This window comes from Dipteris shenzhenensis, chromosome 13 (assembly GCF_047967505.1).
Source record: "Dipteris shenzhenensis isolate YYH24624 ecotype China chromosome 13, Dip_SZ_1.0, whole genome shotgun sequence".
In the NCBI taxonomy this organism is placed as follows: Eukaryota; Viridiplantae; Streptophyta; class Polypodiopsida; order Gleicheniales; family Dipteridaceae; genus Dipteris; species Dipteris shenzhenensis.
Window position 1 is genome coordinate 51284702 of NC_141608.1, and position 70729 is coordinate 51355430.

General features: G+C 42.3%; 1 protein-coding gene across 1 annotated transcript; it reads left to right on the forward strand.

The window, feature by feature from the left end:
• Nucleotides 1–34609: 34609 nt before the first annotated feature.
• On the forward strand, nucleotides 34610–36130 carry LOC147895547 (uncharacterized). Its single transcript, XM_087383699.1, has 5 exons — nucleotides 34610–34822; nucleotides 34919–35020; nucleotides 35118–35357; nucleotides 35507–35569; nucleotides 35884–36130. Exons 1-5 carry the CDS (start codon nucleotides 34712–34714, stop codon nucleotides 35983–35985), a joined length of 618 nt encoding a protein of 205 aa, XP_087239825.1. The 5' UTR covers nucleotides 34610–34711; the 3' UTR covers nucleotides 35986–36130.
• Nucleotides 36131–70729: the final 34599 nt, after the last annotated feature.

Sequence of the window (70729 nt, forward strand, 5' to 3'; positions counted from 1 at the left end):
ACTCAATGATGTGCAAAATGATTAAAAAATAATGGGAATAGCCTAGAAGGTTGTACAAGGCTCAAATATGAACATAAATTATTTAAAAATAATTGGGGTAGCCCAAAAGGCTTTACAAGGCTTAAATAAACCGTTAGAAATATAAACAATCATCGATACATTTTTAAAAACAGAATCCATTGATACAACTCTGTAATTAGCTCTATTTACTGATTTCAATTCCCACATGTCCTTCCACTGATACAGCTACCAGCTACCAATATTGAACTCTGATCATCACTTGAATGGTAGGGTTGTTGTGAGTGTGAAACCACATGTGAGCGAAGGGACTGACGCTGATTAGAAACTAGTCGGGAAAATTTGAGCATGGCTTTGATTGGCAACTTGGAGAATTCTGTCTCCTCTAAGGCAAACTAATCTATGCTAATCTAGACTACACCAACCGTTGAAGTAAATAAAAGCAAGAAATAAATTGTTTTCCAAAGTTCTTTTTAATTTGTTTAACTTATAAGAGTAGAAGTTAGAAGAAATAAATTTTTAACTACTAAAAATTTTATAAATAAAAATATACAAATTTTAACTCAAATTAATTTCATTTGGAAAAATAAATCTCTAAGTACTAAATTTAGAATGTAAATGAAATGAAATTAAATAAATAAATAATTTAAATAAAAACAATTTTTAAATTTTAAATAAAAGTAAATTTAAATTTTAACTAACAAATTTATAACTTAATTAAAATCAAATTTACTAAACTTAAAAAATGTAAATAAAATTAAATTTGATTTTTTTTTAAAGTGCGAGAAACTGACTAATTTAAAATTTATCAAAGTACTAATTTTAAAATTTAAATAAAATAAATATTTCATTCTTCCTCTACTCATGATTTCTTTGCATTTAAATAAAATAAAGATTTCATTCTTCTTCTACTCATGATTTCTTTCGCGGCGGTTGTTTTCAAAATTCAAATTTTAAATTTTGAGGTTTTCATGATTTCATTCTTCCTCTCCTCTCATCTTCATTCTTACTTTGTACGAATTATATTGCTCACTTCTCACTATCCATATTCTTCCTCTCCTCTCATCGTCATTCTTACTTTGTATGAAATCTATTGCTCACTTCTCACTATCCAAGCTTAGCACTACTTCCAACCCTCACACAACTTTTTTAAGACAAAGAGGTACGATTTCATTTCTTTCCTTTTATGTTAGTGTCAAATTCCCTTTCTCTTAGATTTTTAAATCCTTTCTTTGTTGCTTCGAGGTACGATCACATTCCCTTTCTCTTAGATTTTTAAATCTTTCCTTTGTCGCTTTTTCTTCCATAGCTTTTTTTTTCGTTGCTCCTTTTGTGTTATTGTCACATTCTCTTTCTCCCTCACTTTCAACACTCTCTCATCTCCCTCATCTCCCTCTCTGATCTTTACCTCTCCCATTTGCCTCCCCTTTGTTAATCTCTCTCTCGGTCTTTACCTCTCTAGTTTGCCTCCCCTCTGTTGATCCCTCTCTCACCCTCTCCTCCCGTTCCCTCCCTTACCCTCCTCTCCCTCCCTCTCCTCTCCTCTCCTCTCCTTCCCTCACTCCTCTGCTCTCCTCTCCTCTCCTCTCCCTCCCTCACTCCTCTCCTTGGCTGCCGTGGCAGTCGCCCTGCTCTCCTCTCCTCTCCTCTCCTTCTTGCCTCTCCCTCCTCTCCTCTCCTCTCCCTCGCGACTTCCGTGATCGACAGCTGCCCTCTCTTCCTCTCCTCTCCCTTCTCTCCTCTCCTCTCCCTCATGGATTCCATGGCAGTTGCCCTCTCCTCCTCTCCTCTCCTCTCACTCCTCTCCCTTGCGGTTGCCGCCCTCTCCTCTCGTCTCCCTCGCGACTGCCGTGCAGTAGCCGCCCTCTCCTGTCCTCTCCTCTTCTCTCCCTCATGGCTACCGGTGGCAGCCGCCCTCTCCTCTCACTCCTCTCCTCTCCTCTCCTCTCCTCTCACTCCTCTCCAATCCTCTCCCTTGCGGCCACTGCCGACAACCGCCCTCTCCTCCTCTCCTCTCCACTCCTCTCCTCTCCTCTCCTCTCACTCCTCTCCTCCTCTCCTCTCCTCTTCTCTCCCTCATGGCTACCGATAGCAGCCGCCCTCTCCTCTCCTCTCCCTCATAGTGACAACCACCCTCTCCTCCTCTTCTCTCCTCCTCTCCTCTCTTCTCCCTCCTCTCCTCTTCTCTCCTCTCCTCTCCTCTCCTCTCCCTCCTCTCCTCTCCCTCGTGGGGCTGCCGTGACAGTGCCCTCTCCTCGCCTCTCCCTCCTCTCCTCTCCCTCCTCTCCCCACTGCTACCTCCCTCTCCTAGCCTCTCCCTCCTCTCCCCACTGCCGCCTCCCTCTCTCATCCTGCTCTCCTTCTCTTTCCCTCTCTAAATTTTTTTCATTAATTTCTTTACAAGAACATGAAAGTGAACTTGAGAAAGAATTACTTGGAAAAGTATTTGAGTGAAAAGGGATTTGAGTTGAAAAGTGATCTTCTTGCTCTTTGCTTGTTCTTCCTCTTGCTCCTCCTCTTGCTCTTGCTCTTGCTCTTTCTTGTTGAAATGGGAGAATGAATGAGAGAATGAGAGAATATATAGAAAAAACTAGGGTTTGCTCCCATTGGTTATCCCTCAAGTCCTTATCCTAATCCATCCCTTGTTCCCTTCCATGGAGAAAAAACTAGGTTTGCTAATTCCTCCCTCATTCTCTCCATGCTCATCTCCTCCTCTCCCACATTTTCGATTCTTACGTTCCTATTTTTCATCTCATAATCCTCTTCCCTCTCCCTTCTGATGGGATATCTCAAGGTGTATGCCCCAGGCACACCTTGGTTTCTATGTGTGTGTGCTAGAGGCACAGTTAGGTGCCCATAAGCACTTTAGGTGGTGGTAGAAGCCACATAGGATGATTGAGAGAATCTAGGAGCAGATTGAGGAGATGATTGTGGAGCTCAGAGGTCATCAATGATGTCAATGATCATGTAAGAGGTGCCTACTTAAGGACCTCACCTTTCTTCATTCCATAAGCAAGAATTCTTAGTTTGTGTTCACTCCATGCTTTCCTTTCAGTTTACCAACATGGTATCAGAGCACTTTGATCCTCCTTGAGCCCACTAATGCCACATCATCTTCTTCTTCTCCATCTTCTTCTTCTTCATCTTTACCATTTCTTCCCTTTCTTCCCAAATCTTGCTAAAGCTTGTTCTCCCTCAGTTCTTTGCCATTCTCCAAGCCCTTCCTGCTGGAGATACCCCTCATTTGGGCAAACTTCCACCTGCAAGCAATTGAAAAAATAACGTCTCTGCTGGTTGCCATTCTCCAAATAGCGCATTTTTTTATCATTCTTCTATTGCAAAATACTCCCTGCCTGCTGCACCATTGCTTGAGCCCTCTTAGGAGTAGATGGGCGAGCTCAAGACGAACATTTTGAGTCACTTTGCAGCCCATTTGGTTTAGTAACGAAGGAGAAAACAACAAAACATAGGTTCAGCTTGGAGCAACTCCCTTGGGCAATATCGCATGCCATTTCGCCCAACCTCTATGATGGATCTTCTCTGGTATATGAGCTTTCTTTTGCTTCAGAAAGCCCTCTTTTCTTTGCTTTGAAGAGTGAGATACAAGCCCTCCAAGTTCAGGCCTCTGTTTTGGATAGTTTTGACAAGGTTGTGAGTGTGATGCTACATTAGATGCTACTTTAGCATTTCTGAGGTTTTAAAGTTTTGAAAAGCATCAATACAACTGTGGCTACAACTTTCTTTTAAGTTGCTATACCTGGATTTGCTTGGAATACTTTCATTTAGTCACCTCTATGAAGCATGCAAGTGAAAACATCATTGATTTATAGTATGGATTTTGGTTGCAAGCCTTTGCTACTCTAAATGCTTGTATTTTGAAGCTCTTCAACTCTTTCTAGCCTTGTAAGAGAGTAGACACTGCCCATTCTAGGTTAGACCCTCTCATGGCTACCATCTTGAAGATGGATAAGTTCAATGGTAAGGGCTTTCACACATGGCAGATGAAGGTTAAATTTGCATTGATGAGGAAAAACCTCTGGGGGCTTGTCAAACCGGCTTCAACTTCTTCTTCAACAGCCTCCAATGCTGGAGAATCCTCAGCTCCGACACACTCGATAAGAGATCCTGCTAGAGAGGAGAAAGCTTATGGCATCATTGCTCTTGCTTTAGGATATGACTATATTCATCACATCTCTGACTTAGAGTCTCCTTCAAAAGCTTGGCAGAAGCTTGACATTATTTTTGGTGCTAGCACTCACATCTCAAAATTGTCACTTAAGATTGCTTTCTTTGAATTAAAGATGGTTAGTGGCACTCCTTTGGCTACCCATGTCAATTACATGCGGAGTCTCATGACTCAACTTGCTTCTATCAACTCTCCTATCACTACAGATGATGCAATGGTAGTGTTGCTCAAGAGTATGCCTGAAGATTACAATCATGTTGTTACCACTTTGAAAAATCTTCCTAATCCTAATCTTGAAGGTCTTATCTCTGCTCTTCAAGAAGAAGAAAGGCACATGGAACTCCGGAAAGGCAATGACATAGCCTATGCCATAAAAATCCAAAAGGGCAAGTTTTCACCTTGCAATCATTGTGGGAAGACTAATCACCTTTCAAGAGACTGCTTCAAGATCAATCCATGCAAACACTGGCAAAAACAATCATCATGAAAAGTTTTGTAGAGCCAAAAAGGAAGCAACTTCAAAGTCAAAAACTGCCAATCTACTTTCAGTTGATGTGCCTCCACAAGATGAGGCATCCTATGAAGATTATGCTTTTTGAATCATCTACATATATGCTCCAGATCTCCCTTTTTTATGTTGAGTCAAGGTACTCAGCCTGGATAGTCCTCTAAAATGAATGAAATAAACTATTGTGTGTTTTGTAAACACCTTTGGTCACCATATGATGTAGGCCATGTGTATGTGTTTTTGCTCCATGGTACCTCCTGCAAACATTGTGTGCATGTACACGCAGGGGAGATAACCATTGGAAGGTCTTTTGTATCCCTTTTATTTACTTCACTCCCTTGGGAACCCCTTGCTAGCATGAGAACCTAGCCATAGATTTATCCTTGACCACCATGAGATGGCATGAGAAACTATGAGATTAGATGTATCCTTGACATAGCCTGAGGCATTCCCTTGAGGGGGGGTATGATGGGATATCTCAAGGTGTACGCCCCAGGCACACCTTGGTTTCTATGTGTGTGTGCTAGAGGCACAGTTAGGTGCCCATAAGCACTGTTAGGTGGTGGTAGAAGCCACATAGGATGATTGAGAGAATCTAGGAGCAAATTGAGGAGATGATTGTGGAGCTCAGAGGTCATCAGTGATGTCAATGATCATGTAAGGGTTGCCTACTTAAGGACCTCACCTTTCTTCATTCCATAAGCAAGAATTCTCAGTTTGTGTTCACTCCATGCTTTCCTTTCAGTTTACCAACACCTTCTACTCAGCCCACTCTTCCCTCCTCACTCTCACTTCCACTTTTCATTAATTCCTCCCTCTCCTACACCACCCCCTCACATGTTCTTCCCTTCACTCTCTCATATATTAAATTATATATAATATAATATATATCTCTCACATAATATATATATGTATATACTTATTAAATACTTATCTCTATTATTTTCAAATAAGCTTCTTTTACTTCTTCTAACACTTCTATGTTTATACCTATATACATAGATAAATAAATAAATACATTAATATATATGTGTGTGTGTGTGTGTGTGTGTGTGTGTGGACCCATGCCACTAGCTCCTATCCTATGTACTTGTGATTACTTGTAAAAGTTTAAATCTTGATCAATTTAAGTTCAAAGTATCATAGTCCTCCAAGATCATTTGAATGGTTCCTAATCAATATCTTTAAGTTATTTATTACTAGTTTTTATATAGACCTGTTTATGGGACAAGATTTCATAAGGTACTTGACCACAACATGACTTATAGGCTGACCATCTCGGTCCATTAGGAGATATAGAGCCATGGATTTGACCTTACCATATCCAAAATGTTTCACCTCACGTGAGGTTAAAAAAGGGTAATGCACCTTGAAACAAATCGATATGCCACTTCAAATGCAATAACATCTAGCCAAAATCTTTATGTCATCATGTATTAAAGTCCTACCAAGTTTGTCTTGTTTCGACCATGGATACCCAACATGGTTATGAAAAATCAACGTTGGAAATCCACACGTGTCATATTGCTTGGCATGGGATCCTTTTTTAAAAACTGCGTGTATAGACCTATTTATGAGACAAGATTTGGTGCGGTAGTTCACCACAACGTGACCTAGAGGTTGACCAAGTCTCGGTCCATTAGGAGAATTAGAGCCATGGATTTGACCCTACCCTATCCAAAATGTTTTACCTCACATGGTTTAAAAAGGGTAATGCACCTAATGCAAATCGATACGCTACTCAAAATGCAATAACATCTAGCCAAAATCTTTATGTCATGTATTAAAGTCCTACCAAGTTTTGTCTTATTTTGACCATGGATACCCAACTTGGTTATGAAAAATCAATGTTGGCAATCCACACGTGTCCTATTGCTTGGCATGGGATCATTTTCCAAAAAGTGCATGTATAGACCAATTTATGAGACAAGATTTGGTATGATACTTCACCACAATGTGACCTAGAGGCTAACCAAGTCTCGATCCATTAGGAGATATAGAGACATGGATTGGAAGCTACCCTATCCAAAATGTTTCAGCTCACATGCACTTAAAAAAGGGTATTGTACCCTAAAATAAATCTATATGCTACTCCAAATGCAATAACATCTAGCCAAAATATTTATGTTGTCATGTATCAATTCAAGTCCTACCAAGATTCGTCTTGTTTCGACCATGGATACCCAACATGGTTATGGAAAACCAATGTTGGCAATCCACACATGTCCTATTACTTAACATGGGATCCTTTTTCGAAAAGCGCATGTATAGACCTATTTATGGGACAATATTTGGTACGGTACTTCATTACAACGTGACCTAGAGGTTGACCAAGTCTCAATCCATTAGGAAATATAGAGCCATGGATTTGACCTTACCCTATCCTCACCTCCTGTGTGGTTAAAAAAGGGTAATGTACCCTAAAACAAATTGATAACCTACTCCGAATGAAATAACATCTAGCCAAAATCTTTTTGTCATCATGTATTAAAGTCCTACCAAGTTTCATCTTGTTTCAACCATGAATACCCAACATGGTTATGGAAAACCAACGTTGGTAATCCACACATGTCTTATTGCTTGGCATGGGATCCTTTTTTTAAAAATGCAGGTATAGACCTATTTATGGGACAAGATTTGGTGCGGTGTTTCATTACAACGTGACCTAGAGGCTAACCAAGTCTCTCAGTCCATTAAGAGATCTAGAGCCATGAACTTGACCTTACCCTATCCAAAATGCTTCACTTCACGTGCAGTTAAAAAAGGGTAATGTACCCTAAAACAAATCGATATGCCACTCCAAATGCAATAACATCTAGCCAAAATCTTTATGTCATTATGTATTAAAGTCCTACCAAGTTTCGTCTTTTTTCAACCATTGATACCCAACATGATTATGAAAAACCAACGTTGGCAATCCACACGTGTCCTATTGCTTGGCATGGGATACTTTTTTGAAAAGCGCATGTATAGACCTGTTTATGGGACAAGATTTAAAGGCTCGGTCCATTAGGAGATATAGAAACATGATTTGACCTTACCCTATCCAAAATCTTTCAGCTCACGTGCGGCTTAAAAAGGGTAATGCACCCTAAAACAAATCAATAAACTACTCCAAATGCAATAACATCTAGCTAAAATATTTATGTCATCATGTATTGAAGTCCTACCAAGTTTCGTCTTGTTTCGACCATGGATACGCAACATGGTTATGGAAAACCAACGTTTGCAATCCACACGTGTCCTATTGCTTGGCATGAGATCCTTTTTTAGAAACACATGTATAGACCTATTTATGGGACAAGATTTGGTGCGGTATCTCATTACAATGTGACCTAGAGGCTGACCAAGTCTCGGTCCATTAGGAGATTTAGAGCCATGGATTTGACCTTACTCTATCCAAAATGTTTCACTTCATGTGAAGTTAAAAAAGGGTAATGTACCCTAAAACAAATCGATATGCCACTCCAAATGCAAAAACAAATAGACAAAATCTTTATGTCATCATGTATTAAAGTCCTACCAAGTTTTATTCTTTTTCGACCATGGATACCCAACATGGTTATGGAAAACCCATGTTCGCAATCCACACGTGTCCTATTGCTTGGCGTGGGATCCTTTTTTAAAAAGCGCATGTATAGACCTATTTATGGGACAAGATTTGGTGCACATGACTTTAACCTTACCCTATCCAAAATGTTTCAATCCACGTGCACTTAAAAAAGGGTAATGCACCCTAAAACAAATTGATATACTACTCCAAATGCAATAACATCTAGCTAAAATATTTTATGTCATCATGTATTGAAGTCCTACCAAGTTTCATCTTGTTTTGACCATGGATACCCAACATGGTTATGGAAAACCAATGCAATCCATACATGTCCTACTGCTTGGCATCGGGTCCTTTATAAAAAAAAATGCATATATAGAACTATTTATGGGACAAGATTTGGTGCGGTATTTCATTACAATGTGACCTAGAGGCTGACCAAGTCTTGGTCCATGAGGAGATCTAGAGCCATGGATTTGACCTTACCCTATCCAAAATGTTTCACCTCACATGCAGTTAAAAAAGGGTAATGTACCCTAAAACAAATCGATATGCCACTCCAAATGCAATAACGTCTAGCCAAAACCTTTATGTCATCATGTATTAAAGTCCTACCAATTTTCTTCATTTTTTGACCATGGATACCCAACATGGTTATGGAAAACCAATGTTGGCAATCTACACATGTCCTATTGCTTGGCATGGGATCCTTTTTTAAAAAGCGGATGTATGAACCTATTTATGGGACAAGATTTGGTACGGTAGTTCACCGCAATGTGACTTAGAGGCTAACCATTAGGAGATACAGAAACATGAATTTGACCTTACCCTATCCAAAATGTTTTAGCCCACGTGCGGTTGAAAAATGGTAATGCACCCTAAAACAAATTGATATATTACTCCAAATGCAATAACATCTAGCTAAAATATTTATGTCATCATGTATTGAAGTCGTGCCAAGTTTCATTTTATTTCAACCATGGATACCCATCATGCATTAAAAGTAAAATTTTGGCACTCTCCTAGACTATAAGATGAGCATAAGAAGCACAAAAAACAATGGGATTTGATTCCATGTTGAGGACATGTATATTTTTACCCCTTAGGTATAGGGTTAGTGATTATCCCTATTCCCTTATAGTTCTTTATGGAATAGTGTGATTGACTCTTCCTAGTCTCAAGATATCTCAATTCAAAGCATTTGACTTCTTGAGTTTCCAAATTTCCATTAGGTTAATAGTTTAGTTGAACAACCTGGAGAGATTAGCTTTTGTAGCATTTTGCAGGAGGACTCATGACGAGTAGGTTTCCCATGACAAAATATGAAGAGGGGAGAGGAGAAGAGTGGAGATGAGGAGAGAGGGCACAGCTAGAGAGCACTCCATAAATGACTAATTGTACACTAGATTTAGTTAAAAAAATAGAATATGTACAAACCCTTTTAGGGTTAGGGTTAGGGGATCTAACCCTTTTCTTTATAGCACTCTATAAGGTTAGTGCTATGCACATATGATCACATGATGGTGCTATGCACACGTGATCACATGATGTTGAGTGTGAACTCTCAACAGCTTCCCTCAAGATCAACATCATGAAGTAGGCCTTCCCTCAAGATGATGATTCTAGGGAATCGAAGAAGGACTGAGCATTACATTTCATCACACCCCTTTAATGGGAATGTCCTTCCTCTGCATCAAACCAAGAGCTAGTCAGTGTTTCTCGAATAGCTCTTTACCAAGTGGTTTGGTAAAGATGTCTGCAACATTTTCTTTGCTATCACAATGCTACAGTGTGATGTCACTAAGTAACACTCTTTCTCTGATGAAGTGCTCTCTGACATCAATGTGCTTTGTCCTGGAGTGATATACTGGATTTTTGGCCAATGCTTGAGCCGATTGATTATCACAGTATATTGTTGTTGGCTTTGACTCATCAAAGTAATCTGTTTCTGACAATAGTCTTCTGAGCCATATAGCCTCACATGCACCTGTAGTGAGTGCTCTATATTATGCTTCAGTCGAAGACAAAGAAACAATTGGCTGTTTGTTTGACAACCATGATATAGCACCTTGACCAAGGAAAAATGCATATCCTTGTGTCGATCTCCTGGTCTCATGATCTCCGACATAGTCACTATCATAGTATCCATGCAACCATGGATGACTTCCTCTGTATTCTATCCCAAACTGTCTTGTACCTCTGATGTATCTCAAGACTCTTTTGGCTACATTCAAGTGAGACTGTTTTGGATTTGCCATAAACTGTGCTAGTGAGCTTACTGCATAACAAATATCTGGCCGTGTGATTGTCAGATACATAAGAGATCCAATGAGCTACCTATAGTATCTGTCATTGACTGTAGGCTTTTCTGAATCTTTAGTAAGTTTCAAACTCTGTTCCATAGGAGTGGCTGCAATCTTGCAATCTGCCATATGAAACTTCTTCAGGAGACTATCAACATACTTGAGCTGACTCATGAATGTGCTATCTGAATCTCTCCAGAACTCAATTCTAAGACAATAGTGCATAAGTCCAAGATCTTTCATGTTGAACTCTGCAGATAAGTCTTGTTTCAATTTTCTGATGAAGCTATCCTTGCTTCCTGTCACAATCAGATCATCTATGTACAAAAGTGCAATAGTAATGTCTTCCCCTTGAACTTTGTAGTAGAGAGTATGATCTGCATTGGACTTCATGTATCCCAGATCAGCAAAATACTTGTCAATTCTGTTGTACCAACTTCTGGGTGCTTGTTTTAAGCCATAGAGACTCTTCTTGAGATGGTAAACCTAATTCTCCTTTCTTGGTTCAACATAAGTTGCTGGTTGTTGCATGTAGACTTCCTCGTTTAGATAACCATTGAGAAATGCATTCTTGACATCGAGCTGATACACATTCCATTTACTGAGTGTCGTTAGTGATATCAAGAACCGTATGGAATCCATCTTTGCTATTGGAGCATAAGTCTCATCATAGTCTTGACCATATTGTTGTGCAAATCCTTTTGCAACTAATTTGGCTTTGTATCTCTGAATAGTGCCATCTGGATTGTACTTCACTTTGTATACCCATTTGTTGGCTATGGCCTTCTTTCCTAGTGGAAGGTCACATAATTCCCAAGTGTTATTTTTATACAAAGCATCCATTTCTTCATTCATAGCAGTTTGCCATTCTGGCTTGTCTACTATGTCTTCGAAGTACACTGGCTCTTCTGTAGCCATGATGGTAGTCATAAGAGCATAGTTGGTGGTTTCCACATGAATTGCTTTGCCTTTCTAAGCATATGTCAATCTAGCTGGTGGTCTGCTTTCCCTAGTAGACCGTCTGAGCTGCTATGGCACTGCTTGGGGTGTTGCTGGCAATTCTTGCTCTTCTTCACCAACATGTTCTGTAGATGACTGTGAAGTCGATGCTTCTATCTCCTGTGTAGGTGAGGTTTTCCATTCTGATTCCTCATTAAAAATTACATCTCTGGAGATAATGACTTTGTAGTTGATGGGATCATACAATTTGTATGCTTTGCTTTCTTCACTGTAGCCAACCATGATGCATTTGCGTGACTTCGCATCCAATTTCCTGCGATGATCATCATGTATGTGGGCATATGCTATGCAACCAAATATGCGGAGATGCCCAATGCATGGCTTGTGTCCAGTGAATGCTTCATAAGGAATCATACCTTGTATCGGTTCGGTCGGAAGCAGATTAAGCAAGTAGTTAGCTGTAGCTATTGCTTCTGCCCAATACTGATTCGGAAGATGCTTTTCACTAAGCATTGCTCTAGCACTATTTGCTAAAGTCCCATTCTTCCTTTCAGCTATTGCATTCTGCTAAGGAGTATCTACACGTGAATTGTCTTCGAATGCCGTGATTTTTGCAAAAGTTCATGAATGCTGAAGACATGTATTCACCTCCTCTGTCTGATCTCATGACCTTGATCTTTCTGCCTGTCTAGTTTTCTACCATGGCTTTGAATTCTTGAAATTTGGAAAACACTTCAGATTTCTCTTTTAGAAAGTAGACCCAACAATATCTACTGTAGTCATCAATGAAGGTCAAGTAATAAAGTGAACCATTGATGCTGCGGGTCTGGGCATAACCCCATACATCTGTATGAATCAAATCAAGAATACCTCGTGCACGAGAGGTACTTCTGACAAAGTTGGTTCGCTTTTGTTTGCCAAAGCAGCATGCTTCACAAACTTTTCCAAGAAACTATAGCTTCGGAATCCCAATTGCCATATTCTGATTCCTAAGATCTAACAAGTACTTGAAGTTGACATGACCATATCTCTTGTGCCATTTTGTAGATAGTGGCATCTGTTGCATTTGAGCTGACATGGCATGCTTATCTGGTACTGTAGCTAGCATTCTGTATAAGTGTCCTTCCTTGACACCTTTTGCTACTCGCTGACATCTTTTGGATTTGTCTCTGATAGTGCATTCATCACCGTCGAAGATGACTTTGTAGTTGTGTTCCGTCATTTGACCTACTAACAAAAGGTTCTTGCTAAGCTTTGGAACATAGAGCACATCTTTGACTAATCCTTTTGTACTAGTGAAATTGTTCATAGGGATAACACCTGTCCCTTGAACTAGATTCGGTGTATTATCTGCTGTGTAGATGACATTTTTCTATCCTTCTAATGGTTTCATCTTTGTGAACCATTCTTGATGATTTGTCATATGAGACGATGCACTGCTGTCAATGTACCAAGGATCTTGTTCCACTTAGTCGACTTGATAACTGTAATCCTCTTTGGGATCAAAATCAATGTCTAGGTGCATTGTATCAGTCTGATACAATTCCTCGCTTGCAAGAAACATATTTCCATGTTCATTTGCAAAATGACTGTGACTAGAATGTCCACCATGATGATTTCCTCTTCCTTGGGAATTCCCTCGATTACTGCTGGATTGACCGCCTTGGTCATACTGCTTCTTGCGGCAATCTCTTTCATAGTGTCCAAACTTGTGATAGTAGTTGCACTGAATGTTTGACACATTGGTGGATGCATTCCCTCGTCCTTGAAATCTTCCTCGGTTGGAATGATTTCCTCTTTGCTGATTCTGATTTTGCTAAGGATGATGCTGATGCTGATGCTGACTTTGATTTTGTTGATGATGACCACTTTTCTGGTATGATCTACCTCTGTTTCTACCTTTGCCTCTGCTTCTGTCTGAAGCTGTGAATTGCAGATCATTAGAATAACCTTTACGTGCTTGGATGGCCTGAGTCCTGAGTTCTTCACCAAGTAGGACTGACTGAAGTTCTTCCAGTGTCAGAATTTGCCGTTGGATGGCAATACTCTGGACTAGATTCTCGTATCCCTCTCCTAGTCTTTTATGCAGAGTACATAAGCATGACCGGTTTCACTGTTGTGAAAACTCTGGTTGATCTGGTTTCTCAGGGTGAGAATCTTGGATGTGTTCTTGGACTCGTAGAGAGCTGCGAACATATCCCATGCTTCTTTTGATGTCTTGACTGTGTTGAGTTGTCCTAGCATGACATCTTGTACATTCTGCTTGATCAGGTGATAGGCATACTTGTCTTTCTTATCCCATTCTGCTTGAGCTCGGGCAATGGCAAGATCTGCTACTGGTGCAGAAACTGTTTGTGTAGATGTAGATCCTGATGTAGATCCCGTTGCTAGTGCTGTGACAACAGATGGAGTAGAGCTACTGGTGGCTAGGTCGGCTAATGGTCTAGGTGTAGACCCATTGACATACTCCCATTTGTCCTGAAGCACAAGAATGGTCTCCATTCGGTATTTCCATGTACCGTAATTGGAGTTGTCTAACTTAGCAGATGCCTCCAGATTGAGGTTGCTAGTCGACATGGTGCAAGAAATGTACTCAAAAGTGTCATGAAGATCTCTGTATGAATCAACTGCAAATACACTGAATATGCCAAGTGAAATCTCTGAACCGTCGGTGAAGATAGAATTGCAGTATATAAAATCTGATCTGTATTACAAGGCTTGTGGCAATGATGCTGGGAATAGCCAAGAGGCTTTACAAGGCTGAAATGATGTGCATGATGCCGTGAGATAGCCAAATAAGCTTTACAATGGTGGCATGTGTGTGTGAAATCAAGTGCTATCTGCCCACTGAATCAATCTACAATGCCTCTAAACTCTGAAGTCTGCTCACTGAACTGATGAACGTAAGGTTTCAGGTAATGTAATGATGTGAAACTGGATGTGAGTGTATGGACTGACTCTGAGTAGGTACTACTCGGGAATTTCGGGCATGGCTTAGATTGGCAACTTGGGGAAATTCAAAGCGTCCCCTCTATGGTGATCTAGTCTACTCTGATCTAGATCTAAACCAACCGGGTGTCGATCGATGAAAGAACAACAAATAATTCCTTTTCTTTTGTTCTTTTTAAGTGCTGGGTCAGATGCATCGATGTAGAGGCAAATGTGCGTGAAGGAAATGGTTTTGTTGACGAGGCTCAAATGTGAGTGCAACTTGCGCCGAAATGTGCACGTTATGTGACGACACGTAGAGCACAAAAAAACGAATGACTTTTCTTTTTGGAGCGCCCTCAAATTCTTCCTGGATCAAGAGATATGACTTGATCTAGGTGGAGGGGCAAAAGGAGTGCAAATGGTGCTCAATGATGATGTGTCACTGTGAGTCACATGCAGTGATGATATGGCACAGTGCCTAGCAAGAGGTGTGCCAGTGAAGCAGTGATGAGGTGGCAGGAGTGGTCACATGAAGTGCCTATGGAGCATTGTGTGTGCCTGGTAGGGGTCAATGCTGACTGGACAGCTGAGGTGGCATTGCTGATGATGTTAGCAAGGTGATGTGGCAATGCTGACGTGGCTGTCGATGATGATGTGTCTGTGCTGATGTGGTTGATGATGTGGCCATAATGACGTGTCAGTTGATGTGGCAGCCTACGTGGCACTGATGACATGGCAAGTGGATAAGTGCCATGTGTCACAATATTGACCACACCTTAACTAGGGTTAACTTGATCGAGTTAAGGTGACTATACCACTTAACTGAGGTCAAATCCAATCTGCCACGTGTCGTTTGGCTGACCACACCTCAGTGTGTGGTGAGGTTGAGGATAAGGGGTATCCTCCCTCTTTGCCACGTGGTGCTAGGGGGGCGGAAACAAGTCCATCGACGGAATCACCAGATTCCGTCAGGATCTCTGTTGACTTCGGAGCTCTATGAGCCTTGGAGATGGCATCGTTGTTGTTGTAGGAGCCATCAGTAGGCTGGCCTTTTAGGCTTGCTGGAGCAGCTATGGAGAAGGAGCCGGTGCTACAGCAGTCGGGTGATGCAGGTACTGGAGTCCCGTGAACTCCAACGACTAGGTCTTGGAGTTTCAATCATATTCGTTGAAGGATAAGTGCAACTCGATGGAATAGTACGGGAGCTCTCTATTGGGAGCCCAAAAGAGGCGGCGGCTGAGAGCTCTGCTGGTGTTGAAGTAGCGCAGTCACTGGAGACGTAGGGAGCTGTTGGCAGAGGCTGATGCTTTGTTGGTGAAGGGCTAAGCACGGGAGCTAGAGTAGCGAGCTATTAGGAGAGGCTTTGGCAAAAGCTTGGCTCCTGTAGAGGCAGTTGTGGATGCACTTACACTGCTCGTTGTTGGAGCTATCGATGGAGTCGTGCTTGCTGAGCGTGGAGTCGTTGGAGCATGGTGGCAAGGGTACTTGCTAGAGAGCGTTGAAGCGTGCTTTCGAGGGCAAGGCTATGGCACTTCGTTGTGGGAAGCGTTGGCTGTAGAGTCGGCCATCCGTCATTGGAGATAGAAGGATAGGAGTCGCAGGAGCTTCATTGGAATGCTATTGCTGTTGGCCACTTTTGGCCGAGGTTATAGAGCCGATGTTGTTGGAGGTCCTCGTTGCTATGGGAGGCTTGGAGTATGTCATTGAAGAGGGAGGCTAATCTCTCTATTCTCTCTCACAGAGAGTTCTCTCTATTCAGCAAACAAATCTCTTAATGAGAGGCATGAACATGAATCTCTCTCTCTCTTTCACACAATCTCTCATAGTGAATGCCTCTCAATTGGCCTCTCAATAGAAATCTTTCAAATCTCAATGAACAGAAATGGATGAGATTCATGGAAATCTCATGAACATAAGTCTCTCTCTCAATCAGAGTATCTTACAAAACTCAGAAATGTCTCTCTTGAAGCTCTCAAAGATGGAAATCACTCTCAAAAATCTCTCACACTATGAAGAACCACTCACTCTCACCGAAGAATGAACGGAAATCTCTTAAAGAAAATGGATGGAATTTTCTCTCAAATGGACGAAAATTTCTCTCAACGGAAGTGAAGGGAAGGATCTCACAATCACTCAAGAGAACTCTCAATCTCACAATCTCTCTCACACTCTCAAGAATCTCAATGCCTCAGCGGAAGGCAAGGGAGCTCTGATACCATGACAAAATATGAAGAGGGGAGAGGAGAAGAGTGGAGATGAGGAGAGAGGGCATAGCTAGAGAGCACTCCACAAATGACTAACTATACACTAGATTTAGTTTAAAAAATAGAATATATACAAACCCTTTTAGGGTTAGGGTTAGGGGATCTAACCCTTTCCTTTATAGCACTCTATAAGGTTAGTGCTATGCACATATGATCACATGATGGTGCTATGCACACGTGATCACATGATGTTGAGCGTGAACTCTCAACATCCCAAGCATAGTGCCTTGAACCTAAGAGCCTCCAAAATCTTTCTCAAACTCCAATGCACATTGAGTTTGTTCTCTTAAGCTCTATAATGCTAGCACACTTTTGCATGTCTTCTCATGCTCCACTCTACCATGTGCACTTAAGTATTTTGTGGCTTAAAGCTCATTTCCCCTCAGATTCCTTGGCTCCCATGCTGGCTAATTAGCCTTTTAGCCCATCATCCATCCCAAAGCTCCATTCTTTATGTCCTGACATGAAGTCCTCTCATCATTTTATCATCCATGCTCACAAAGTAGCCCACCTTGAAATTTTGTGATCTAAGCTCCATTCACCCATCCACACAACTAACCTCTCAAAAATAATGTAACTATCTCCATCATTCAAAGCCCAACCTAGAGCCACTTGCCATGCCAGATGCTACTGCTACAAGCCACTTAAATATATCAGCCATTCTATAGACTATATGTCAATTGCTCTTGCTCAATCAATGTTGTTCTCACTCATGTTGATGTCATTCTTGCTCACATTCAAGAAGCACACTATTGCTCTATGTAGCCAAGACTCTCATCATTATCCTTATAGTGCTCTATATTAACTTATTGTCCTCACTAAAAATCCATACGCATTGACCCCATCAGGTACCCAAGCAAGCACCTATGAACTGCACATGCTTGTCTATGAACTCCACATTTTGCTGGTGTCCCTCTAACTCTATGTGCACATTAGCCATTGCAATCAATAGGTGTTCCATATAGCCTCTATCCTACTAGCCATAATAATAGCTTGTGTAGGGGTCTTGCAATCATGGTGTACCTGAGGATGAATCTACTACACTATCCTACATGATCCATGAATAGTTGTACACCCTTAGCATTTGGTCGGGTGAAAATTCCACGATTATCTTAGTTTTGTCCATGTCAATAGCAATCCCCATGTCTAGATATTGAGTCCCAAGACAAATCCATGTGTGCCCAAGAAGTGGAATTTTAAGGATTCAAGGATATATTATACTCTTTGCATTTTTTCTATACAGCTTCAAGAAATTCAAGCGATCCTTTTTCCTCAGATGTATCCATGTAATCCATGTAGGATGACTTGGCTAAAGTCTATTGAGTAATGTCTTAAAGGTGGCATAAATGACCCTTTGAAGAGTGGTTGAGGCATTGCATAATCTAAAAGGCATGACTTTGTATGCAAAAATTCCCCATTCTTTGGGAAATGCAATCTTTAACTTATCTTTAAGAGTTCATACTTGGTTGTACCCACCACTGAACCCATCCAAGAAGCAATATACCTAGGTGGCTGATCGTTGGGAAATTCAATCTTCAACTAATCTTTAAGAGCAATTTGTACTTGTTTGTACCCATTGCACACCATCCAAGAAGTGAATAGATCTTTAAGAGCAATTTGTACTTGGTTGTACCATCGAACCCATCCAAGAAGCGATATACTTTTAACCTGGCTACCTATTCCAAAACTAATTTTGGCAGTCTTTTGAGCAGCAATAGGGGTAGTAATATCCGACTATAGCTACATTGATATTTTTGAGATTCACACATGAACGTTCTTGCTTCTTGAATTCTTTGGCACAACCCCAATTGGTGACATCTAATCACTATGTTCGATTTCATAAACAAAACTAGGATCTTTTATTTTCTTTAGTTCCTCACATACCATGCTACCATACTTTCTATTTGTCTTGTATATTCCACATATGTTAGAAGTTAGGTGTGGAACCTTCCTTGATAGTGTGGTATGTGCTACAACTTTGGGGGAAATCCCTTTCATTTCTTTAAAGGACCAAGCCATACAATCCTTATATAAAATTAATAATTCTTTTAATCCATTTTCTTCCTCTTATGTGTGAGTCAATCACCAATGTAAACATGCTTTCCATCTCCTCCTTCCATAGCAAGATTCAATTAACTTGTCTTGGATGCCCACTCATAAACTAGGGTTTTCCCCAGGATATATATTTTCCTTGAAGTTTGACTCTCTTACTCGTCTAGGCATTACTATAATTGTATCTCCCTTTGTAAATTCCTTGAAATATTTTGGCAAGTCTCTTCAACCCTTGAAGTGTTCATAGCAAGATTCAATTTTCTTATCTTCAATGGAAACTCATAAACTAAGGGTTTTCCTAGGCTACTATTTCCTTGATTTTTTGACTCTCTTGATTGTCTAGGGATTGCTATTATTGTGAGTCCTTGGAATATTTAGGTGTTCCTCTTAGATCTTCATAGGACCGTGAATCACTTGCTTGATTGTTTTTGTTAATGGTTGTTTATGATGCTTGGTCTATTGATCCTAGTGTTCTCTAGATTTTCTTTTTGTTTTGTATCCTCTATTTGAACCTTCATTCTTAGATTATTAGGCTTGAACTTTTGAAACGTCTTACTCTATGAGACTAGTGATAGATTTTCTATGGGAATCTCGCTCCTAAGTAGTGGTTCCTCTACAATTCATGCTCCTTCAGCTCCTTTGGACCCATTGGAATTTTGGTGTTTCAAGTGCTTTTATGGGCTTTGTTAAGTACAATTCTACCACCAGTGGTTCCTCTACAATTCATGCTCCTTCAGCTCCATTGGACCCATTGGAATTTTGGTGTTTCAAGTGCTTTTATGGGCTTTGTTAAGTACAATTCTACCACCCTCTTTGAGGGGGTGGTCACTGCCATTTTGCTGATGGTTCCTAGGAGGCCATGGAGATTTCCTCCTCTATTTGCAATTCCTTTGCTGGAATGTCAGAGGGCATTTGGATTGTCAATGACGGTGTACTCTGGGATTCAACGAGTCGGTGGGCAGTGGATTTGGGGGTTGGAGGCCGATTTCTATCTCAAATTTGAAGAATTCATTGTCAAGATCCATGGGGGAAAAGGAGGGCAGTTGCGTGAGAAGAGAGTTGATGGAGGAGGACGAGGCTAAGGACATTCAAGGGTGGCTAAAATGCAGGCCTGGAAGGGGACAGGGGGCTAAGGAAGATCTGGCAGAATTTTGACACAGTTTTTTTCTTTTTTTGCTAAGGCGACAACCCAAGGGGATAAGGTGGCCTTTTATAGTTTTTGGTATCCCCTGGCCGGTCGGATAAGAGCGATGGCAACGGCTAGGGAGATAAGAGCGATGGTGATGCTAGTAGGATAAGAGCAATGGTGATGGCTGTGGAGATAGCAAAAAGGAAATGGCCATGGTGGGGATAGCAAAAAGGAAATGGCTATGAAGATAGCAAAAAGGCAATGGCTGTGGGGATAATAGAAAGGCAACGGCCATGGGGATAGCAATTGTCAAAATTTGTGAGCAAGAGGGGGGGGGAAGGGAGAGAGAGGAGGCGAGAGAAGGGGGGAGGAAAAAGGGAAAGAAGAAAGAAAAAAGAAAAAAGTGGGGGCTGTTGACACTGTGGGTGTTGCATGAAGGGAAAAATGGGGTGAACGGACTGAGTATAGACTCTTGAGGTCAACGTGCAAGGATGCAAAACATACAAAAAATTCATAAGAGATGTACTGGTCGTATTCACCTAATGCTGACCATGAATGTGAGTGGGTGCATTGGAATACCAAGGACTTGTGAGCTACTAGTGCATGTGGGTGATATGCCTACCATACAAACTCAAGACTTGATGATTATGTGGAATGCAATGGAGATGAATGTCGAATAGCAACATATTGCATCATCAACCAAGTAGAGCATGTGTTGAGTTTGTGCACCATCCTAGTTGTCAGGGGTGTATCGATGCTACGGCATTCCCTCTTATGTAAACTCTCTTGGGGCAAGGCACATGGTTTCTTATGTGGCTATAACCAGAGTCGAAATAGTTCTTATTGTACCATGATCCTTGATGTGGTAGGTGGGTTATGCTCTGGTAACACCATCGGTGCACGGTCTAGAAGCAAGGTTCTTGTGTAGCTACCCCACTTTTAGGGGTTGGTTCTTGTGTTGCTTCCTTGGGGACCTTGGTGACCTCCTCATTGAGTTGCACTATATGTGGAATCATGACACTCCTTGGGCTCACAAAATTTTTCATTGCAGTGGGCTCGGGGGTAGGTTCTTGTGGGAGTGCATCCAGAGTTGACATAGGTTCTCGTGTTGCTACCTTTTGAACCCCAGCAAGTTGGGACCGTGTATTCAGTGTCATCAGAAGTTTCTAGATCCAAGTGCCTCATTTGCCTTAGTAGTAGCCCTAGTCTTCCAAGAGCTTGCCAACACTTGTGAGACCACTGTGCATGGAGTGGTGAAATTGGCCCTTGCATTTAAGGCAATTGGTGGGATGGGATTCCCTGTGTTGGTGCCAGCCAAGAAGGGATTGGAGATCCTTCCCCTGCTTCAGTCTTCCAAGGCCATTGACTTTTATTGAAGTGGCATTGTGCACAGAGAATGGCTTTGTGTACTTGTTGTTCACAGTATTATTGGGTGGGGTACCTGGTGTTGGGCATGGGAGGTAGGGGTGGCAAAGTAGCTTGCAGTATGGCCTTACTGTCACACTGAGATTAGAACTTCGAGCTGTCTTTGCATATTGGACTTCCTTCTGAGGGTCAAAGCTCGGGGCATTGGAGGCTACTAGGGCCTTGGAATTGCCTTCATTTAAATTTTCCTTGCCTTTTGTGGGTGGTGGTACTATGGGGGAGGTGGGATGAACTTCACAAAGCGGAATTAGTACAGTTCTCCGATTAGGGGTACCTGCAGTGCTTCCCATACTTCATGGGAGATGAAGTTATGGCTCGCTCCCAGATCCACGAGTGCCTGGATGTGCAAGCTCTATCCCTGCAATTGGACATTTAACCTAGCTAGATCTACTGTTAGTTCATCAATTTCTCCTGGATGTTTGAGTGTTGCCTTAAACATGGCCATTTGCTTATGTTGTCAGATTTTGGCATTACATGCCTTGGCTTTTTTGATGGCCTGGCATTTCATTTGGGCTACCTCGGCCTTGAGCTCCTTTTTTCTATGGATGGCCTGGAGGGTTTGTAGGGTGAGGGGACCATAGTATACTTTCAATTTGCTACCGTTAAGGTAGCCATCCATCTCCACTCTATCCAAGGTAGCTCTTCAACATGCGCATTGCGGAGAAATCTCCACTACGTGGTAGGGAACCATGCCCCTGTATTTAAGTTTATGTTTGGTGTTGTGGACACTATAGAGGACTATGAGATCTCCTTCCTTGAGGTCCTTGTTTCTTAGGTTGCGGTCAAACCATTTTTTATGCCATGCCTTCTCCACTCGTATGCAATAGGCTACATGCAATCTTGTTTCATCTAGCCATTCGAGATTGATTAAGCGCTCCACCAAGGCATTTTTGGTGAGCCTTTCCTTGACCATGATGCAAAGGCTAGACAGTACATATTCCATTGGCATTACTTATTCCACCCCAAAGGCTAGGTTGAAGGGGGTGCAGTTCATGGCCACTTTGTAAGACATTCAGTAGGCCCACAATGCTGCGATGAGTTTGTGCTCCCAATTGGTATGACTGGCTTCAAGGGTGCAAGTTATGATCTTGCAGCATGTTTTTGCTCTCAACCATGCCATTTTCCCTGGGGTAGTATGGCATTGACTTTCTATGTATGATCATGAACTCGCTAGTCAAGATCACTATAGTTTCATTGAGGAAATGAGTTCCTTGATCACTAACTAATTCTAAGGGGCACCCAAACCATGTGATGACCTGCTCATATAAAAACTTAGCTATGGACTGCGTATCATCTTTTCTTGTGGCTCGCCCCTCCATCCATTTGGTGAAATAATATGTGGCTAGTATAATGTATCTCACCCCTGTTCTTTTATCGAGTCAATAAAATCTATGCCCCATTTCTCAAAGGGCTGATTGTTTTAATATTCCCATTAGGGGCATCATGTTTGCTTTATGTAGGATTTGCACGTGGGGATCACATCCTTGAAAAACTCGACTGCATCTTCGAAGAGAGTTGGCTGCTAGAGGCCTGCCTCTACAACACCTTACATGCCATAATGTCAGTGGTGATGTGACCACCTGCTATCCCAGAATGGGCTTCTTTGAGCACCTTGATATATTCATGTTTGCACATGCACTTGTGCATGATGTCATCCTTGCCCATGTGGTATAGTTGGCCTACAATTAGCTAATATGGTGCTACATCCTTAATGAGTTTGTGGAATCTGTCCCTCTTGAGGCCTTGTCTAGAGGCAACCCGTTTGCGAAGTAGTGGCCTATTTTGGTTGCCCATTCTAGAGTTATGTCAATGAGGAATAGGGGAGCATCTGGATCGCCATGTGTAAAGGAAGGATTCCCATGGAGGAATGTAGCTCTCAAGGATTGCCATGGGGGAGGGTAACCCATGGAGTCGAACTCCAGAAGGATTAGCATCCACCTTGTGAAGTGTCCCATCATGCAGGCTTATTAACCAAATACAGTAATACTTGATGATCAACAAAAAGACAAACTTGTTGGCTAACAAGTAATGACTGAACTTCTTAACTGCATAGACCATGGCCAGTCTTTCCCTCTCCATTGTCGTGTAATTAACCTTGACATCGTTTAATTGCCGGCTAGCAAAGTACACCGGGTAGTCCAAGTTGTACTCCCTTGGTTGGGCTAACACACATCCGGTGGCAAAGTTTTAGGCATCTATGTGGACGTGGAATATTAGACTCCAATTCGAGGCTCTCAATATAGGTGCTGTGGCCAAAGCTAGCTTGAAGGTTTCAAAGGATTTTTGACATTCCTCAGTACACTCAAATACTACTAATAGCTTGAACAATTGCTTGGCTATGTCATGTAAAATAAGATGAATCTTCAATAGTAGTCCGTATGGCCCATAGACCATCACACTCCCTTGGCATTTGAGGGGGGAGGTAACTCTAGAATGAGCTTGATCCTGTTGTAATCCATGGAGATGCCATTCTTGGACACTATGTGACCGAGAATCACATTGTGTTTGACCCAAAATTGACACTTGAGGGGATTTAGGGATATCTGGTACAACCTGCACCTCTCCAGGACTAGTTTTAGGTATCTCAGGTGATCATCCCATGTCAAGTTAATGCATATGTCATCCAATAAGACTTCTACGAAGTCCCTTAGGTACTCCTTGAAGACGGTGATCATCGACCCCGTTGAAAGGTGGCGAGCATGTTGGTAAGCCCAAATATCATTACTTTGGTTGCATACAACCCCACTCGATTGCGAAGGCAATTTTATGTTGATCCTGTGGGGTGACAAATACCTGGTTTATCCCGAGAATCCATCTAGGATGCTGTAAGCTTCCATTCCAACTATGCTTTCTAGAACATGTTACATGAAAGGCAAGGGATAGTGGTCGCGCTTTGTAGCAGCATTGACTTTTTTCAAATCCACGCATACTCGAATCTTTCCATTCTTCTTTAGGACTATCAGGCATATTTGGGATTCATAGGATAGGGATGTTGATGCACTAGATTGACATCATCTAGCATGGGTAAGGTGTGCTGCACAACTTCAGCGGGCACACCCTTCATGTCTATGTACTTCTAGGCCATGCAATCCTTGTATTCTCAAAGGAGGGAAATTAAAGCACGCTCCTTGTTGGGGGTGAGGTCATCTACTATGAATACTAGCTGTCGGTCCTCCCCTTCCGATGCCAGGTTTACTTCCTTAACCTTAGCTGGGCCATCATATCCGTGGAAGCATCCTTCCTCCTAGGTTCTATTGGCCTACTGGTATAAGATCTTATGATCCTCCATCATGTAGGCCTTGTAATGGGAAGGTACATGTTGTAGGTCCTCCTTTTCTTCATCCTCCTCCTCCACTCCCCTTGGGGTGGTGTCCCTCTTGGCCCTAGTGGGGGCCTTTAGGCTTTTGGAACTTGGGAGCTTCGGGGCTCCTTCGTGGCACTTATGGAGTTGACTGGAGAGGTAACTTTACTCAACCAAGATCCCCAATTGGAGGAGAACTCATGGTGATGAGCAGTAGTGGCACCCACAAATGTTAGCCAATGGAGGTCTAATTTAACCCTTATTGTCCCTTTGCTCACCTCACGGGGTTTGAGCATGTAAAACATTATGAGGGGAACCACCATGCTTAACTCTTCATGCTCAAGGGTTTTCCATTCTTTTTGGGATGTTGATGTTTGCCCCAATGTGCATCCAATTCTAAGAGAACTCTAGCTCAGGGGGAGGGGTATACCAAAAGTCATCTGCCTCTTTCTCATCCTCTTCATTCTCACAAGTGTGGAACAGTTTTCAGGATGTGGTTCTATCGGTTGTGTCGGATTCCATAGCAAATAGTTGTCCTAACAGTGGGTGGGCATTATATGTATGCAAGTCCACTTGTACGATTTGCTCCTCATGCCGTATCGGTGCACCAATCATGTATGAGTCTGGACATTCATAGGAAGGGCTTGCCTAGGATGGCTTCATATCTAGGCTGTTGGTGGGTAAAGTCCATGACTACAAATCTAATGGGGTACGTGAAGTTGAATACCTTAATGTTAATACCCATGAGGACTCCCAGGTGTTCAACAATTCTGCCATTGGCTAGCTTCACTACCAGGTGGGTTTGTTCAAGGGAAGGTTTTCCCCACCTCTCCCAACATTCCTTGGTGCAAACATTCACACGGGCTCCCCCATCTAGGATGGCATCAACCTTTTGGTTCTAGTAGGTTATGGATGATTGCATTAGTATCATCACCTTCGAAGTAATGGCCTAACTTATTGATGGCGACCTTGGGTCGGTTCGGCTTTCCTCCTGCGGTTGGTTGACTTCGGGGCTGGTAGGACCTTGGGGCAAGAATTGCCCGTTCATCCAGTTTGAGAGGTCTCACCAAAGGGTAGTATTCCCTCTTAACAAGGATACAATTGGCATCTTTAACCTCTGTGGAGAGGAAGTCCACTAACCTGGCACTATCACATGGTTCTTGAGAGGTCTCCCTACCTACTAATAGTGGGTCCTCGAGAACATAGATGTATCCTTCCTCTCTTAGGTTCTGTAACACTAGGTCCTCTTGGAACATTTGTTGTCTAGAGCCTCTGATTTATTAGAGTTGGATGGTTCCTCTTCTTCCACCCTCTTTGGCACCCTCTCTTTCGGGTTGAGGGCCCTATACCGTTAGATTGCCTTGCCATACAGGCTAAGGCCAAAAGCATTCACCATTTCTAGATCTCCAGGAGCACTAAATGCTTCACATATTTGCTCGAATCACTCCACATGGGAGATCAAATTTCATTCCCCAAGAAATTTAGTTACCAACTTGGAAATGGCTATGGGTCATCGACTCCTATAGGGATTGGTGATCCCTGCTAAAAATACGGGTGCTGTCAGGGGTGGGGTGGCCCCCCTTCCTAGTACGTTCACCAGGATGTGGATCGCCTCATCCAATAGCACCATTTGGGAAGCGGGTGGAGGTGACGCCGTTGTGGGGATGTAGAGGTGTGGCCTCAAGCCTAGCCATGGTGGCATGATCCACTGGGTTACCGCCGATACCAACGTTGGGGCTAGAAGCCTTCTCCCCCGTGCATCGGAGCTGTAGCTATAGGAGTAAATAGTCTGCCTCCATGAGGAAGCGGTTCAGTGGGCATCTGCATGGATGTTCCTTGCATTGGTCTATAAGGTGGAACTTGCGGGACCACGTAGCTGACAAATGTCAAAGGCACCTGAAAGGTTGGAAGTTCATAAGAGTTTTCCCCTTGGAAGTCTCATGCTTTTTCTCGGCCAAGGTTTCACCCTACGAAGTCCCTCATCCATGGGTCTTCGTCATCCATGCATTCCAAGTTAGGGTGCCCTATGGAGACTATGGGTCCTGAGTCCACAAAGGCAGCCTTAGTCCCTACCTACGGCCCAAGGGTTGGTTGTTGCTGGCCTCCCCTTTTTGCGGACATACTGGCTAAAGGGTTCTCCATATCTGTTGAATCCATTTGGCCCAACCGTCCAAACATGTTGGATATCGTACCTCTTAACCTGGAGGCTACAAAAGGAGCAAGAGAATTAGGTGGAGCTAAGCTGGTGTAGGGGGCTTCAGAAGCCTCGGGACCACGGGGTCTTGCATTGCCTCATTTAAGCTCTCCGTCTCATCGGAGCTAGAGGGGTCCTCCTATCGAAGCCCTAAAACTGAGTGAGAGCTAGGAATGGAGCTCTTGGTTGGAGCCGATCCCAAACTATGGCAAAAGTGGGTTGAGTGTAGTTCAAAACACTGTCCTCGGGCTCGGGTTCCTTGGAAAATTTCTTCCAGACCTCAATTGCATGTATAATATCTCCATGGAGGTACACTCTGTCTCAAATTTAATTTAGTATTTTTTACAGTGGGTCTATCTCCGGAGCTATCCCCATGGTCGTACGGTTAGCTTTAAGGCGACGGGTGTAGGGATAGACCTATAGCAATGGGCGTAGGGATAAAAGTATGGAGATGGGCATAGGGATAGATTGTTGACACATGTCAATGGGTTGGGGGTGAGGATGGTATGCCCACGGTCATGGGGTTAGTACTAAAGCAACGAGCAGTAGGATGATCAGGTCGATGGGATGTGAGTATGGTGATGGTCGGAGGGTTAGCTATCAGCTGACGGGTCATGGGAATAGAATTAAGGTGATGGTTAGCAGGGGTTAGCTGCCTTGGAGGGATAACAAGATGGAAACAGTCTAGGGTTGGCAGTAAGCTGACGGGTCATGGGCATAGGCTCAAGGCCACACGTCAACGCCTGTCAGACTGGCAGGATAGCAAATTCTGGCATGTATAAAAGGCGACGGGTTAGATGGCAGATAGTTGTCAGGTCATGGGGATAGGAACTAAGCCAATGGGTCAATGCATGTTTGACCATAGGGATAGCACTAAGGCGACATGTTGTGGGGATAGCGCTAAGGCAATGACCCATGGGGATAGGAGCTGTTTGAGAACATGAGTTTTGCCGACCTCTGTTTGGTGATTTTTGGTGATTTTTGAGTTTTGGTTTCAGCTTTGAGTGTTTGTGGGTGCTATACACTACCTCAACTACCTTAAGCAAAAAAACTCCTTCTTTTGGTCCACAAATGAGAGATTTCTACATGTGGGACTGCCAACACTCAAAAACCACTTCGAATTTGAGCTTCAATCTATTTCATTGTGACCAAGTAGCAATGAAAAGTCTGAACTCAATGTAGTACTTATTTGAAAATCTTGATATTTATATGATTTTTGAAAAATGTTAAGATACAAGCCCCATTAAGCTTTAGGATTTCCAAACCTCAAAAAATATTTTGCGTGCAGGTTGATTTGTTTGGTTTCACTTACCTGGTTATAGCCATCAAAGCATCATGGTGATTGACACCTGGTTATAGCCATCAAAGCATCATGGTGATTGACATGGGCATGGCTTGTTTTGACCATCATCGTTAAGCTTTTAGAAAGCCCTTAATCTAAAATATTTTGCATGCGGGTTGACATGTCTAGTTTAGGTGGTTGGTCATAGCCATTGTGATGGTGGGTGTGGCAAGTGATAAGAAATTCATTGAGACCTCCACTAAGCCTAGGGCAATAATGATGAGTGTATAAGCTAAAGGGGAGCAAACCACACAAGAAAGTCCATGAGAGAGATACGACATTCAAGTCAATGTATTCACCATCCTTATCAACAATACAAGAGAGGCTTCTTATATATAGAGAGCCTTTAGGCTGCAATTTGATGCAATTAATTTGGAGGTTAAAAGTTGATTAGTGGGGGGATATATCTATTCTTCAATGGGAGGATTCCTACCTTGAGGGAGCTTCAAGTGTTCCTTTCATATGAGTGTGATGTTTTCCTAATGCTTGTTATTTGTGTAAGAAAATGGGGCATTATGCTAGGAATTATCCTTCCAAGGAAAAGAATACGAGGCTTGTGAGAGGTGATAAGATGGGCCATGATGATCAAGTGGTCCCCGTGAAGCCTAAGTGTATTCTAAGAATAAACCAAAAGGTGTTCCTATAATTCTGGGGTTGTGTCCATGTTGTAATTCTGGGGTTGTGTCCATGTTGTAAAATAAAATGGAGGGTGTGCTCGTGTCTAAAAGTATCCTAGAGCTCAATTGGATGAGAAGATTCCACAGGTAGCAAAAGATTTGTCAAGGACAATGAAAAGATTACCGATCTGATCATGCATGATCATTGCAAAGCACCTAATGAACTATGGAAAGTAGTGGGAAGAAGGGTAAGGTGGAGGTGGAAGTTCAGAATAAGAAGTTGGCAAACCCTATATCTATGCGCTGTCGCTGTTAGATGATTGAATGCGGAAATAATTCTGCTTCAAGAAGTGAAATGTGGGGTTGAGGAAGGTATTTGGCTTGCATTTAGGAAGATGGATATACTACTTTGGTTAATTCCCCTTTGGGGAGTAAGGGAGGTGTTGCAATGCTGGTCAAAGCCCGATGAATGGTCAAAGTTTCAAGTCAAGCAGGGCTCGTATTTGGTTGTTTCCATTGTGCTGACTGGGTTTGTGTTTAATGTAGTATGCATTTATGCTTCAAATGATGCTCATGTTTGTGAGGAGTGTTGGAGGGAGTTGAACAATTTTTTTTTTGGGAGTGGGTGACTAGACATTTTAGCAAGGGGACTGGAATATGATAGAGTCATTTGATGATAGGTCTTATGTTGTTAGAGGGATATCTTGTCTATATAATGGGCTTATTGATGGACTTGAGCAAGGTTTTGTGGGTTGAATGGGTTTTCTTATAGCAATTCTTAAGAGAAAGGGAGTGGATTATAGAGCTAGTAGAATAGATAGATTCTACTTTGTCTACTTACAACAATAACAGAAAGGGAGTGGATTATAGAGCTAGAAGAATAGATAGAGCTACTTCTTCTATGAGAGTTGGTGGCTCTGTGCACCCATGGGAGGCGGAGTTTGGCTAAAACTCAATGCTTTCTGATCATCTTCCTTGTCATTTTCCTTGCCTAAACTCCACGCTTTCTGATCATCTTCCTATAGAGTGGTCATTTTCCTTGTTAGGGGTAGTGGGAAGATCTTTTGATATCCCCTATAAGTTTGACAAAAGTTTATTGAGGAAGGATGGGCCATATGATTAGTAAAGAGTGGGTGAACGTGTCCTATGGAGTTGTTGATCCTATGTTACATGGGATAGGGTAATCCTAAAAGTGGACAAAAACTAGAAGGCTAGGATTTGGTCTGAAAAGAATAAATGGCTTGTCGATTGCAAGAATAATTGAGGAAAGATTTAGAGATTTTGCCTCAAGATATGTATATAGCTACCTTAATAGTTGAATTGGAGGATGCTTTCAAGGTGCAAGGACAAGAAAGTGTAGAGAGAGCCCATATCCAAAGCAGGCTACTATCGATGTCTTTGGGGGATTTTGCAACAAAGTTCTTAGTTCAATCCATGGGAGGTAGAGTTTGTCTAAAACTCCATGCTTTCTAATCATCTTCCTTGTCGTTTTCCTTAGCTAAACTTCGCGCTTTCTGATCATCTTCCTATAGAGTGGTCGTTTTCCTTGTCAGGGGTAGTGGGAAGATCTTTTGATATCCTTTATAACTTTGACAAAAGTCTATTGAGGAAGGATGGGTCATATGAGTAGTAAAGAGTGGGTGAACGTGTCCTATGGAGTTGTTGATCCTATGTTACATGGGATAGGGTAATCCTAAAAGTGGACAAAAACTAGAAGGCTAGGATTTGGTCTGAAAAGAATAAATGGCTTGTCGATTGCAAGAATAATTGAGGAAAGATTTAGAGATTTCTCCTCAAGATATGTATATAGCTACCTTAATAGTTGAATTGGAGGATGCTTTCAAGGTGCAAGGACAAGAAAGTGTAGAGAGAGCCCATATCCAAAGCAGGCTACTATCGATGTCTTTGGGGGATTTTGCAACAAAGTTCTTAGTTCAATCCATGGGAGGTAGAGTTTGTCTAAAACTCCATGCTTTCTAATCATCTTCCTTGTCGTTTTCCTTAGCTAAACTTCGCGCTTTCTGATCATCTTCCTATAGAGTGGTCGTTTTCCTTGTCAGGGGTAGTGGGAAGATCTTTTGATATCCTTTATAACTTTGACAAAAGTTTATTGAGGAAGGATGGGTCATATGAGTAGTAAAGAGTGGGTGAACGTGTGCTATGGAGTTGTTGATCCTATGTTACATGAGATAGGGAAAGCATTCCTCAATTATTCTTGCAATCGACAAGCCATTTATTCTTTTCAAACCAAGTCCTAGCCTTTTAGTTTTTGTTCACTTTTAGGATTACCCTATCCCATGTAACATAGGATCAACAACTCCATAGGACACGTTCACCCACTCTTTACTACTCATACGACCCATCCTTTTGTCAAACTTATAGGGGATATCAAAGGATCTTCCCACTACCCCTGACAAGGAAAACGACCACTCTATAGGAAGATGATTAGAAAGCGCGGAGTTTAGCTAAGGAAAACAACAAGGAAGATGATCAGAAAGCATGGAGTTTTAGACAAACTCTACCTCCCATGGCTTGAACTAAGAACTTTGTTGTAGAATCCCCCAACGACATCCATAGTAGCCTGCTTTGGATATGGGCTCTCTCTACACTTTCTTGTCCTTGCACCTTGAAAGCATCCTCCAATTCAACTATTAAGGTAGCTATATACATATCTTGAGGAGAAATCTCTAAATCTTTCCTCAATTGCCATAGTACAATCTATCTAGATACGCCACCAACAGAGCATGCAGTTGCAAAGCAAATGGCATGGTACGTGTGTCTACATGGTAGAATTACTAGCATCAAGGTCTCCTCTACATTGAAAGCCATTCCACAACCAGCACAATTTTCGGGATGAGTTAGGTTGTCTGCTCTATAGAGCTACCCTAATAGTTGAATTGGAGGATGCTTTTAGTGCAAGGACAAGAAAGTGTAGAGAGAGCCCGTATCCAAAGCAGGCTCCTATGGCTATTGTTGGGAGATTCTGCAACAAAGTTCTTAGTTCAATCCATAAAAAAGCAGCAAGCTATGGACATGTGAACCGGTTTATGGATATTTAAGGTAACATAGTCTCAAAATGTTGGCATATTGCTGACGTTTTGGCATATTCAAGACAACATAGTCTCGGAATTATTGCTGATGTTTTTTATAGAGAATTGGCTAGTATTGTGGGTGCTAAAGGAGAGAAGCATGAGGAATGGGATGCCTTATTTTAAGAGGTGATGTTGGGGATTTTGCGTGGAGTGTCATCCAATCCAATCAGAGAATAGGATTACGAGCTTGACCTACCCTTCCAAAGCATCAATTTACCACACATCTTCCAGGCACCCATAAGACCAACAAAGATCAGAACCCACAATTTTGGTCGAAAACCAAGAGCATAAATAGCCATACCATCTCATCTCCTTCCCTTACTATTCCATTATCCATGAACCAATTCACACAATCCTCCCACGGCTGCTGACACTCAAACAATCTCAGAAGCCACTTACAAAATCAATGCCCTATTTCTTTTCTCTATATCACTAACACCCATCCCCTCATTTGATTTAGAAACTTTCATTGCATCATGGGACATAATGCCGCTTATGCCTCTCTATGTCTTCATCACTCTCAACATCTTCTCAATTTCAGGCCAATGACTCTTTTTAAACTGTGAAATAGTTGCTAGTTACATTGTAGTAGCAGGTAGAACATGCTTCACAACAAGCACTCTTGCATTTCACCCCAAAGTAGCCCCACACTAGAATCTGATCTTCTGCCAAATTCTCTTCTTATACCAGTCAAATCTCTGTCTCAAATTGACACCCAATCCAAGAGGAGCTCCCAAATACTGGATCACTATGCCTCTATCGATCCACTTCATAGGAAGCTCATTAAGACATCCAGGCGTACCACCAAAATTAATTCTTAAGCGAAAGGTCTTTTCCTAGCTGCAAACCGTTCCCAAGACTACATTTATAGTAGAGAGTTTTTCCACACCCTCCTTAGTCTCTAAAGTCAACTCGACCATGTCATCATTGAACCATTGAGGACCAAACTATTTACCAAAGGGGAGAACAACTCCCTTACTATACCAACTGCCACTTCATTAATCAAATGGACCAATGGGAGTGTGCAAAGATTCTACAGTTAACCTTGCCTTATTGATTTGTGCTATTGAAACCTTTCTACTACCCCACCATTCAAGAAGAGGACTTCAGAGGCATTCTCAAACGAAGCACCCACCACCTTGTAATTCCCCAATCAATCCAACACGAATTGTATATAATCCCACCTGACCAACCTGATCAAAGTCAAAGCCTATAAGTAATCATTTTTACCCTATCTCAGATACAAAATCCAATGCAAAAGAAACATTCAGGATATTTTCAAATATGTATCTATATTTCTCACAAACCATTTTGCTCCCTGTCAACCACAATCACACTGATTCTATAAGCCAATGCCTTTTTGCAATAATTTTATAAGAAATATGAAGCATCCAAATTGGTCTCTAATCTTGGACTTTCAACCTATTCTACTTTTTCAGCCATAGCATCATTCACCATTTCAACAAAATCTTTCTTCACCATATTCCAAAAAGCCACATAGAATTCTACAGTTAGACCATTCGAGCCTGGTTATTTATCATTTTCCAATTTCTACAAGGCTTCCCAAAGTTCATCTTCAAACAAACCTCTTTCCAATGTAAGAAGTCGCTAATGTAGGAAAATCCAGCTTGCAAAGTGATGCAGAAATGGTTGCCGGTGAGAGGAAGAATGACACGGTGGCTAAAGATCAACCCATTGTGTCCTTTGTGTGGGAGAGATGTGGAGGATACCATGATGGTGTGTGGTGGCAAAGGCCATAAGGAAGGTGGGGTTGCTAGCTCACTTTTCAAGCTATCTTGAACTTGGTTGTGCTTGGTGGCATGCCGTCTACGTTGGCGGCTTGCTACCGGCATGTTTGTGCAACAGTTCTACTGGTTGTGTGGGTTATTTGAAACAGTCTAGTGTTTGGTCAAGGGGTGGGGATGGGGTATAGAGAAGAGGAGGTGTTAGGCCTATTGAAGAGTTTGCGACTGATATGGGGGTGACAGTAGGAAGAAAGGCTTCCCTAGTTGGTTCATTTTACGAATCTTGGAGAGGTGGGACTTGTCCTTGTTCGATAAGTTGTTGTTTTACTTTGCCTATAAGGCGTAGGCCACGGGTAGTAAGATGGCCAATTCTTGTAATGTTTTATCCTATTTATAAAATAAGAGCAAGCAAGTTTCTTTTCCCAAATTGTTTTTTATGATACCCCTATCGAAATATATATCTTTTCAAAACAAGATAAAAATATCCTTCTATTAAAGGTACGTCTTTTTTTGTGTGATGCCCCCCCTTTGAGGGAGGGCATGCTTGGGTATACTGCAGTGAAATGTGATAGAGGATTAGGAGGAGGTTGCAGGAGGGCAAATGAAGCCTACATATGGTAGGGTGTTGCATTGGTGAGGGGGGAGGTAGGCAACTATTAAAATCATGCGTAGCCTTTACCCAAAACTAAGGGCCAATCTATGGACCACTAGGTACCTATAGAGGGTCTCACGTGAGCACGCTCTTAAGAGAAGTGGCAAGTTTGGGAGGTTTGGCCCAAGCGGGCAATTGTCAGGCAACCTTATAGCCTACTCTAAGGGCTATTCAAGCCATTGTTGTCCAACGTTTTTGAGAGGGCCCTCATTGGTAATGTTTCAAGCAAGGATTTTGCTCAACAAATTTGCAACGACACCCTCGCGTGAACATGCTCTAACTCACACAAGGTCAGCTTTCTATGGAAGACCGATCCTTAAGTGGGTAGCGCGTGAACGTGGGCAAACTATTTGCGGCATCACCAGAAGGTTCTTCTATAACGTCGGGCGGCCTTTTAAGATCTTCCTCTCAACCTTTCTTGCCGCATACCTTACTCACGATGGCAGCCGACCTCACTCGAGATGTTGCCGAGCTTCAATCCCTCCTTAGCCAGGCGAAGCGCCCACGCGTCCAGGCCTTCCTATCAAGAGAAATACAAAGCTTGGAAAAGGTTGCCTACTGGTATCACAGTTTTAATAGGTGAATCATGTTTGTTTTAGTGGGATGCTAAGAACCTCATGGGGCAGATTCGTTGACTGAATGGCAGGCGCATTCAGCAGCAGCCTTAGATCAACCCACTGCAACTCCTGCAGTCCGGTACACAACCCTTTCAACGCTTAGCTGGGAACAAGACAGAGAGAAAGTAAAGGTGGGTTTTATGTACAAGCTTTAAGTGACCGTTGCTTGCCTTGGGGTATGGGTTTCGGAAAGTTAGAGCCTAACGTTATTTTGACCCACTTCTCCAGATTTATGTACCCATCGAAGGGGCTTCAGAGGAGAAAGTCGCTTCGGAGATTCGACCGTGGTCATTCGATATAAAGCTCCACGACGTTGACGGTAAAAATTATCGTTGTGCTATTCAGAAACTTAACAAGTCTATTGTACCAGACGAATCTCGCGTTGCTGTTAAGCCGAAGCGGATTGTCGTGACCCTCAAGAAAGCAGACAAAGGCGACTGGAAAGACCTATATTTTAAGGAAGATAAGGTGAGCAGTAAGGGCATATGCAGAGCAGTCGTGGCATGCTACTCTGTAGCCTTGAAGTGTATATGCACTTCGATTACGCGAAATTCTTAGGGTTCATATCTTCCGGCCACTTCAGAGAGAGATTGATGAGTTTTAGTTGTCTGTTGCAGTTTAAATCTAAGGCAGACTCTGAAGAGAAGGATCCGATGGGGGGGCTGATGGATTTGATGAAGGTATGTAATGAATTGCACTGGTTTTCTATCTTTCTGCCTTACCGAGATTTTGTTAACCTTCTGAAGGAAAGTCAGGGGTATTAGTGCATGAACTACCTGTTTCCCCCTTCGTTGGTTTTTCCACTTCATAATAGAGCTAGAGTTTGAAATCTATTTTTTCGCTAGGTGGAGCGCTTCCTCACTGGCTGTGTTGTGTTCAGTCATGTGTAAGCATATCATGCTGTTTAATGTATATGTGTATGTATGTGTGTGTATATGTAATGGAATATAGGTGCTTGATACGCTACAAAGCTTGTCCTCTTGTTTCTTTGCAGAATATGTACGAAGATGGAGATGATGAAACGAAAAAGAATATAGCACAGGCATGGACTGAAGCTCGAGCAGGGAAGAGGCCCGATCCTTTGAGAGGTTACTAGCAGTGTTTGTTGGTGTAATATATATTAGGATTGATTCTCCCCTGGTTCCGAGTTTGAGTGGGACAAAGCAGGGTGATTTTGATGATGCACATGAGTTGTAGTTTTGAATGGAAAAAAGGGTAATACATGACGATCCTTATTTTTAGTGCGATGTTCATACTTGGTTCTTTTGAAGTTGTATGATTCATTCAGTGGTGATTTTGTTCACAAAATGCTTCAGACTGGGCTTTCTATTCTGAAACTCACTGCAAATGCCAAGTGGAGATTATGCTTGACCGTGCCTATGTTGAGTAGTTGCGTTGGCCTTTTTTAAACAGCCATTTTCCCCAGCAGTTTACTCGTTGCTGCTGTCAAGAAGTTTGCAGTTTTCAATGTCATTGTGAGACAGTTAATAGAAAATCTGTGCAATTCAGACTTCTTGATGGCTAGGTCATGTAGCTCTGAGTCTTATGGGGTAGTGTGTTGGTGCTAGGTCATTTTCTTCCATGTTTTCCCATTGGAACTCTCTCTCTCTCTCTCTCTTCCCCCGCCCCCCCCCCCCTCCCCTCTTCCTCCCTCTCCTCTCCCCTTTGCAAGACTCCATCAGGGGATAGTTGTGGCGAGTGATGGAGGAGTTAGGGATGGACTCTCATGAATTAGAGGCATGGGAGGGGGGTTTATTCTTCTTGCTGATTATAACTCGTAGGTGTGGGTTTTCGTCAATGAGGGGATAGTTGTGGCGAGTGATGAAGGAGTTAGGGATGGACTCTCATGAATTAGAGGCATGGGAGGGGGGTTTATTCTTCTTGCTGATTATAACTCGTAGGTGTAGGTTTTCGTCAATGAAGGCGGGGAGGTGTTCGAAGGCGGAGAGGTATACATGCATTATGTGCATCATAGCGAAATGAAAACACGGATGCACATGCTTTTGCATGCCTTGTATCCTTCCATAAGGTCAGTGTTTGACTCTTGTTTTCTTTGCACCTCAATGGTCTTAGATTATGAAGAATTTACAACTTCTTTTATGTATGGATTTAGCTTAGATATTTAAAGTATTAGTATGTCCCCCCTTCGAATCTAAAAATCAAAATTCAATTGCATTAGTCCACTCTGCCGCTTGAATTGGAAAATTAATGTAAGCTTAATGCACCCCAAAAAATTGAATGACTTAGTTATGCAAGGATTGTCCCTTGCCTCTGCCTTCTACATTGTCTTCGCCTCTGCCTTCTATTTCGCCAAGGGTGTCCTCTCGCCTTGGTTTCCCTTATTTGCCTACATTTGCTCCTCCTCTTGCCTCAGTTTTCCCCTATCCACATCCTGCCTTACTTCAATAAGTCCCTCCCTGTTTCATTCTGTTTTGCATATATATTTGCTCCTCCTCTTGCCTCAGTTTTCCCCTATCCACATCCTGCCTTACTTCAATAAGTCCCTCCCTGTTTCATTCTGTTTTGCATAAATATATATTGGATGGCGATCTTTGTCTTTGTGAATGGGTAGCAGTGATTTGAGAGAATCTGCCATTGCAGACGGAGTTCATCCAGAGAATAATGTCTCCCTCATTTGTTACGGGACCACCTCCTCGCTGTCCTTGTGTTCGATCATCTCTTGATTCTTCACAGGTAAAGGCAGGATGCATTGCAGTGGAGGTATGGGAGAATGGCATATGGCAGAGTTTGGGGGTAGTGCTAGGGGTGGTAATGCCTTCGATGAGCATTGAACAGGGTTTATGGATCTTCAAGCGGGAAATGGTGGTGTATATGAAGATGATCTAAAGGAGTGATGGCATCCTCTTTGTGGATTTTTATTTCTCAGGGCTTCAGAGCGATTGTTGCCCAACATTGTCAGGAGCAACTTAAACGACTCTTTCCTGTCTGATGCTCCTATGGATTTCAAATATGATAAATCACTTGGGCGTAACAGTGTACGATGCTGTGGGCTGAAGGCTTCATTCAATGGAGGGGGATAGCCTGCTCTCTCTCCTAGCTTGAAGTGCATGACAATTCACAACCGATGAGGCTCAAGCCTCAAGCTGCATCTTCATCCTAATCTCATCATCATCTGCATCAATGCTTGTAACCTCCTCCTCATCACTATCATCCTCATCTCCCTCGCCATGGGACTCCAAAAGACTAGAGTTGCTTGATGTTGCAGCAACATCCTACCTTCCATAAGTGTAGCAACAAGGGTTGCAATCTCATCTCCCTCTGTATCCGCTTGCAAAGTGAGTAGCCTATCATCATCCTTCTCCTTAATCATCATTTCCAGGGTCACTTCTATCTTCTCAAATCCCCTTTCCTTGATTTTGGAGATGAGACACACATTAGTATGGATGTATACTAATTTCTTGGTATTCTTTGGCAGCAGCCTTATCCTTCTTCTAGTATGGATAAGAGAGAATGTGCTCCAATTCCTCTCACAAGCGGAAGCACATGTGCCTTGTGAGAGAACTCCAAGAGCTAACCGTTGCAAATTTGGTGTGTGAGTCCTAAATGTCTCCCACCATTTCACCCCTTGGTGCATTCTCTTTTCATCCTTCGCAATTGCACGAGCACGTGTCTAACATGGACTTGTAAATATCCAGCTCATCACATAAGGTGCCTTGGTTGTCAACATCATACTTCGTGTACCGCCATCCATCATGCACCTCCTTGTCACCATTTGGATTTTTCTCTCTCCAAATAGGATGGAGAACAAAAGTTGCCACATGCAATGGAGAATGCATCATACCATCCGATCAGTGAGCTCATATACAAGTTCCATGGTAGCCCCTTCCCTATCAGCCAAGTGAAGGATCTCCAAAATAGGTGCACAAAGCTTCACAATGAGTCTTGCATCCTGTCAAAATGAAGCACCTAATATAATAGAAGACACATGTTGTGCTCTCACAGTGCGTGACACCTTCTTCCTGCAATACTCATCACTGACAACCATGCGGCGCAATCTATTGTATACCCTCTCATCAACAAGTTTGCTAACATGATAAACATGTAAGAAAATCGTGTTTTGTGCTTGGTTTCATCAATTCCTTCTTGTTGAATTTTCTACACATTGTTAATACAGTGTGTTTTCAAGTAACAAATGTCACAATCATGTTAGCATGTACCAACACTGGCTTCACCCATGCAAGCTTTCCAACGTCCTCAAATAGGAGGTCAAGGCAATGGCATGTGCATCTAGTATAGAAAATGTGAGGCCACTCTTCCTCCACCAATTCTCCTGCCCGCACACAGTTAGATGCATTGTCGATACACACTTGCACCACATTTTCAGTCCCAACATAAAAAATGGGCATCTTTGAGTATCCCAAAGATGTACCCCCTCGACTTATATTGCCCACTTGTGTCCACAGATTTCAAGAAGGTTGAGCCAAATATGCATGAGACCATGATATTGATTATAGGCCGGAGCCGAGTGTCAGATCAGCCATCACAAGTCATGTTGCAGCCATATTTTCTCAACTTATCCTAGAAATGTAGTATCTCTTGATCTATGCATATTGCTTCATCAGTTAGCTCCCTTGTGTGCAAAACATTGTAGGATGGAGGCTTGAAGGTTGGTCCAACTTGGCCAAGGGCACGAAGCATCTCTAAAAAATAAGGGCTCCTCACCTTCCACTGAGGAATATCCTCTGCAAAGAAAAAACGACAGAAAGCAATGTATTCATCCTTCTGTGCTTGTGACTCCTATGTCTTGGCTAAGGCTCCCTTTGACATCTTCTGTTTCTTTTGTTTTGGCTCATATGCACTGGCAGATGTAGTACTGCTCACTAAGGCATCCCCCAAATCAGCCACATCTTCATCAAGTTGTTTTGCAGCCATTTTCAGAGCTACCTTTCACTGCAATCTTTGACAAGTATATTTCACATTTTTGAGAGAAGTGGTACACTTCTTAACCCCCAAGCCCAAGAAAATGTGTCCTTATACGGGTCGATCCTCCATCCCATGAATGAGGGCAATATTTACATTTACAAGTGTATTAGCCCTTCCCATAAGGCTTTAAGGCCTCTACAAATTCCCATTCTAGTCCTTTTTGTCTTCCCATCTGCAGATTTGTAAACTGCAAATTTGCAAAAGAGGGCAAATAAGGCAAAAGAACAATTTCCAAAAGAGGGCTTGAAGCCCCTGCCCTGCTATTTGGCATCAACTAAAGAGAGAGCACTTGCTGCAAAATGGGAAGAGAGCAGCCGTAGCCATTACCTTGACGTTTGGAGAAGGTAGAGCGTAGAGGCAGGCTACATGTTGCAATTGTGGTGAGCATTGACTTATAAAGTAGGTAGAGGCTGCACAAGGGCTGAAGATGAAAAGTGAAGGGCTGAGGGGACTGTGTGCTAAAGAATAGGGCGAAGGGCTACCTATATAGGCTCTTGAGACAGCAAGGTCAACAAGAAGAGGTACGGGAGAATCATGTGTACGACCATTGTCGGGAACCTTCAGAAATGGCGTACGTAATAGATAAAAGCACATCAAATCACGTATATAAGCTACGTTTCGAGTCCCCCCCCTTTAAAAGTCAGGTATGGATGGCCGTACGTATGGATGTACGTATGGCGAACAAAAAAGCCTAGAGCACTTTCGTAGCCTCTGACTTGCCTCTCTCTGTTCTTCTATGGTCCAGAAAAGAGCCCTCCAATCAAATTTCGACTTATCTTCTTGCTTTTTGGCCTCCTGCATGCCAGTGGTCTGAAGGGTATTCCGCGAACCATCTTGATGCCTTCCCCTCCATAGTGGACTCAAACACGGCTTCCTTTTATGCCGGATGCACCACCCTAGGCATGTTAAGTGCATGGATTTTATCAAATTGTTGAACATGTGCAGTCGGATCATCCCAAACTTTCCCCTCAAACTTGACTTGCTTCACATTAGCCATTGCCATCAAAGGTGGATTGATCGGAGCAACCAAAACAATTGGTACCGCCATAACCTATCCTCCTCTTATTGGCAAAGATGGCTGAGTGACGAGCAAATCCCATACCACCGACGACATGTGTCCCGCAGTTGGTGAAGATGGTTTGCTCAGCATAAGGCGACCCTACGGAAAGGGATGGATAACAAGGTCTACACTCAAATGTTGCCAGAGAAGTTCCCTCTCCTGGTCCTCCGTGCTTCCATTCGAAGTGGGCCTCATCATGTCCCAAAATGCCTCCTACATCTTGCAGTTTCTACCGCACATGACTCTCCCACAAAGGGTCACTGTCAGCGGAGAGGGACCACCTAGGTCGACGAGGTGCCCTTCTTTGTCAAATCTAACGGATTCAGAGGTCCTTGTAACCTCATTTGCATATGGGCTTGTGCTAATATTAGAGTCCCGTGCCCAAAATTGCAATTTTTAATTGCACCACTCTTTTGTCCCCCAGTTGCATACTTCGGTCCCAAGAATTAATTGCCTAGTAACTGGGCGCACATTCACAATTTCCAAGGATCCACTAGGAATTTTAATTCCCCAAGTCTCCGCACGTGGCCAATTCTCGTGCCCTAGAGGCCCAAGGCATGCAGTCACAGGTAAATTATGGGATTCGTAAATCAAAAGTCCCATAAATTCATGTCCTCGTGGCATACCCCCTCTTGAAAGAAGGCAAACGTCCATGATTGCCTGCAAACAAAGACAACAGCAAAAGAAAAACAAGACAAGAAAGATAACAACCAAAACTGAAAGGACAACCAACAATGCCACCAACAAATCAACCAAATTTGAAACGGTATCCAACAGACACACCAACCAAATCTGAAAGGACAGCCAACCATGCCGCCAACATATCAACCAAGTCTGAAAGGGTAGCCAACCAACAGACCAACCAAATCTGAAAGGACAGCCAACCATGTCGCCAACAGATCAACCAACAATGTATACATATTTGTAGAGCCATGGATTAAAAAAACATATAACATCGCACAACAGATGCATCATAACTAATTGAATAGTATACCAATCATAGAGGCCGTACGACGACAGAAATACTATCTGCAACCAATACCTCGGGTGAGACATACTGTAACACCAAGTGAACTCTAGATACTTGAGCGTGTCTGTACAGAGGGAGTGGAAGTGCTTACCCCCCCCCCTCGAGCATTAGGCAATGCTTCAGACGCTTGTCGCTCTACTGAACCTGAAGAAGTGCCAACTAGAGTTGGCTCCAACTGAAAAGCCTTAAGGTAAAGCTGCAACACCTGAGGAGTATGTTCCAATTCCTCCTCCTCCAACCACTTCGATGCAATGATGAATAATTCAAATATTTCACCAAGTAGCGTCATGTAACTTTAAACTCCGTATTAGATAAAGTGGGACAAAAGTTGCATTTTGGGAATTTTGAAATTGGGTGGATTTCGTTAAAATTGGGAAAGGTTTCATTAATTTGGGAAAATTTTCATCGATTGTGGGAATTTTGCCAATATTGAATATGCTGATATTTGGAAATTCCAATGATTATGAAAAACTTCATTGGTTGTGAAACATTTCATTGGGTATAAAAACCGGAACAAAGCATTTGTGGCAAAGTTTGAAAATCTTGTATTTGGTGGTGTTAATAAACACATGTGGTGGTGGTGTTAACAAACACTGTGCATAGTGAACAACTCTAGAAACAAAGTAGTTATTGGGGGAAAGACAACTTCTAAAAATTGTCATATTAATAATTTGCAAATATCCATTGACAAGATAACAACAATTGAGAAACATCACATGAGAACACACATTACAATGGAAGTTTGGGAGATCAAGAGGGAGAAAATCGACACCATTTTCTATGCTCTATTACCAAGCAATCTCTCCTGTGTTTTGATACATACACTCTATGGAATCTCAATCTTCTTTGGTCTATTTATGGCTTTTGATGTCCATGACTAGAAGACCACATCAATACACTCCCATACTTGTGGATCCAACCTATTCTCTGCCCAATACTTGTTCCAGCAATCAACATAGGCATCTGAATGACTGAGCCCCTTTCTCTTAATTGATGGTGCCCAATATTGAATTAATAATTTCTTAAAGTTAGGAGATGCAGCATCCATCTCAACACTTGATAAGGAATCCCCAAGCCATATGGAGTATATAGGTTCTGATGGCCTCACCAAGATGAAGTCACCTTGCTTAACATCCACCATTGGTCTAAACTCTTCCCTTGACTTACCTTTTAGAGGTCCGCAATAGCGATCATTCCATTCCTCATAGCCTTGAAACTCATTAATGCAAGCATCTATATCCTCCTCCTCATCAGGCGATTGTGTTCTTGGCGAAAATTCTCTAGTTGACTTTAAGGCACTACAAAATAAATTGGAAAGGAAGAACACAAGTATGACATGCTTGATGCAATACACTAAGTACTTCCCATTTGGTATGGAGTTTGAGGTTTTGATCCCAATGATGAATTTTTTTATAGCACCAAGCCAATATGTGTATAGGACATTGACCCTCAGCTATGTCAGTGACTTGGTCAAGAATTTTGCAATGAATGCATGACCTCCTGCAACATGTGCCTATCTTATGCCTTACCACACAGGCACAAATACTCCTATGCGCAAGGAAGAGATAAAGGTGGAAAAGCTAAATGAGTATAATTATTGGATTCTTGCAGGGCAACATTCCATTTATGCTGCAAGGATGTTTATAACTAAAGCACATGGAGAAGCCTTCAATCAATGAAAGGGTTTCTATACATGGAGGAAGGCGAGAATTTTGTCACTACGCCAATTGAAGCAAGTTGTAAGATATCATCAATGGCCAACATGGAGGCACAAACTATTTTGAAAGATTAGCCATATATCAATATCTTACAACACCTAAGGGTGCAGTGGGTTGCATTCGGATGACCAAAAAAACCAGCCCAAGGCCTTGTCAAAGGGCATAAAGATCGACAAAGTTGGGATGTGAGACATGAAGTTGTTGTTGACGTTTTTACTAATAGAGGTGCGGCATTACAGGAATTGTCAAGCAAAAGAAAAGGGATCGCACTAGTAAAGGCATTTCAATAGGCGATAGAGTTTGAGGCTATGTGTGTGGCACATGCATCAGATAATCCCCATATTAAGGTTTGGTCTAGCATTTATAGGCCTCTTGAGACACATAGAATTGATTTACATATAGATGAAGGAATTAAAGAGGGTGAGCACCACATTGAAGACTTGCGACCTTTAACTGAAGCAGAACTTGAAGCTAACACAAAGATTACATTGAAAGATTTGGATCAAGAAGGTCTTTAGCTACTCATTTATTCCTAGTGTATACAATTTCAAAAGAATTTTAGCAATATAATAATGTAACTTTTATGGATTTTCTTGATTTCACATACTCTCATTATGTTAAAGAGATCGAACATGTGGTATGACAAAATTGTGGGATATAACGACATGGGGAATGGCACTACACAACTGGCATTCTATGTGACCTCATATGGAGAATGGCACTAGTGCCATTCTCTCTTTGAGGTTATGTAGAAATGGTAATATTGTTATGCTCCTGTCTTGAATCTATGTTAGTTGAAAGCATTACAGAGATTAAAAATTGTATAGTATTAACTATTCTATCAAAGTTTGGATTTGGGCGCTTTCTACAAATCTATTGGAGCCTTGGGAATGGTACTAGTTTCATTCTCGCAATAAGACCATAAGCACCCTCCATGTCATCATTTGAAGAATGGCACTTGTGTCATTCACTCTATGGGGTTATGGATATTTTATGTTCCTTTGTTTACTTGTGTGCTTTGACTGAAGCAAAGAGAATAAAACTGTAATACAATATCTATGCTTTCAGATCATGGATTGTACATTTATTTTGGGACATGGGGAGAGGCACTAGTGCTATTCTCTCCTCCCAATGAGGATATCAAGAAAGGCACTAGTGGCATTCTCCATAACCTTATAGGAAAGATGGCATAGCACCACCCCAAGAGAAGAATGCCATTCTCTCTATGAGTTGAGAGAGAAAGGTTGCGCTATTTGCATTCTCTATGGACCTTTAGAAAGATTGGTCCCAATAAGACAATGGAATCAGTGATGATGGTGATGGATAATGGTCATACTATATAGTTCTTTATTGGTTTCGTATGCTTTTGTGCTTCGACATTGTTGAATACACTCTAAAGAATGAAAATATTTCTATTATCCTCAACTTCCACAGGGACCAATGATGCATGGATGGATATGGAGATCAAATGTAGAGGACAACATACCACCCAAAATGGGGACTATCAATGATACGAAGGATACAAGAGGTATAGAAGAATAGATAACACCCAAAATGGAGAAAATTGCAAGGAATTTCATTAATCCTATACTTTTAGAAGAGAACATGGGTGAGCATACTGACTCAACATTGGCGACAAGACCAGATAATTGTATTGTTGTTGCAAACATGTATGAAAATGTAGCACCTATCAATTTGAATGAGTCAGAAGCCAGCAACTTCAAGGAGAATTTGGATCTACATCCACATACAATTTCTTTGGATATGCCATGAATAACAATCATATTAGACGTGAATGGCTTGCTATTGAGTCGCTGCCTTGATGTCTTTGTCTTTGAGATTTCTATCAAACCATACCTTCCTTCTTCGTTTTTTCATTGTCATGGCATGGTAGGCAACTAATCTAGTCTCTGTATGCTTCTCTAATTGGTAGAGTCTTTCTTTCAGCGATGCATGATCTCCCATACATTCTTGTACTGCTATGCGTAGACTGGGTAAGACAAATTCTAGTGGGACCACAACTTCAAGGCTATACACCAATTGAAAAGGTGTATTTCCTATACTGAACTTGAGTGTGGTTCGGTATGCCCATAAGGCTGCATTTATTTCTCTGCCCAATCAAAACGCTTTGGTTCTACTACCTTGGTGAGGACAATGCATAGTATTTTGTTGGTGGATTCAGCTTGTCCATTCCTTGGGGGTAGTAAGGTGTGCCCTTTATATGGATCACCATAAAGCCAGATAAGAGTTATTGGATGACCTCATTGACAAAATGTGTGCCTCTATCTGACACAATTTCAATGGGACATCCAAATTGGGTGATCACATTCTCGTACAAGAACCTTGCTGTGCTTTTGGCATCTACCTTTCTGATTGCTTTAGCTTCAGCCCATTTGGTAAAGTAATCAGTGGTCACAATGATGTAGCATGCCTATGTTTTCTTTGCTGCTGGATGGATGGGACCCACAAATCAATCCCCCATTTTTCAAAGGGTTTTTATGCAACGACTGTTGTTAGGGGATTGAAGTATTTGTGTTGTGGTTTAGTAGTTCATTGGCATACATCACAGATTTTGACATATTCATAGGCATCTGACCAAAGTGTTGGCCACCGGTATCCTACAAGAAGGACTTTTCTTACTGCCATCGAGTGATCCGACCTGTGGTACATGGCCGATTCACAAGATATAATAAGGCTTGATGATATGTATAGACGATAAAGTCAGTAGCCAATAGATACTATCAAAATTTCTTCACGCTATAGATCATTGCTAAGGCTTGCCAAGTTGACATAACACACTCCCTACTGCATAATTGGAACCGTCAGTATGTACATGAAATTCTATGTCCCAGTTTGGTGCCATTAGAACATGAGCTGTGATCAATCTCCACTTGAGGGTTTCGAATGCTTGTTTGCATTCGTCTGTCCAGATGAAGTTGACTAGGAGCTTATATAGGGGCTTGCAATCATGGCATACCTCAATATGAATCTTCTATAGTATCCGGCATGTCCCATGAAGACTTGGACTCCCTTGGCATTTAGTTGGGTGGGGCAGTTCCATGATTATCTTTATTTTGTCCATGTCAATTGCAATCCCATGTTGGGAGAGTATGTGTCCCAAGACTACTCCATGTGTGACCAGGAATTGGCATTTTAGAGGATTCAAAGAGATTCCATACTCCCTGCATTTTTTAAAGACTTCTTCAAGGCATTTTAAGTGATCCTTTTTACCTGACTGTACGCACAAGTCGTCGAGGAAGACTTGTAGGAACTTGTTAAGAAATTCCTTGAAGGCGGTATACATTACCCTTTGAAAAGTAGATGGGGCATTGCATAAGCCGAATGGCATGACTCTGTATGCATAAGTGCCCCATTTTGTGGAAAGCGCTGCCTTTGCCTGATCTTGAGGTGCAATTTGTACTTGGTTGTACTCACTGAACCCATCCAAGAAGCTTTTGATTTCCCCTATTCCTGGATTCATCTTGATAGCAGTTTCTTTATTTTGGATAGTGATTCTATTAGTGCCCACCGATGCATCCCGAAGCCATGGTCTTCCCAACAATATTTGGTATGTTGTGGCTCCCTTGGGAAAATCCAAGATAGTAAACTAGAGAGTGAAACTTACTCCAACAATTTTTGTTAACACATTGTCAACGATACCCAATGGCTTCATTTTTGTATGGTGAGCTAGGCGGATGTTAAATGTGGCCTTCTGCATTAGAGGTAGGCCCCATTCTTCATAAAGCTCTCTTGCCAGAATGTTTACTCCAGCTCTACCATCCACTATTGTTGGGTATTGGCCAAAGGTTTATGTCATCCTAGCACCAAATTTTACTGAAATTACATTTTCCTCTTCTTCAGGTGGGGGGAAGTATTGTGAAGATTTGATCCATCCCTTCAAACTCTCCCACATTGTAGGGCAATTTCTTAGTAAGGTCCCAATTGGCATTGTGATAGGGCAGCTTATCAAGCTTGCTAGTGCGGTGCCATCCAATTGGGGATGTTTTGCATGTTGCTCTATTACCTGTTGGAAGTTATTGGGATCAATCACTGTGTCAATGCTAGGTGCTGATGGTGCTTTGACCTCTGCTACTGCCATCCTTTCCGTCTCAAATTTTTCTTGCTCCTATTGTACCCATTGCTTCAAGGCTTGGTAATGCACCTTTTCAGTTTTAGCATTGGGGTATGTTTCCTTGGATCCTTGGGTGGCACTTTCTGTGGATGTGCTAGGCATGGTCTCACTATGTTCTGGGATTGGCATGGCTTGTTTTGCTAAAGGGCTCTTTGCTTTTTGAGCAAAAAGGAGTTTTTGCCGTGCTGCTTCTTTCTATTGTCTTGTTATGATCAAGACTGGCTTTGATGCCACACTGTGATTTTCCACACTTATCACCCCCAGGGGTACATCAGATTTTACTTCCGTGGTTGGTTGAGGCTTTGTTTTTGGTGGGCAATCCTTGCAAGCATGCCCAACTCTGCATTCCTTGCACATAGGTTGGAATGTAATGGGGTTACCCTTGTGTGGGCATTCTACTATGCAGTAGTTTTCTCCACAACCAAAAATCTTGGGTGTTTGATATGTGGTGGGCCTCACTTGATTAGCATACACCAGGATGAGCCCTTCGTCACCATCCATGTAGTACATAGGGTATTATGTTTCATACTCATAGGTGAGGTTCCAGCTCTTCAGGTTAGAGTTGCTGCACCAGAAATACTGGAGCAAGATTGGGAGCCCGTGAATATTGCGAAGGATTGGGATTCCTCATTAGTTGAGGCACTTGTGTTCTCACCAAGAGTGGGTTGAGACATGGCACTTGTGCATTAGGTGCCAATGCTAGTTGTCTGTACACTGGGATTGGCAGCTGTTGGTATTGTTGGGGCCGAGGTTGTGCTACCCTCATATTTTAGAAACAAGTACTTACATCATGCCCTGCAACATTGCAAGTGGGACACCATAACCATGGGGGATGAGCCACTTCTAGTGGATTTTGTCTATTCCTCAAGATTGGGCATTCATTGGCTGTATGGTTGGCCATACAGTGTGGGCACCAAACATTTTCTCTTCATGGGGTACTGTGGTGGCTAAGAGACATGCAGCTTTCACTCGATGGCCTGCATCATTTCAGCTTTTACTCTTAGGGCCATGGCTTCCACTCTATCCTCAGTGGTGCGATCTTTGTTGGAAGTGCTTCCCTTCTTCGAAGATTTCTTGTCACGTTGACTTGATTTATAGCCACCACTGTCGCTATTAGAATCAGTCATGCCATCCTCAATGTCAATTGTAGCTTCATGAGCATCGCTAAAATGTTCATAGCTACTGACTTTTTTCATGTCCTTGTTGCGCGAATGGGATTTTTCATGCTAGAGATGAATCATGCTATGAGGTACTTGTCGTCCGGACGAGGATCACACTTTGCTATAAGTCTTTTCGTTCTTCCTAAGTATGTTTTGACCTTTTCTCTCTTGTGCATATCTATATTGCCTAGTTGTAATGCGGGGTCATCTTGCAGCCTTTCTGTTTGGAATCTTCTTCTAAACTTCTTAGATAGCAGTGTCCATGTGGTTATTTCCTCTATAAGAAGGTCGAGGTACCATTTCGAAGCCTCATCGATTAGGGCCATCGCGAACCAGGCGGCTTTGGTTTCATTTGACTAATCGCCTCTAGCATGACATGCTGCGTCAAAGAGTTGAAGGAACCTGGTAGGATCCCCTCGTCCATTGTACTTTGGCATTTCCAATTTAATAAAGTGTCGTCTGCCATTGTTGTTGTGGTTGCGGTTGCATTGTTCTCGAAGGTGATCTGCAGAATGCAAATCATCGTTACCTATTTCTTCTTCAAGTGTTAGGTCCTCCATGCTGCTTGTCGATGGTGAGAGGTTGAATGCTTGAAGAGCATTGAGGGCCGAATAAAGCTTGCGAAAGTATGCAAGTGCTAGTCTTCGTCCAGATCTCAGGTGCATACATAATGCTTAAGTGTATCCTTTAAGTGAGTGCATTTGACTTTGAAATTCACAATTGATTTCGACCTTCGTAGCCCGATAATGGCAAAAAATATGCAATCGACAAGTCGAAAATAGTGCCTACGTAATAGCGACTACCAAGATTGAAAATGATGGTAAAAAGACTTGAAAATTATCGTTTGAGAGTGGACGGCCAAGATACGAGCTCCCAAAGAAGGAGCAAAAAATGTTAGGGGGTTAGAGATTCGTTAGTGTAGTAGGGACCGTCATGTTAAAATGTGCCCAGGATTGTCCCACGTGAGTGGGAAAATGTTCCAGTGCAGACAAATTGTCAATTGGAGGTCAGGATGGAATCTTATGAGCAAAATAGTGCAAAAAAGTAACCCACACAGGGGCACAAATTGATGAGTGTTATGGATGCCTAAATGGTGTGGGATTGGCTGGAAAAAGTCCTCATAGCTTGATGGTTACATGTGTGAATTTGTGGTTCAATCCGGGTCCAATTCGGGTCCCAAATAAGCAAGTTATGGACCTTTAAAGTTAGGGGAATTTAGGGGCCCTTTGGTCTTTTGGTCCAAGTGTGAATGGACCTAGACCTTAGGCTTAACTAGGGTTGTGAGCTAACTGCTAGTCAGTTGGGACACAATTACTTTAACTGGTCTTTAGCCTAACCTAGTTAATTTGACTATCCAATTAGTGTGAGTGTCAGTTAGTCCAACTAACTATAGTTATTTACTAACTGATCTAGAGGTAGCTTGAATCTAACCTAATGCTAACCTAACCTGTGGTCATCTAACCTAACCTAGGTTCCACTAACCTAACCAAGGTTAATTTTTTAGGGTTAGTTATACTCTCTCTCTCTTTCTTTTTTTTGGGTGTGTGGAGAAGGGGGGTGGCGGGGTTACATGCGGTGGCTGAGGTAGAGGGGGGGGTGGAGGAGGAGATGCAGGCGAGGTTGCGGTGCGGCAGTTCAGGTGGAGGGGGGGGGTGGTGGTGGAGGAGGAGATGTAGGAGGGGGCGGGAGGGTCTCGAAAGGAGTGGGGTGGGGAGGTTTTGCAGGAGAGACCCTGTGAGGCCTGTAGGTTGAGGGCAGGCGCGGGCCCAAGGCCTTTTAGTTAGGTGTTAGAGAAAGGGGAGCGAAGGGGGGGCGGAGAAAAAAGGGGGGGGTGAGGAGGATGGGGGGGGGAGGGGGAGAAAGAAGGGGGGGTGGGGGTGTGGAAGGGGGGGGGGGGAGAAGGGAGGGGAGGAAGGGAGGTGTAATAGTCTTCAATGCCCGTGTAGGTGATCTATTCAGCATATAGTTGGCACACATTACTGCATCAATCCAATTTAGAGAGAGGTAGAGAGGTGGTGGAGGGGGGAAAGGGGAGGTGGAGAGATGGTGGAGTGGAGGGCGATGGGGGTTTAGAGAGAGGTACAGAGATGGTGGAGGGGGAAAAGGGGAGGTGGAGAGATGGTGGAGTGGAGGGTGATGGGGGTTTAGAGAGAAGTAGAGAGGTGGTGGAGGGGGAAAGGATGGTTACCTTGAGTGGGGGAGATGGGGGATGGATGGAAAACTTGGAGATGGTGGGGAGGAAGATGATGGGAGGTGGTGTGGAGATGGAAGGGGGGTGACGAAAAAAGTGGTGGTGGGGGAGGGGTTGACAGAAAAAGTGGTGGTAGTGGTGGTGGAAATGGTGGACGGAAGTTGGAGAGAACGGAATAGAGATAGATGAAAAATATGGAGGCTTAACGGAAATTGGAGAAGGAAGTGGCTTGCAAAAGTGTGGGGAAAGAAGTAAGGGGGGTTGGTGTTGCTTTTATAGGATGTGGGGGGATTAAGGGTTAATTTTGGGTGTTTAGTGTATTAATGTGATTTTATAAGTCAACATAGTCCTTTTGCACCATTTGGAAGCATTTTTTCATTCCTTTGCCTTGAGGGATGTATCTTGAATGGTTTTTTGAAGGGGGTTCTTTGTCACACATGCAAACATGTGCTCCGCTTTCACTTCAGGCACTAACCTCCCTGATAGCAACGCCAAAATGTTATCACTGTTTTTCCCAAGTGCAGGCTCCGAGGGTGTTGGTCGCCTACAGTCATGTCGTTGCTTGTTGAATAGGTGTTCACAAGTGTAGCATAGGTCCTCGAGTCGTGGTCTGATGAGAGGTGTAGGCTAAAGCATGGAAAGCAAATCTCATGCACGCGTGAATGAGAAAGAGACCTTGATCATAACGATTTATGGAGGCTCTCGCCTCCATAGGAGTTCAAGGGTTTAGAAGGGGATTTCAAGGTTCGAAAGGGGGACAAGGTTGAGAGAGCTAACTAGGAGTTCCAAGGTCAGAGGGGGTTGCAGGGTTTAGGAGGATCCAAGGTTGAGGAGTGGAGAGCTAGTCTCCGTGGATTCGAGGGGTAGGGGTTGAGGAGGAGGGAGAAGGAAGGAGGAGGAAGAGAGAGGAGAGTGGAGGAGGAGGAGGGAGGAGGAGGAGGAGGGAGGAGGAGGAGGAAGAGGGAGGAAGAGAGGGAGGAGGAGGAGATGGAGAAGGAGGAGGGAGGAGGAGGAGGAGGAGGGAGAGAGGAGGAGGAAGTGTTGAGAGTTCACGCTCAACATCATGTGATCATATGTGCATAGCACTAACCCAATGGAGTGCTATAAAGGAAAGGGTTAGATGCCCTAAGCCTAACCCTAAATGGGTATATTCTACATTTTCAACTAAATCTAGTGTACAATTAGCCATTTGTGGTGTGCTCTCTAGTTGTGCCCTCTCTCCTCATCTCCACTCTTCTCCTCTCCCCTCTTCATATTTTGTCATGGTATCAGAGCTCCCTTGCCTTCCGCTAAGGCATTGCGATTCTTGAGAGTGTGAGAGAGATTGTGAGATTAAGAGTGATCGTGAGTTTCTTTCGTTCACTTTTGTTGAGAGAATTTATGTACACTTTGAGAGAATTTCCGTTTATTTCTTGAGTTCTTTGTGAGGATTTATCTTCATTCTATTTATACTCCGAGTGAGAGACAAGGATATGCTAAGAGAGAGAGAGAGAGATAGGTCTTAGTCTTTGAAAGATAGGTTTTAGGGATCCAATTGACTATCTTGATTCTGAGAATAAAAGAAAGCAAAAAGAGGTCAAGCACTCAAGGGCTTGGCTCTATCTAAGCTGGCTCCAACTACCTCTCAGTAAGCAATATGACATTTGCAACTCTTGCTACACATCAAGCCTCACCAACGATGGCTTCCCTTCAAACCTCTCCATAAGCAGACCTTCGCGGCTGGCTCTACAAGTCTATTGTGATTCCGATTGTGAGAAATAGTGGCAAGAAACAATGATTCCGAGCAAGAAACGCAAGCAATGGCTCCTCAACGCCAACAACCACGACCTCTGAGCTTCACCATAGCCTCCTTCATAGATGACTTCTATGACCACTATGGCTACTACATCACAACGGGACTCCTTTGCAGCAACCAACTCCTCTGGTACGCTGACTCTAGTTGGCTCCCGACTCTCTTCCAGCTCTTGCGACAACACCATCTCCTTCAATGATGGATGGCCTGTCCCCTTTAACGCCTTCACAACAGGCAGTCGGCCTTGCCTACCACCAATGACTACACCATCGAGCTCTTTTTTAACGCGTCCTCTACATGACTCTGATGCACAAACTCCAGCGAAGGCACCTCATTGACAAAAAACACCTCTATGGGTAATGCCATCGGCCCGAATTAATGAGCGCCCGCATGCGCTATGACTGCCAACGAATAACGATGAGCGACCTCTGACACATAAAGCCTTTGACACTCACAACCATCGTAGTCCTCTCCATTACCTTAAGCCCACAGGTCTTCAACACCAGCCCAACGCTTCGGCAAGATCAATAAAGATTTCCTAACAATAATGGAAGGGGGGGAAGGCGCAACCCTATCTCTTAACATGGATTGGTTGGAATGAACCCCTCCATTCTTCATGTCGGGCAAGAATAATAAAAATTTCCTAACAATCATGGAAGAGGGGGAAAGGCGCAACCCTATCTCTTAATAGGGATTGGTTCAAGGATCCAAGTTGATCAATGAGTGTTAACCCTATGTCAACAGATGTCTAAAACATAGCCAAGCTAGTCAACATGAGATCAACATGTGCATCGAATGGCAGGAAAGCTCTACTTGTGATAACCTAAGCCCTTAGAGCATACTTGATCACTCTACTACGATAACCATGTAACCATAATTATAGATGACCAAAAAGTGACAATGATTGGAATTATTGAGGAGATTAGCACCTTAAGTGAGAGTAAGTCATGTGTAAGCATGTGCAAGGAAGAAACCCATATGAAAACTATCATTGATAATCATTCAAGGGCAAGGAGTATGAAAATGCTTTCAAATATTGCAAGACTTGATGAAACCATAGCATAAAGACTTACTAGAATCTTTGTAAAACAACATAATCTTGCTCCAATCAATATTTTTAGCCCAAGTTATGGACACAACATCAAAGAGCTCATGGTTATAAGTAGTCCTCTATTTCACTATCCGAAATTCCAACATACCCCATCAAAAGGTAGAACGGATAAATCCTTACTGATGTCACTAGTGTTATTAGTGTTATGTTTGATTATTGTCCTTTGAGCGCAATTATATTGGGCAAAAGTGATTAGGTGATTTGTATAATTGACTGTTAACCCTATGGCAACAAGGGCCAGAAGTGCAGTCTAGGACAACAACTATGAGAGCATTGTGTGTGTAGAGTAGCGGCAAAACTCCGCTTGTAATATCTTGATCCTGAAAGATGGTATGATGAATCTTAAAGGATGAGGATAGCCAAATCCTCTCTAGAAAATATCCAATCATACTTGCAAAATCAGGATCTAGAGAGAGAAATACTAAATCTAGAGAGAGAATAACTAAAAGCCTACACTTTCAGAGGTCCCTCCACTTTGTGTAGAGACCCAAGGTTTCCCCCAAAAGTGGAGGGACTCCTGTCTAAAAGTTCTCCTACAAAAGAGGTCCCACCGCGGAGGTACCTATGGATTATGTAGAGAAAAACATGTATAAATATCTATCAATGGAATGAATCTCCCACTCTTTGGGGTTCAGTGTTCAAGCTCACTATTGTGTTCATGTGATTGATCTCCATTGCATCCATGCTCTCTTACACTATCGTGTTCTAGCATGCCCTTACCCTTGTACTCCCTCCTCCTTCTCCCTCTTGGACAAAATATGAAGAGGGGAGAGGAGAAGAGTGGAGATGAGAAGAGAGGGCACAACTAGAGAGCACACCACAAATGACTAATTGTACAATAGATTTAGTTGAAAATGTAAAATATATACAAACCCATTTAGGGTTAGGGTTAGGGCATCTGATGCTTTCCTTTATAGCACTCTATTGGGTTATTAGTGCTATGCACATATGATCACATGGTGCTATGCACACATGATCACATGACGTTGAGCGTGAACTCTCAACACCTTCCCTCAAGATCAACATCATGAAGTAGGCCTTCCCTCGAGATGATGATTATGGGGAATTGAAGAAGGACTGAACATTACATTCCATCACACCCCTTTAATGGGAATGTCCTTCCTCTGCGTCAAAACCAAGAGCTAGTCGATGTTTCTCGAATAGCTCTTTATCGAGTGGTTTGGTAAAGATGTCTGCAACACTCTCTTTACTATCACAATGTTGCAATGTGATGTCACCAAGTAACGCTCTTTCTCTGATGAAGTGCCCTCTGACATCAATATGCTTTATTCTGGAGTGATATACTGGATTCTTGGCCAATGCTTGAGCCATTTGATTATCACAGAGTGAACCGAAGTACATATAATACAGAAACAAGGAAGGTGGCAAGGAATGGTATGAACTGTATTGCCATGGCTCACTTCAAGGACTATTAGTAGTCCCAAATGAATCTTTCTTTTGGGTGTCGTTGACCATCAAATAGTTGTGGCACTTGGGCTCTAGTAGTAAAGTTGCATATAAAGCACTATGCCACTATTTGTAGGACTGCAAATAAAGCCACATGCAGTTATAGATTCAACGTAGAACTTGAGCTTATTAACATGCCAATAGAGATTACACTTCTTGAATGCAAGGTTACCAAAATACTATCCTTCCTATAATAATAGTCACAATGCAAGGGAAGCAGTAATAGAGCAAAAGTCCAGTAACATACTCATATGACAAAGTTTGGTGAATATGCATAAAGGAAAAATTCAAAGAGAAGGGAGTCGTTGTGTTAACTCACTTTGTCGCTATGAACAAAGTACATGATAATCGCACTACGTACCAGATATTCATAGGCTCAATTAGTAAAGTTTTGTATACAGAAACATAGGATTTGGTTCTCACTTCTTCCTAATTAATAAATTAGTATCCTTGCTCCCCACCCTTCCTGTTAGCAATTAATCTATCCTAATATCCATTAGCTAATGGTGGCAGGGATGTTTTTATCGAAGCAATGCTTATATATTAATATAAAATCTTGGTGAAAGTTTTCAAGCTCATTTTTTAAGTTTCACAATCTTGGTAGAATGTAATACTTTTTTATATTTTTTCTTTTGAATTTTGAAGGAAAAGATGTAAATCTTGGAGAAACTTTAAATTTTGTTGCATAAAAGTTTAAATCTTGGTGAATGTTTTAAACATTTATTTTTATTATGGCATAAAGACTTTTGACACCAATATAAATGTTTAGCTTCTTAAAGAAACTAACTTGATAAAATCATACGTGGTTAATGGTTTAATTAACCTATCCTATGCTCCATCCTCTCCCTCCTTGCTCTCTCCCTCCCTAGTCACTCAACACTCTCCTCCCCTCTCCCCCATTGTCTTCTCTCTTCTCCGCTATCCTCCCTCTGTCTCCTCTCCCTCCACTATCCTCCCTCTCCTTTTCATTGTCATCTCTCTCCCTCTCTTTTCCCCTTCCTCCCTCTTCTCTCCCACTCCCTCTCCTCTCCTCTCTCCCTCTCCCTCCCCTTCCTTCCTCTCCTCTCCCTCTCCCTCCCCTTCCTTCCTCTCCTCTCCCCTCTTCCTTCCTCTCCTCTGCCCTCTCTACTCAACCCTACCCTCTCCCTCTACCTCCCCCTCTTTGCCTCACTCCCCCCCCCTTCCCTCTCATATACCCATAGAGGGCGACTACAAAAAATTTAGAATCTATGGGGCCCATCAATGCTTCTCGACTTAGCTTAAATTTAATCAACAAGCCACCCGCATCCAACTTACATTAATTGATGTGCCACCCTCGCACCTTACATTAATCAAGTGTTGCACCCCCCCTCCCCCAAAGAAATTAATAAATTCATGCAAATTCAATGTCGGGGTTGTTGAGAGTTGTGGTGCCATGAGCACTTGTAGAGCAAAGGTATGAGCAAAGGGTAAGCTGCCACATGGCATGGAGGAGATATCCCACATGTGAGCAAGCAAATGGATGTAAGTACCCTCACCTATAAAAGGGAGGTTCATTTGAAGTAATATCAAACCAAGCACTTTGCACTATCTCAAGATTCTCGTTATGAGTCCAAGCTAATCTATCTTGGAACCTAATTGACTTGAGATACATGTCATGAGCACTCTCTTCATCATGTTTCCACACAGGTTCCATCCACCTTAGAGTGCTCCATAGATCCTGAGGCACACATGTTTTGTCATGGTATCAGAGCATAGGTTTAGCTCTCCTAGTTTAGCTCATTAGTAGTTCACTAGGATTGCTTCCATTCCTAGATTAGTTGTAGGCATGTCTTAGGAGCTCATGGTTTTCTCCTAAATTAGTTTTAGTTTTAGATTAAGAACAAATTTCCATCCCTTGAGAGAGAAAATTTCCGTCCATCCATTTCATGAGAGATTCATTGTGAGCTTGAGTGTTCCTTATTCTGTGAGAACAAGAGAGTCCCTTGAGTAGTTTCTTTGTGAGGAGAGAATTAAAAGGTTTGAGAAAGAGAGCCCGAAGCTCTACCTAAACCCACCTTTGAGAGGTTCTGAGTAGAAAGAAGAGAGGTCCAAAGAGAGGTTCTCCCAAGCTCCCTAAAGCAACTACCTCTCCTCGCAAGCCATCTACCTCTCCAAAAGACATACAGGCGGACTCTACAATGAAGGGCAGCCACGAATAGCCGCCATAAGCTCAAGCTTCAAAAGCCTTGCAGCAACTAGACTGCTCACGAGCAATGCTCCAGAGGGTCGCGACTCTAGCTTGGGCAAAATAGTAGCTACGAAAGTTGAGACGAGCCTCCTTACAACGAGAAAATTCTTCAACGCTTCTGTGTATCCAACAACCACTAGCATCCTCGTTGTCCAGCAGCCCGTGATCAGCGGCTCCAACCTCCTAGCTCCAAAGCGAGCACTGTCTCCAACTACAATAGCTCCAAGGCTCACAGTACACCTTGCGACTGCTCCTCCAGCACTAACAAGGGCCGCTCCACAACTGCGCCTCCAGTAGCCGCACATAGCGTATAAGGCCATGCACCACCAGCCATCGCCAGCACAACTTCCATCTTGCTGACCTCCACACAATTCAACGCCTTAACCGAACGAGCAGTTCTAGCACCTTGGTAATCGACCTGGCATGAGTGGCGCCTCCTTTAACTGAGCTACGGGCCAGAAGCTAACTAGTATACAGCAGCAAACAACGCCCAACAATAGAGTTGCGACTCCACAGAGCTGCATCGGCTAGTGGCTGCATCAGATGGTTCGTCAATCCACCACTGCTCACGACCATTAGCAAACGGTGGCTACAACGATAGCCGTCTGCAGCTTCTCCAATGAATTACTGCTCCAATTCATCGCGACGCCTATCCTTGCTCCTGGATAAGAAGAAGCACGCCCTTCTCAAGCCAGCCTCTTCGCGACGGTGACGCCATCTCCCACGATCTCGTTTCTTCACCGCGGTGCGACGTAGCAGAGAAGCTCTCTTCTTGCATAAGGTTCCTACAATTTTGACACATGGCAGATCACAAGTAACCTTGGTTGAGTTGAGTTAACTCACTGGTCAAGTAACTGTGGTCAAAATAACTATGGTAAAGGTTCACCATGGTTGAGATCAAACTAACTGTGGCTAAGTTAAACCATAGTTAAAGGCTCAAGGTTAGGTTAATACCACCACCTAAGCACAGAGTCCCTTACTAAGCACAATATGGAATTCAACATGTGAATCCCTGTGTCACATCATCAAGACCCCCTCTTCTTCACAGAATCTTTGACAAGCCATAACTTGCAATCCAAGAGGAATTTGGCGATGCTCCAAAAAGGAAAAGTGATCGTCTTTTCGAGCTCTACACGCCTGTCAAATCAGAAGCATTGTATGTAATTAGACACTGCCAATATTGAAAGAAATCAATTGGTAAGACATTTGCAACAAATGAATCAAAGCATGAATCACACAGCGCTGTCATAACCATGCCAAAAGCACAAGTGTATGAGATGACCATAGCACAGAGCATGGCATCCACACAGAAAGCATCAAGGCACATGGAAGAACAAAGCATCATGCATGAAGCTACATCGAGTAAAGATGCAAACGCCATCGACATGAAGCATTGAAAACAAAAACCTTGCCAACCTTGCCTATATTTTGTAATCAAACTTGACCACCTGAGAGTAGCTATGAAAGCACCCAGGGGAGGTATTGACATGTAAAAGCCACATTTGACCACCTTAAGTAGCAATGCAAGCACTAAGGGGAGGTGATGGATTTGTAACTCACATCTGACCACCTTGTAGTAGCCAAAGGATTATGGCACCAAGGGGAGGTGTTGAGAGTTGTGGTGCCATGAGAACTTGTAGAGCAAAGGTATGAGCAAAGGGTAAGCTGCCACATGGCATGGAGGAGATATCCCACATGTGAGCAAGCAAATGGATGTAAGTACCCTCACCTATAAAAGGGAGGTCCATTTGAAGTAATATCAAACCAAGCACTTTGCACTATCTCAAGATTCTCTTTATGAGTCCAAGCTAATCTATCTTGGAACCTAATTGACTTGAGATACATGTCATGAGCACTCTCTTCATCATGTTTCCACATAGGTTCCATCCACCTTAGAGTGCTCCATAGATCCTAAGGCACACATGTTTTGTCAGGGGTCCCTATTAGTAAAGTTGCATATAAAGCAACACACTAATTGTAGAAATGTGTATAGCACAATGTAGTCATCGTAGATGGGGCATAGAACTTGAAGTTATTACCATCACCATGGAGTTTAGACTTTTTGCATGCATGGTCCCAAAACATATTAAACATTCCCATGCCAACCCAAAATGTAAGGGAAAATATAATATATTATACACCCACTCCCTCTTATAGAGTAGAGCAAAAGTCCAACAATATAATTGTGTAACTAAGTTTGTATAAATATGAACTTTGAAGAATTGGGAGTCTTTGAAGCAACTTACTTGGCTGCTACAAACAAGGCATAAGCATTTTATGCTCATTGTTGCAATAAAGTTGCCATGTGATCAATTACAAATAGTACTTTTTGACAAAAGTGGAGAATAAGGCTCAGTGCACACAATGCCCAAAATGTAGCACTAGTGGTTGTTTTTTAAGGCTGGCACAAAATTTGAGATCAAAGCACATGACCCTGGTATCCAAATTGGCACCTCAATTTTTGGATGTGCCATTTCAAGCACCAGAGCCCCGTCACCTCATCAGCCAATAGGAAATTGGCATGTGGTGCTGGCATTGAGTTGAACTGCTTTCAATGCTCTAGAAAACATACACTCTTGGATGGACAAGCCAATCAAAAACCCCTAGCTCTCACAAGTAGAGCTCCTTGCAAGTAGTGAGACCTGTATTAAATGCTCTATTCAATGCTTCAAGCTAATTTTGCAATTAGTCATGTGCATAGAACAAAGGTAGCTCACGAACTTTGCATTTCTTATTCGTGTGCTCTAGCCAAGACAAACATATGTTATTGTAGTGCCAAACTATTATACCTAGAATGTAATAGTATGTCCATTCAATCGACCATAAAGAGGGGATGTTGATAATTGTGGACTCTATCCTAGTGAATATACCAACCATTGGAAGGTACAAGATGATGTTTCCTATGGGTAGGAAATTTCCTCTGGCAGAGAACCTTAACAAAAGGAGCACATAAATATGAGAAAAACTATGGCACAAGAAAAGAATGAATCATAGAGAGGTGATGTTCTATCATGAAGGGAATTTAGACATAGTATGCTCTCTCAAGGACTATTAGAGCCAATGCATGTGCACATTGTGAAGCATTGGCAAGGGCGCATTGAATTCATTCACGCATGAAAATGTAGGGGGTGCAAAGATGTGATCTTGCTGCTCGAATGTGCACCTTTGAATTCTAGGGTGCTAAACATCACACCCATGCACAATTCATTAGTGACTGGCTGTTGCCAGTCATCAAAGGTTAGGGGCAGGCACATGCTAGTCAAGTGACACGAATGTTTGAAAACTACAGCATTAAGCACCCTTCAGCTTCAAAGAGAGAGAGAGAGAGAGAGGCATAGAGAAAATTAGGCTAGTGCACATGTCCACGTGACACAGAGAGAGAGAGAGAGAGAGAGAGAGAGAGAGAGAGAGAGAGAGAGAGAGGGAGGGAGGGAGGGAGGGAGGGAGGGAGGGAGGGAGAGAGAGAGAGAGAGAGAGAGAGAGAGAGAGAGAGAGAGAGAGAGAGAGAGGGGGGGGGGGGAGGGGGAGAGATGGGGGGGGGAGGGAGGGAGGGAGGGAGGGAGAGAGAGAGAGAGAGAGAGAGAGAGAGAGAGAGAGCAGGGGGGGAGGGAGAGAGAGAGAGAGAGAGAGAGAGAGAGAGACAGAGAGACAGAGAGAGACAAAGAGAGAGGTTTCCTAGACCTTTCAGAAGTCAAGGGATGTCTTTGAAGCTATGTGTTGTAATACATTGAGATGCTTTTCTTGTCCTAGCAGCATGTACCATGGCAGAACAAGGATACATAGTATGATGGTATGATGATGATGTGAATACATGTTCTTCAAAACTTTGTTATTGAATCAACTAGAAGTTGCTACATGTTACATTTGTACTTATTTTTTTTAGTTTGAGATCATACTTTCTTTTTCTAAGTTTGAGAATCACAAGCTACTCGATGGGAGCACTCTATGGATTTGCAAGACGTTAGAGTGTTGTGTGTCTCCCAATATCCCTAAGACATTCCACATGAAGCAGAGGTTTGATGATCATCATGCCCCTGATCATGTCTTGTCCTCGACACCATACCTTTGGGCCCCACAAGCTAGATGGGATGCTATCGCCCCACTTGCCATGGGACCACATGCTCTGCCACCTACCATAAAGAATGTGGAATACAGTTGTGCACACCTCTCCCCTTGCATGCGCATTCTTACATTGCCCATGGTATGCAAAGCAAAAATAGTAATTGAACCTTGTAGTGGTGTTGTACATTTGTTTGTCTTAATTCTAGGGCCTATCAATGATATAGGTGGGGTAGCATCCACATCGATTCGGAGATGCCTCCTGCCAACAAAGGCAAAACCTCGATGCATGTGGATCTAACATCCCCAGATCCAATTCATGAGGTGGGAAAGAAACTTGTGGAGCCCCATGTGGCTCTTCCTATGGCATTTTTCTCAAAATTTTGGATTTAGCGGTGATTCTTCAATGCTATGTTCGTAGGAGGGCTCCTCTATTGGGGGTTATCAAGTCTATGGTGTTGAAGATTGCCAATAGCTAGTAAGCATTTCCTTGAGTAGTCCTTTGAACATGCTATAGTGCATGGTTGGTATTGTACTGCCCAATTTACCATGCTTTTTTATTTTAGTGGCTTCATCATGCAATATTAATTCATTGATTTTATGAATACACGGCACAATTAGGTTGATCATGACCCATGTGTTGTGGACATGTTGTGCTAGAAAAACATGTTCACCTAGGACCTTAGGTTCTCTTGACATAGGTTTGAATGCATGTTACCAACAAAATCATTAATGATATGTCTTACTAAACCCTAAACCAATACTACATCACAAACCTGGTTGTTGAACTCCATGAAATCGCCATTGTGCAAGCACAATGCCCCAACTACCATCGTCTCCAAGGTAATGCCATAGAGGATCAAAACCTTTGCTTGGTGCTTGCCAAAATTACCTTTGCAAGACTAGTCACAATCATAATAATCCCACTCGCAATCGGCATTCTACATGGTATACCTTTCCTTGGGTCTTGACATGCTTTGGCTTTGAGGTGGTCCCCTTCGAGGAAAGTGACGTACTTGTCTAGAATTTCCATTGCTCAATAGGCAGTGTTTTTAATGATTCCCTCAATACTACAAGCCCTTGTTCTTCACCATGTCAAACTACCAATAATGATAATTCAAGCACTTACATAGCAGCTTGTCCAACAACCAACCCATACACCAACCAATAGAACTCTTCCTCCCTCCTAGAAATATTGACTTCAACATACTATGATATGATGCTATGGCACCATTTGTGTCTTGATTTGTATGAGGAAAGCACCTAATTGCCCCTATCCACATGTCTATTCCCCACTGAGATAATGAGTCATAATAGCAAGCATTTATGAGTACATTTGCTAAAACTTATGCACCCAAGAAATTGTAAAACTTACCTAATTGGGGCAACCAAGTCTTTTGAAAATACGTCATGAACTTTGTCTAATGCTCAAACTCCAACATGAAACTTGAGACTAAAAAATCCTTTGTATACCCCTCTTGGGTCTTTTCCATCTGCCCACATAACCCACACATGTCCATTATGGATCCAAGTCTCTTGAACATGGCTACTCTAGTGGGCCAATCATGCACCTTCTTGACCAAGTTCTTGAGCCATGAATGTCACACATGCCGTAGGCAAATATATATGTGCACACCAAAAACAAGCCTACAATGAAATATGATATGGCATTGCAAGAGGAATTCAAAATTTATCATGCACATGAAACCATACATACCTAAAAGCATCTACCTCAACAAGGGCATCATCCATAATGAAGGCATTGGGCTCCCATGACTTGTTGTAATTAAGAATGCAGTCACAGAAAGTTGTCAACCAACTTTGAATGTCCACCTTTATAGCAGAGGAATTGATTACCCATGCAATGTTAACCCCATTAACATTATTTTCAAATATTGTCATTGTGCACAAATGGAACTACACATCACGACAGAGCGAGGATAAGACAATCATTTCCTAAAGCAGTTAGAATAATCATTCAAGACGTACATATGTTAAAGTGTAGACAACTACCTTGTATTGATTAGTACCAAACCTTTCATCCATTGTGATGAGGCCACCATTCCCATATGTTTTTTAACATATCCATCTACCATCTTGTATGGATGCATGTTATGTGTGTGTGTGTGTGCGTGCGTGCGCAATTCCATATGGATTCTTAGATAATTTAAAAAACAATTTAGCCACAAGTGAAGTTTAAGTCAGAAGTGGAGTAAGGAGTGAAAGAGTGCATGGGTTAAGAAGGGATTAGAGGAGGTATAAGACAATTAGTGGGCTTGGTATGTGGGGTGGTTAAAAAGAAAATGTAAAGGAAAGATTTCACGGGGGTACATAAAAGAATAACTCATAGTTAGGGAAGTATTCATGTGTGTGTGTGTGTGTTCCATAACTGTACATACATATCTAAGTCCACAGAGTACTTGTGTAAATAGTTATGGTACCATATCTAAGTACCATACCTACCTATATATACAAATACTTGATGGACACACAATCTCCATGAAAGTAGTAATATATGTCTTATATATATATCGTAATATTCGTGGATGTATACCGCTCTAGAGCATCCAGTCAAAAAGCCCGTGGAACATATCTTAGTCCACAGTACACACGAATGGACATTCCCCTATGGTACGTGCTACTGTTTGATGTAGCTCAGGGAACTTGTAAGCTGGTGAGATAGCTTGCAAGAGGCAAGCACAACAGTTTAGAGGATCCAACTAGATAGGTCTTGAGCCAAAATTATTGGCTTGTATGATAGCTTTGAGCTTCGTCGACCAGTAGTCCTTGCCTTGAGACTCATATGCTGGTGGGTTCTATCGACGGCCATTGCTATCACACTACTCGAATACCAGTTTTTTTATCCAAGCTCAAATTGATAGAGCATGATAGAGCTAGAACTCAGTTTCTTCTTCCATTCGTAAAAAACTTGGCTAGTACCTAAAATTTACTGAGTGGACACATGCTGAGTGCTTTGTACCTACTCGTCATAGTAGAGTAGAGTGGAGCGTCCCAGTTGCCTTCGTCTCGTTGCTCCCAACTTGGTAGCATGTGAGGGCTAAGGGGCGAGGAAGATGAGTGTTAGTCGGGGGATAGAACTTACTATAGTTTTTAGCTTAGGAGCCCTTGTAATAATATTAGTAGTTCACCAAGGTTCGAATGGGAGGGAGAATGTACCGGTGTCCATTCTCTTTGTCACTACCACCATTAATGGGGGATCCTTGGATTCTCTCTCTAGTTGTCCTGCTTTCTCGATACTTCTCCAACAAAGATCTCACAAGATCACAAATGTGGACCACATATCCCATTTCATAAAACACCAAAGTAGAGTCCATTAATACGACATTGACCTTCATGAATGCTCTGGCATAGTCCTTCTAAAGTATATCCAACTCAAGTGGAGTATACCCAAGGTATTGGTACTATGCGAGAAGTTTAACCTCCCACTCAAGAGGAGCATTTCAACAAAATACAAACAAAGTTAGTGAGCACTATTGAGATGAGGGAGTGTAAGGCATCACCAAGAAGTGTGAGACCAAGATAGTCTAGAGTTCACTCTAATCCTTCTCTAACAATTAATAAAGTAAGGACCAAATGGTCTCTTTTCTCATTATGTCCCTTATTGGTCCACTATGTGAAGTTGGTCCTAATGAAGCATACTAGTGGGTTTACCAGGGTAAGTTAGGAGATTCTCTTAGATCTCCTAGAGTATATTACATATATCCTAGTATTAATTAGGGGCATAGTGGTCCAATATGGGTAGGCATCATTCATTTTACGGGCCTTATCCCATTAAATAGTATTAGAGCCCATTCACAATATGGTGGTCTCTATGCTAATTCTCTATCATGGTCTCAGCCAAATATTTGTAGCGAGGGGGAAGGAGATGTACCCCCCAATGTAATCACTAGGCCATATTTCTTTATAAGGAGATGGGACAAATGGGATAGGTAAAATATGAATGCTCTCCCTTCGAGATGAAAATGAAACAAATCAAGTGAACAATCCCCAATTCTTACCAATACTCTCCCCCATGCTCTTTTCGCATCCATGTAGAGCCTCTACCAATATCTGGGATAGATATAAACTCTGTTGTATAAAAACATTTACCAGATATCAAAGGTCCTCAATGGGGAGGGGGGGGTGTGTGTGTGTGTGTGTGTGTGTGTGTTCCATAGCTGTATATACATATCTAAGTCCACCGAGTACTTGTGTAAATAGCTATGGTACCATATCTAAGTACCATACCTACCTATATATACAAATACTTGAAGAACACATAATCTCCATGAAAGTAGTAATATATGTCATTGTAGGTGCTAGCGAGCATTGCATTGTAGGTGCTAATTAGCATTGCAGGTGCTAGCTTGAGTGTGACAATGGGAGATAGCACTATGCTGTTGACTAGCATATGATAGTGTTGTCTATGCTATATAGCATATGATAGTGCTAACCAATAATGCAGGTGCCTAGCAAGCATTGCATGTGGTAGCTACCATATGATAGTGGTGGTAAGTAGGTAGAAGTGAGAGTGGTAACCAACATATGATAGTGGTAAATAGTATATGATAGTGATAACCAGCATATGTTAGTGGCAACCAACAAACTAGGTGCTATCAAGCTCTGCAAGTGTTAACTAGCATAAGGCTATGGCCATCAGCATTTTAGGTTCTAACTTGGATATGGCAATGGTAACCAGCACATCAGGTGCTAACTAGCATATGACAATGGTAACTAACACATCAGGTGCTTCATGTACATTACACTTTATGAGATTATACTTAAGGCTTGTCGAGTAGGTGCAGTGGGTGCTCAATGTAATTCTTTTTATCAGATCCTGTTCAACAAACATCCTTCTTGTTGGGGAAACACGTGTCTCATGAGGCCTCCCCAAATGAGTGTACAAGTTCCTTTGTTTCACCAGGGATTTGGCCAGTGAGGTATTGCTTCCAACATGCAGCTAGTGAGAATATTCCATTACCATGATCGGTCTAGGCATGCAATCTCAATGTTTCCTACTACAAGCTACACCTAGGAACTTTAAGAACCCTTGAGATCTTTGATAAGGGAATGCCCTGATTAGAGTTCATCAACATAGACAAATGCACTTTTCTTTAGAAATAACTCATCTTTGGAAGTTGGTTGCTTCACAATTGCTAATATGCTATGCACATACTCTATGTTGATTAGAGTTCATCAGCATAGACATGTTGTATTGCATTGATTCACCAATTTGGTTGCTCAATACAATTTGCAATCCTACAATTAAGTAAAAGATGAAACTAAGTAATGCTTTGAATGACAAACAACATCAACTAGGAATCCATACATGATTTTGCATCACTTCACATCCTGTCCATAATGCCAAGTCTACAAAGAAAAGAATATATAAGTGTTAGCATCAAGTTTGTTGATTGTGCAACTTGTTGCATAGATAGTGCTACTAACTTGTAATTTGTTGCATTGCCCAAACTGTCTCGAAAAACTATCATGAATAAGAACATGTAACTATGGGGAGCATGGTGTATGATCAATCACAAGTAAAGATATCTATGTGAAATATTAGACAAAACTTCTTATCTATGCCAATTGATTGGCTGGTGTAGTAGTACTCAACTTAATACCTATCTAGCAATGTCTATGATTGTCTCTCTAAGTTCTCCATTTCTCATTTATCTAGATGGTCAAGTCACTATTTATAGGAGAGTTATTGGGGATGGTGTAGAGTTTGCAATGACCACTTCAACAATACAGTTATGGGGTATGGTATAGAGTTTGTGATGCCCACTTAACAAAGGGCGGTCAAGGGATAATTGCACCCTCATTTCACCTCTTTCAAGGAGAGGAACGATACACAACTATATCTCTTTCCAACAATAGACAAATGAATTTGTAAATGCTACATAATACCTTGTTTATTTGTTGTTCTGAGCTCTCCTTGCTTGAGTTATGCTTCATACACCTAGTTGTAGGATTTCATGGCATGCAAAATTACTCACATTGTACATGTTTCCAAGCTTAGAAGGGGGCTCATAGGCTTGCAATAAGCTCGACACTTGCTTCCAAAACTACATCCCTGCTTCAAGATTGCAAAGAAGTTATAGCCTTGAAAGATGCTTTGGAGTAATAACACCTTTTTACGTGTATGTAAAGTTCAAGCCACACTTCACATTGCTCATGAGGCCTTCTATCTTGATCATAGAACTTTTTCAACAAGTCCAAATGTTGCGGGTATGAGATCGATAGAGATGTAGCAGCTCATGAGATTGAAATGCATCCTAGTGGTATGCTGCCCATTACTCTACTAGTAGCTAGTGGATGAAGAGGGGGGGGGCATGTAGCAGCCCAGCTACCCCCATTGACTGTAGTAAAAAATAATATATGTCTATAATGGGAGAAGAGTGATTGGGTTGTGAATCCCGATGTTGGAAAAGGACAGAGTAATAAAGCAGCTCTATGTTTGAAAGAGAGAGAGAGAGAGAGAGAGAGAGAGAGAGAGAGAGAGAGAGAGAGAGAGCTAGGGGGGTTGTAATTTCCATTCAAATAATTAAAAAAGAGAGGGAGAGAGAGATTGTCCACGTGGGAGTGGGCTATAACTGAAACAAAGAGAAGATGTGCTAAGCAAAGGTGCTTGTTAGCATTGTCCATGGACATGCTCTTTTGAGTGGGATAACATGCTTCTACCCACCTCCACAACCCTCATAAAAACCATTTTCAGTCTCAAGAACTATAGATGATTGTGTTGAAATACTTAAATAAGGCAACAAGTATGGCTAGTGAATATAAACCCCCTCATAATGGACCCACTCAACATCTCACCAAACACTTTCAACTCTAGTTGCTCGATAGATAGAGAAACATCCAAACTCTACATGACTGGCCATCCATCAAACCTTCGTCTTGCCTAGTTATCATTCTCAACACGACGATTAACACAACCACCCTTAACCTCTTTCCGCAATACTCATCCAAAAGGAAGAAAACCAATGGTCAAACCTACAACACTAGAACCAACATCTCCTGTATATCAAAACAACAAAACACATTAGAACCAAACAAAAACAAATCGACAAAACAAACAAACACAAAAAGCACACAAATACCTCCACAATCCTTGAAATCTTCATCCATGCCACACATTAACACCAACATCGCCTTCAAGTACAAATTCCTCAACACAACCATCATCACCCTTGCTTAAGCACATAGCCAAATCACCACCAAAAGCAATAAGAACTGCAACATCCTCCTCACGAATTGAACATGGTTCATGCCAACAACCTCAAAAATCGTCAAAATAATTGACACTCAGTAAGAAAAAAGGCACGTCAAATAGTGGCTCCGTCATTAAGGAAGAAGGAACACCAGACATGCTTTCAAAGAAGGAGCATCAAACACACCATTAGAACTAGACCCAAAGCCAAACAAAGACACCAAACACACACACTAAACAAGCACAAAGCCAAATAACCCACTCACACAGAAGAGACAACAATAATAAAGCATGCAACAAACCACAATACGCAACCAACCAAAACACAACACATTTCACAACAACTAATCAAAACGCATGCGCACACTACCAATCACCCACTTCCACTGACACACAATGAGCACACACTACCAAATATACCACGCACCCAGTCACTGCCAAAAAGCCACCAAAAATAAATGCATGACTTGTCATATGTCAATACACCCACCATGCCCTGCAATTCATGGTCTCCCTTGGAGCTTCAATCCTCAGGAAATGCCCAGGGTCGGGGTCTCGACCACCTCCCCTCCAAGAAAATGCCTCCCTCGAGCACTCCCCTTAGAACATCAAAGAAAGGCCCCAAGTTCCAAGCCATAATGAAAAACACTTAAGTGCTTCCACAATAAAATGCCTCCCTTGAGCACTCCCCTTAGAACATCAAAGAAAGGCCCCAAGTCCCAAGCCATAATGAAAAACACTTAAGCGCTTCCACAAGGAAGGATTATTTTAGTTTTCCACATTTTCAACCCTCTTGAAAATTCCTGAACAACTTAGACCTTAACTAAGACCTACAAGCCAAAAATTTACCAAAGGATGTCCATGCCATCTGCGATAATTAAAGTTCACTCTCTATATGGGTACTTGTGTGTGGGTCTTCTTGCTACCCATGGCCCCAAACCCCACATTGCTTCTCATAGACATCCAAGGCCTATAGTACATCCCCTAGAAAAGGCATCACTACTTTGGTTAATACTTAGGGTGAGTGTTAATACCTCAAGTAAAGCTTTAATTTTGAGGATTCCATGCTCAAAATTTTCATCCCCTTGCCTTACAAAATACTATAAATACCTGCTCCTAGTAAGATAAAGGGGATAATTCTTTTCATTTACTAACTTCTATCTAAAAGGGCTAGAAAAAGTTTCTATCCATTTTGAAGCCCCTTGCCAATTAAAATGTTTGAGATAAGGCTATTTCTCTTTTAGAAGAAGTGAACAAGGGGATATCTGCCATTCCCACATGTGTCAAACATGGTAATGCATATTTGATATTATTCTCATGAGGGGAAAAATTATGGTGGAGGCTTACAAAAAGCCATTCTTCCAACCCTTGCAGATAGACAAAGTAGGAAAAGAGGCATTCAATTGTAACAATATCATATCCCAAGGCCATATCACACTCAACATATGTATATGAGTGTGCATAATTCTCACTCATTTTGTGTTATCTAGATCAAACTCTTGAATACACCTCAAATCACAAGGTATCTTGTTATTGTAGGAGAACCTTAGCAATGAGATGTGCGTGCATGTGTGCGTGCATGCATGTGTGTGTGCATGTGCGCACGCGTGCGTGCGTTAATGGCAAATTTGTGCAAGACAAAAAGGTTTTGAGGACAAGGGTTGCTCATCCAAAGGCTTCTTCAAAGTTTTGCACACTTCTATACAAAAGTAATCCACTGCTTGGGTTAAAAAATTGGATGGGACTTGGACAAT

What these genes read in the sequence shown, in the direction of transcription:
- LOC147895547 (XM_087383699.1), top strand. Translation starts at nt 34,712, where the DNA reads ATGGCAGCCGACCTCACTCGAGATGTTGCCGAGCTTCAATCCCTCCTT. An exon ending in AAATACAAAGCTTGGAAAAG is followed by an intron (nt 34,823 to 34,918) that starts GTTGCCTACTGG and finishes ACTGAATGGCAG; the next exon opens with GCGCATTCAGCAGCAGCCTT. An exon ending in GGCTGATGGATTTGATGAAG is followed by an intron (nt 35,570 to 35,883) that starts GTATGTAATGAA and finishes GTTTCTTTGCAG; the next exon opens with AATATGTACGAAGATGGAGA.